The 68,415-nt window shown below is 43.9% G+C and overlaps 1 protein-coding gene across 1 annotated transcript; it reads right to left on the bottom strand.

Moving 5' to 3' along the window:
- Positions 1 to 36,691: 36,691 nt before the first annotated feature.
- CD276 (CD276 molecule) lies at positions 36,692 to 47,260 on the bottom strand. Its single transcript, XM_072147834.1, has 8 exons — positions 46,948 to 47,260; positions 45,636 to 45,694; positions 42,108 to 42,455; positions 41,731 to 42,027; positions 40,984 to 41,124; positions 39,621 to 39,659; positions 39,461 to 39,493; positions 36,692 to 37,463 (listed from the first exon to the last, which is right to left on the bottom strand). The coding sequence occupies exons 2-8, from the start codon at positions 45,673 to 45,675 to the stop codon at positions 37,438 to 37,440; spliced, it is 924 nt and encodes a 307-aa protein (XP_072003935.1). The 5' UTR covers positions 45,676 to 45,694; positions 46,948 to 47,260; the 3' UTR covers positions 36,692 to 37,437.
- Between the last annotated feature and the right edge of the window lie 21,155 nt (positions 47,261 to 68,415).

Below are 68,415 nucleotides of genomic sequence, written 5' to 3'. Positions count from 1 at the left end.
CTACTACACATGTGTGAGACACAGACATCAGCTACACAAGTACCTGACATGTTCTGCTATAACATGGCTGCCTGGAGCTGTTGTATCTCTCCTATGCACACACAGGCTGCAGGGGTCACCAGCACTAGGAAGCACATAGAGTAGCCATTACACCATTATACCTCACACCATTATACAGGTTGTCAGTCATGCACTAGGGGGGTGTGACTGTGCCTCCCAATCCCACTTATTATATATAATAAGCTGGACAGCTTGAATATGATAATGACTCATTAGACATTTCACAGGTCATTTGCATACAGCTTTGGGACCTCATTGCTTAAGTTTACAGATATATAGAGGGACAATGAAGGGATAGAGGCAATGCTTTCTAATGACAGTTTATGAAAATATATTTAGTTTAGGGGGTTAATTTGCCTGACGGGTTCTCTTTAAGGCCACAGCCTAAAATGTCCTTCCGGACATTCAGGACACAGATTTTTTTTTACATTTTTTTTCCTGCTCAAATTCCAAAAGATATAACTTTTTATTTTTTATCTGTGCATTTGAGGGCTTGTTTTTTGGGGCAAGTTTTGTATTTTCCATTGGGTTAATTTTATGGTAAAAATAGAAAAATAGAATTTATTAACTCTTTCCTGCAACCATACAGTATAAAACAGCTGAATTGTGGCTTGTTTTTTTTTTTTTTTAAACATTAACGCAGTACACTGTACAGTATAATAAAAATGATATAATTATTCTATAGGTTAGTACAATTAAGGAGATACCATGAGATAACATGTACAGGTTTTCTTACGTTTTACTACTTTAGCAAATAAAAACTCCTTTTTAAGGAAACCGCATTGAAGAGTTGCCATATTCTGAGTGCTATAACTTTTTATTCCTAATTCAAATAGGTTTATTAGGGCTTATTTATTTTGGGAAAAGGTAACAGCTACATTGGTGCCATTATAGGCTTCATCTGACTTTTTGATTGCTTTCTATTACATATTTTTGGGAGGTAGGAAACATTACTATTGGCCTACAGACGCGACAATATCTTGTGTTTATTTTGTGTGTGTGGGGGCTAATGGGTGGTGGGTTTTTTACTATTTTATTTATTTATTTAACTTTTTTTATACACTGGGGATACCTTGATCCTGTATAGAATACATTGCAGTACCTCTGTACTGCAATGTATTGTATCTGTCAGTGATTTACTGACATTTTACCTGTGAGACCCGGTCTATGGCAGACCTAGCAGTCCAGCCCCCCTTTGTTTCATTGCAGCCAATTGGTAAGATCATGTTTTAGCTCATTCATATATACTCTGCACCCCATGTTGGCAGAAACAAAACCAGAAATGTAGATATTTTTGCTTCTATTTGTCCGAGGGTTTAAAAAGTTTTAAGACCCTGGCTGGGGAGGGTTTGTTATAAAAAAAACTGCACTTGCCTCATCTGGCACTCCCGGTGTCCCGCACAGCAGTCCATCAGAGCCATTCCCCTGTAGCTCTACTTCTAGGCGGCTGGGAACGCCCAACTGTGACAATGTCCCAGCGCCTGATAGAGCACTGGTACAGGGAATCGGTGGGCATGCCGAGCTCCCGGAAGTAGTCGGAGCAGAGCTTCCGTGCCCCTGTAAACAAACAGGGCACAGCCCCGACAGACAATGCTTCTACTAAATACCAAGCAAAAGGTCTGAATACGTAAGACCATGTGATATTTCAGTTTTTATTTTTTAATGAATTAGCAAAAATATCTACATTTCTGTTTTTTCTGTCAAGATGGAGTACAGAGTGTACATTAATGAGCAAAAAAAAGAACTTTAATGATCTTGCCAATTGCCTACATTGAACCAAAGAAAAATTTAAAGGGGTCTAAATAATATTATTTTTTTTTTTTATAGAGCACCAATGATTCCATGGTGCCGTACAATCAAAAGGAGTTCACATTCATTTGTTATTGTAATTATTATTGTTAATGTAATGTAAATATAAACTTTATCACCATATTGTCCATTTAGTAACCTTGGTTCTGTTAGTTTATCTATGTAGTAATCTTGGTTCTGGTCATGTATATATGTAGTAATCTGCTGTATCTATGTACAGGCGGTCCCCTACTTAAGGACACCCGACTTACAGACAACCCATAGTTACAGACGGACCCCTCTGCCCACTGTGACCTCTGGTGAAGCTCTCTGGGTGCTTTACTATAGTCCCAGACTGCAATGATCAGCTGTAAGGTGTCTGTAATGAAGCTTTATTGATAATCTTTGGTCCAATTACAGCAAAAATTTTGAAACTCCAATTGTCACTGGGCCCAAGAAAAAAATTTGTCTAGAACTTCAATTATAAAATATACAGTTTCGACTTACATACAAATTCAACTTAAGAACAAACCTCCAGACCCTATCCTGTATGTAACCCGGGGACTGCCTGTACTCTGCTTGGTTCGGCTAACATATATATAGAAAGTTTGGTTGTGATAAAGTATCTAGTTAGTAATCTAGGTTCTAGTAACAGATATGTATTAAGCTTTTTTTCTGCTGCTCCATCCATAAAGAAAAATGTGTTTTGGTACTATCATATTTAGTATGTTGAATTATCATATAGTTTTGTTATTACTGTTTAAGTTCAGATCTTTAAAAACTCTGGACTGGTGAGGAGGAACAAGGTCTGCGATAGTCTTATACATCGCAAACATGAGATCAAAAACTAGTGTGTGAGTAAGGGGGACTCCTCAAAATATGCCAATCAGGAGCAAGAGCTCTTCCTATGTCAGACAAGTTCTTCCACCCAAGCTCACATTTCAACAGTTCTAGAGCTGTACACCATTTTACTCAGCACTTGGCTTGCTTGGTTGCATTATGCTTGCATGAAGCTACTTGCTCTAGGAAACTATTATAGTGAAGCTCCTGACAATTGTGCTAATGTGGAGGTCTGAAGCTTTGATGTACTGTACCTCAGGACTCAGGGCTCAGTAACTTTATGTGGTTTGCCTTTTTGTGTCGTGTTGTTGTACCTCTGAATGTCTGTTTAAAAAAATATCCATCAAAGATAATAGTGGAATACATACCTCCCAACATTTGTGAAAGGGAAAGAGTGACAAAATGGCGGCACGGGTAGGGTGCCGTGGCGATCCCCCTAAGCCACACTCCCAATCACTCCCTGGCCACGCCCAAAATTTAAAATTTTAATCATAATAATTAAAATCATCTTCTCAATAATAAAAAAAAAATTTAACCTGATTGGGATTTGAACCTAAAACCTGCAGAGTCCATGTGCCATAATGACACTACGCCTCTATCTACTGAGCTATGATCTCAGTGATAACTGCTACTGTTACACTGTGACAGATTTAATGCCTTGGTATAGAGAGGGATCTTCTCAGAGATTATTATTGTCATTATTGAGACAATTATTATTATTATTATGGAGATGATTATTATTATTTTTACTATTGTTAATAATAGTCTCCATAATAATAAAAATAATAAAATTTATAATAATAATAATTGTCTCAAAAATGACAACAACTCTCTATATATCAGGGCACTAAATCTGTGTCACAGTGTAGCAGTAGCAGATAACAGTTCTTAGTAACCAAAAATCCTCAGCTAAATAATTACTGGGCTCATAGCTCAGTTGGTAGAGGCTCCTACCTCTAATGCAGAGGGTCTGGAGTTTGAATCTCAGAATGGGCAAAAATTTATTTAATTTAATGAAATAAATAGCTTGTGCCTGGGGAAGCATAGGAGACCATATATGGACAGATGCTGATCTGAATCTGATGATGTACCCGACACATCTCTCAAACGGATTCCCTGCCTGATGTCTGTAGAAGCCATTCAGTACTATGAGTTCAGGCTTTGAAAGTATTTACTGGACACAGAGCCAGACATGCGGGACCTGGAGGGAAAATCCTTGATAATCTGACAGCTGCCTGTGACACGGGGCAGGGATAAGAAAAACTGGACGGTTGGGAGCTATGGGAATATAAAGGAGGAAAGAAACTTTATGGATTAAATCGTTGCAGCAGTAACATCCTGTTATAGTACTACGTTGAGATTTAGTGAGAATTCCAAAAGGAGACATTCTTTTGTGAATTGCCCTGGACAAGTAGGATGTGATTCATACACAACACAGTTGAAGACTGTTCTGCACATATACTGTAGCTGGTAATGAAGTATCTAGTTTCCTGTTACTTGACTAGTAAAACTAAGTACTCCAGCCACTTACACATAGGGGCTTTACTACTAAAGGCCCCGCGAATCGCACTCTTGTCGGATTTTAGAATTTTAGAAATTTTCGGGTTTTGCGCTGCTGTGACAGGTGCCATAATCCGATCACGTGCGACACAATCCCCAGTTAAATGTGATCAGATTATGGCACAATTGTGCTGGATTTCATGCGACAGAAATTGGGGGGGGGGGGTTGGACAATCCGACTGATTCTGACTGAGTGCATGATTTAAGATTAAAATTGTGTCGCAAACAATGAACTTACATACAACGGGAAGAAGATGGTGAACTTGGGTGCACGATCTTTCTGAATCACGCCGGAGTGCATTATTGGCGGGCTGTATTTCGGGAACTCTGTTGGCCGGGTAAGTAAATGTGCCCCATAATTAGCAATTGTTACAAAATGCTGATATAATGTATATAATTGTATAATGGACCCACAAGCATTTCAGGTGATGCGGTGGGGTGACTACAACACACAGCAAATTTCTTGTGAAAGCGTTTCTCTATATTGACGCTTCAGCCCTCCAGTTGTCCAAAAATCTAATTAGGGTTAGATTTATTGAAACAGTGGTAACGTTTCAGTGTTAACCACCTTTATCAAGCTTGATAAAGGTGACTTGCACCGAAAAGTTACCACTGCTTCAATAAAACTCATCCTAATTTGATTTTTGGACTACTGGAGTGCTGCGTACTATTTTTCTACTATTGCTAATAAAGGACCTTGCTAGGACCTGTGTAGGCTCCCCCTCTGTTGAGGATTCCTTGCACTGTCCGGATTTAGTTTTTTCATTAATGTATTATATATATATATATATAAGTGTATGCTAGGTGTATGTCTTCAGCCTGCACTGTACATATCCATATATATAGAAAAGGTTATGATAGATTAGGGCATTTATAATTACATATTATTAACGATAAATATAATATAAATATATTACTTACTTATACTGTATATGTATATATCATTGCACGTGTTTATATAATGATGTTATGTGTAAATAGTTGAAAATAAAAACAGAATGCAAGGATTTGTAAATCTCATGTATCCATATTTCTACAATAAATCATGGAACACATATCAGATGTTGAAAGAAAGACATTTTACCTTTTCATGCACAAGGGACAAGCTCTCAGACAACAAAAACAGGCACGATTCTGTATTGGAAATCACTGAAAGGGTTTTAGGGACACTTCCAGAGATCATTGTCTGTCAACACAGATCTCCATGCAATCCACAGATGCATGGCTGTATCATGTAAAGAAGTCAAATGTCAACCCAATCCAGATACCATGTTTTTAGAACATCATGGCGCATATTTACTAAGGGTCCTGCGGCCGCACTTTTGTTGGATATTCCGCCGATTTCCGTTTAGCGCCGCATTGGGGATTGCGGATTGGGGATCGCGCAGGGACCGGGTAAGTAAATGTGACCCCATATGTTCCCATCCAGACAACCTTCGTTAAGTGAAATCCTTACAGATTTCAACAAGACAATACTAAACCATATAATGCATTTATCACAAAGGCATGACTTCTCAGAAGTAGAAGCCGAGCGTTGAACTGACCAACCTACATCAGAAGAATGGGGAAACATATCTCTACCTCTATCTCAAACACCAGACATTGGTCTCCCCACTTTTATAGAGCAAGGTAAAAAGAAGAGGTGATAATATGCAATGGTAAACAATGTTCTGTACAAACATTTTTAAGTTCTTAGTTCTAAATGAGTTGAGTATTTTTAATAAAATCGTAAAATTGTCTGTTACACGGCAGACATATACCAAGCTCCAGGCCTCTCTGCAGTCACATTGACCTTGGACCTTGTATATAAGATGGTGGCTGATGCATAAGTAATCTGGAATAACGTACACTATTGTTTTGCAGTAAATTATGGCCCAAATTCTTGCCCACATAGCAGAGTAGGCCCCTATTTTTATTTGAGCTCAGTGGGCATGTAAGATATTTCTCTGTGTGTGTTATTTTGTAGGGTGATATAGGGTAATGGGTAGGTGGGAATACGTGTTAATTGTATCGTCATCTGCTACTTGCATTTCCAAGTGTGTCCTTATGTGCCCTTAACTCTGGTTCTATAAATCACAGAAACACAAACCTCATGTGATTTGAAAGCTTTTGCGCTAATTGTAGGTCCTGTTCTGTTGTATGTTTCCCTCTACTCCCCGTTACCTTGCTTCCCCACTTTATTACCCCACTCCAGTTCTCTTCTAGTATTTCTTTCTTTTCTTTTTGTTCTTTACTGGTATAGAATATTACAAGCAGATGGTTGGGCCCAGCTGATCATCTGTTATTGGTTTATTATTTAAACATTTGTGCACTCTTAGGCCCCTTTCACACTTGCGTTTTTCACGCGCAGAACTTGCATTGCACTCTGACCCATTGTAACTAGAGATGAGCGAACACTAAAATGCTCGGGTACTCGTTATTCGAGACAAACTTTTCCCGATGCTCGAGTGCTCGTCTCGAATAACGAACCCCATTGAAGTCAATGGGAGACTCGAGCATTTTTCAAGGGGACCAAGGCTCTGCACAGGGAAGCTTGGCCAAACACCTGGGAACCTCAGAAAAGGATGGAAACACCACGGAAATGGACAGGAAACAGCAGGGGCAGCATGCATGGATGCCTCTGAGGCTGCCTAATCGCACCATTATGCCAAAATTATGGGCAACAGCATGGCCATGACAGAGTGACAGAATGAAGCTAGATAGCATCTAAAACATCCAATAATTGACCCTGACACTATAGGGGACGGCATGCAGAGGCAGCGGCAGCAGGCTAGAGAGTGTCATGGCGACATACCCTAAATGGACTCAGGCTTCAAACCAATGGGTGGCAGAGAGGAACCAAAGGAGGTGAGCAAGAAGCGCTCAAATAATATCGGTACATGATAAAAGTTTGCCAGTATATTTTGTGGATTACACAGCAGGGTGGCGACAAAGTTAACATGGAAGCCATGAAAACAACCCAAAATTCTGCCTGACACAGCTCGTTTGATAAGGGGACCATGTATGGAGGCAGTGAACTAGTAGTAGATTAAAGGTGCTGCAGTTAAAACTATGTTAGTTGGATCTTGGCATGGAGCTGGCGCTCCGCTGCCAGGCGAGCTTTCGCCAATCCAAGCCCCTGTCTATAGGCTACTCCCCAAACAGCACTTCTAAGAACCTTTTGTATAAGATCAAGTGTAGTAGCGTTCTTATAAGTTTAGGATATGGCGGGTGAGGGGAATGTAAACAGATGCGCAAGAAGCGCTGAAATAATATCCCTAAATGGTAAAAGTTTGCAAGTATATTTTGTGGATTACACAGCAGGGTGGCGACAAAGTTAACAACTTTGATGTGGAATGCCCTGTAATAGCTCTTGGGCGGTGTGCCTTTTATCGCCTAGGCTCAGCAGTTTCAGCACCGCCTGCTGTCGCTTAGCGACGGCACTGCTGCTGTGCCTAGAGCTACCGACTGATGGCGCCATGCCCACGGATGGTAATTCGGAGGAGGAGGAGGTGGAGGAGGGGTGGGAGGAGGTATAGTAGGCCTTTGAGACCTGGACCGAGGTAGACCCCGCAATTCTCTGCGTCGGCAGTATATGAGCAGCCCCAGGGTCAGACTCGGTCCCAGCCTGCACCAAGTTAAGTGTAGTAGCGTTCTTATAAGTTTGGGATATGGCGGGTGAGGGGAATGTAAACAGATGCGCAAGAAGCGCATGATGCGCATGGAGCTGGCGTTCCGCTGCCAGGCGAGCTTTCGCCAATCCAAGCCCCTGTCTCTAGGCTACTCCCCAAACAGCACTTCTAAGAACCTTTTGTATAAGATCAAGTGTAGTAGCGTTCTTATAAGTTTAGGATATGCCGGGTGAGGGGAATGTAAACAGATGCGCAAGAAGCGCTGAAATAATATCCCTAAATGGTAAAAGTTTGCCAGTATATTTTGTGGATAACACAGCAGGGTGGCGACAAAGTTAACAACTTTGATGTGGAATCCATGAAAACAACCCAAATTTCTGCCTGACACACCTCGTTTGATAAAGGGACGATGTATGGAGGCAGCTATATGGACGACTTTTGGAGGTAGCAATGGAGACAACGTGTGGAGGCTGCTATGGAGACAATTTAATTTGGATAGTGCCTGTATGTGGCAGTCCCAAACATTTTTCAAACCAGAGGAGCAGGTAGGTGGCCCTCCAGTAAAATGGGATAGATTGAGTGCCTGTATGTGGCAGTCCCAAAAATGTTTCAAACCAGAGGAGCAGGTAGGTGGCCCTCCAGTAAAATGGAATAGATTGAGTGCCTGTATGTGGCAGTCCCAAAAATTGTTCAAACCAGAGGAGCAGGTAGGTGGCCCTGCAGTAAAATGGAATAGATTGAGTGCCTGTATGTGGCAGTCCCAAAAATGTTTCAAACCAGAGGAGCAGGTAGGTGGCCCTCCAGTAAAATGGAATAGATTGAGTGCCTGTATGTGGCAGTCCCAAAAATTGTTCAAACCAGAGGAGCAGGTAGGTGGCCCTGCAGTAAAATGGAATAGATTGAGTGCCTGTATGTGGCAGTCCCAAAAATGTTTCAAACCAGAGGAGCAGGTAGGTGGCCCTCCAGTAAAATGGAATAGATTGAGTGCCTGTATGTGGCAGTCCCAAAAATTGTTCAAACCAGAGGAGCAGGTAGGTGGCCCTGCAGTAAAATGGAATAGATTGAGTGCCTGTATGTGGCAGTCCCAAAAATGTTTCAAACCAGAGGAGCAGGTAGGTGGCCCTCCAGTAAAATGGAATAGATTGAGTGCCTGTATGTGGCAGTCCCAAAAATTGTTCAAACCAGAGGAGCAGGTAGGTGGCCCTGCAGTAAAATGGAATAGATTGAGTGCCTGTATGTGGCAGTCCCAAAAATGTTTCAAACCAGAGGAGCAGGTAGGTGGCCCTCCAGTAAAATGGAATAGATTGAGTGCCTGTATGTGGCAGTCCCAAAAATTTTTTAAAACAGAGGACCGGGTAGGTGGCCCTCCAGAAAAATGGAATAGATTGAGTGCCTGTATGTGGCACTCACAAAAATTGTTTCAAACAGAGGACCGGGTAGGTGGCCCTCCAGAAAAATTAAATGCATGAAGTACTATAGCAAGAGCCAGTGGGCCCTGTCAAAAAATAGCCATTTTCCTCTGCTTTACTGTACAAAGAGGAGGAGAAGGAGGAAAATGAGGAGGAGGAGGAGGAGTGGATCAATTATTCAGGTTGAGCTTCCTTCACCTGGTGGAGATTGGAAATTCTGAGAAATCCAGCCTTTATTCATTTTAATAAGCGTCAGCCTGTCAGCGCTGTCAGTCGACAGGCGTGTACGCTTATCGGTGATGATGCCACCAGCTGCACTGAAAACCCGCTCGGACAAGACGCTAGCGGCAGGGCAGGCAAGAACCTCCAAGGCGTACAGCGCCAGTTCGTGCCACATGTCCAGCTTTGAAACCCAGTAGTTGTAGGGAGCTGTGTGATCATTTAGGACGATGGTATGGTCAGCTACGTACTCCCTCACCATCTTTCTGTAAAGATCAGCCCTACTCTGCCGAGACTGGGGACAGGTGACAGTGTCTTGCTGGGGTGACATAAAGCTGGCAAAAGCCTTGTAAAGCGTACCCTTGCCAGTGCTGGACAAGCTGCCTGCTCGCCTACTCTCCCTCGCTACTTGTCCCGCAGAACTACGCACTCTGCCGCTAGCGCTGTCAGAAGGGAAATACTGTTTCAGCTTGTGCACCAGGGCCTGCTGGTATTCATGCATTCTCACACTCCTTTCCTCTGCAGGGATGAGAGTGGAAAGATTTTGCTTGTACCGTGGGTCCAGGAGAGTGAACACCCAGTAATCGGTGCTGGAATAAATTCTTTGAACGCGAGGGTCACGGGATAGGCAGCCTAGCATGAAATCTGCCATATGCGCCAGAGTACCAACGCGTAAGAATTCACTCCCCTCACTGGCCTGACTGTCCATTTCCTCCTCCTCCAACTCCTCCAACTCCTCTTCTTCTGCCCATACACGCTGAACAGTGAAGGACTCAACAATGGTCCCCTCTTGTGTCTCGCCAACATTCTCCTCCTCTTCCTCCTCATCCTCCTCCACCTCCACCTCCTCCGATATGCGCTGAGAAACAGACCTCAGGGTGCTTTGGCTATCAACAAGGGAATATTCTTCCCCCGTCTCTTGTGACGAGCGCAAAGCTTCCGACTTCATGCTGACCAGAGAGTTTTTCAACAGGCCAAGCAGCGGGATGGTGAGGCTGATGATGGCGGCATCGCCACTGACCATCTGTGTTGACTCCTCAAAGTTACTCAGCACCTGACAGATATCAGACATCCACGTCCACTCCTCATTGTAGACTTGAGGAAGCTGACTGACCTGACTACCAGTTCTGGTGGAAGTTGACATCTGGCAGTCTACAATCGCTCTGCGCTGCTGGTAAACTCTGGATAACATGGTCAGTGTTGAATTCCACCTCGTGGGCACGTCGCACAACAGTCGGTGAGCGGGCAGTTGGAGGCGGCGCTGCGCTGCCCTGAGAGTGGCAGCATCTGGGCTGGACTTCCTGAAATGCGCACAGATGCGGCGCACCTTCGTGAGCAAATCAGACAGATTGGGGTATGTCTTGAGGAAACGCTGCACTATCAGATTTAACACATGGGCCAGGCATGGCACATGTGTCAGTCTGCCGAGTTGCAGAGCCGCCACCAGGTTACGGCCGTTGTCACACACAACCATTCCCGGCTTGAGGTTCAGCGGTGCCAGCCACAGATCAGTCTGCGCCGTGATGCCCTGTAATAGCTCTTGGGCGGTGTGCCTTTTGTCGCCTAGACTCAGCAGTTTGAGCACCGCCTGCTGTCGCTTAGCGACGGCACTGCTGCTGTGCCTAGAGCTACCAACTGATGGCGCCGTGCCCACGGATGGTAGTTCGGAGGAGGAGGTGGAGGAGGGGTGGGAGGAGGAGGAGGCATAGTAGGCCTGAAACACCTGGACCGAGGTAGGCCCCGCAATCCTCGGCGTCGGCAGTATATGAGCAGCCCCAGGGTCAGACTCGGTCCCAGCCTCCACCAAGTTAACCCAATGTGCCGTCAGCGATATATAGTGGCCCTGCCCGGCAGCACTCGTCCACGTGTCCGTGGTCAGGTGGACCTTGTCAGAAACGGCGTTGGTCAGGGCACGGATGATGTTGTCTGACACGTGCTGGTGCAGGGCTGGGACGGCACATCGGGAAAAGTAGTGGCGGCTGGGGACCGAATACCGAGGGGCGGCCGCCGCCATGAGGTTGCGAAAGGCCTCGGTCTCTACTAGCCTATAGGGCAGCATCTCCAGGCTAAGCAATCTGGAGATGTGCACATTAAGGGCTTGGGCGTGCGGGTGGGTTGCACTATATTTGCGTTTCCGCTCCAGCGTCTGGGGTATGGAGAGCTGAACGCTGGTGGATGCTGTGGAGGATCGTGGAGGCGACGATGGGGTTTTTGTGCCAGGGTCCTGGGCAGGGGGCTGACTAGCAGCTGACACAGGGGAAGGAGCAGTGGTGTGCACGGCCGGAGGTGAACGGGCTTGTTGCCACTGAGTGGGGTGCTTAGCATTCATATGCCTGCGCATACTGGTGGTAGTTAAGCTAGTAGTGGTGGAACCCCTGCTGAGCCTGGTTTGGCAAATGTTGCACACCACAGTCCGTCGGTCATCCGGTGTTTCCTTAAAGAACCTCCACACTTCCGAAGATCTAGCCCTCGCCGCAAGAGCCCTCACCACGGGAGCTTCACTAGTTGACAGTGGCGCTGATGCACCAGCTCTGGCCCTGCCTCTCCGTCTGGCCCCACCACTGCCTCTTCCAACCTGTTCAGGTCGAGGACTCTCCTCCGTCTCAGAAGCACTGTGTTCACCCGGCCTCTCAACCCAGCTTGGGTCTGTCACCTCATCATCCTCCGATCCCTCAGTCTGCTCCCCCCTCGGACTTCCTGCCCTGACAACAACTTCCCCACTGTCTGACAACCGTGTCTCCTCATCGTCGGACACCTCTTTACACACTTCCACTACGTCAAGAAGGTCATCATCACCCACAGACTGTGACTGGTGGAAAACCTGGGCATCGGAAAATTGCTCAGCAGCAACCGGACAAGTGGTTTGTGACTGTGGGAAGGGTCCAGAAAACAGTTCCTCAGAGTATGCCGGTTCAAATGCCAAATTTTCCTGGGAGGGGGCAGACTGGGGGGGAGGAGGCTGAGGTGCAGGAGCTGGAGGAGTGGGGATTTCGGTGACATGGGTGGACTGCGTGGAAGACTGACTGGTGGTGGACAAATTGCTCGAAGCATTGTCAGCAATCCACGACATCACCTGTTCGCACTGTTCTGGCCTCAACAGTGCTCTACCACGAGTCCCAGTAACTTCAGACATGAACCTAGGGAGTGTAGCTCTGCGGCGTTCCCCTGCTCCCTCATCAGCAGGTGGTGTCTCACCCCGCCCAGGACCACGGCCTCTGACCCCTGCAGTAGTTGGACGCCCACGTCCCCGCCCTCGTCCTCTACCCCTAGCCCTCGGGTTAAACATTTTTAAAATGAGAGTTATAACTTTTTTTTTTTTTTTACTTCTTTTTGTTTTTTTGTGTGTTTTTTTGTGTTTTTTTTTTTTTTGTGTTTTTTGTTTTTTTTTGAGTTTTTAAAACCAAACAATCCTATCCTATTGCTATGGCTATTTTCTAGCCAAGTATCAAAGGAAGCACACTACTATGCCAGATGAGATGACACTGAGTTATTGCCTAATAGAAATCCAACCCCTACTGAATTTTGCCACTTCGGCCTTTGCTATGGATATGTGCGCCACTAAGCGCAGAACACAGCGGTCGCAAGTCTCACTACAAATTGCTCAGAATTGGCAAGTACATGCACTGCAGAAACTACAGCCACCAGCAGATCAACCAGAAATCAAATATATAGAACGCTACTGTAGGCTTCAAGAAGCTGTTTGTATTCTCCTATGGCTATTTTCTAGCCAAGTATCAAAGGAAGCACACTACTATGCCAGATGAGATGACACTGAGTTATTGCCTAATAGAAATCCAACCCCTACTGAATTTTGCCACTTCGGCCTTTGCTATGGATATGTGCGCCACTAAGCGCAGAACACAGCGGTCGCAAGTCTCACTACAAATTGCTCAGAATTGGCAAGTACATGCACTGCAGAAACTACAGCCACCAGCAGATCAACCAGAAATCAAATATATAGAACGCTACTGTAGGCTTCAAGAAGCTGTTTGTATTCTCCTATGGCTATTTTCTAGCCAAGTATCAAAGGAAGCACACTACTATGCCAGATGAGATGACACTGAGTTATTGCCTAATAGAAATCCAACCCCTACTGAATTTTCCCACTTCGGCCTTTGCTATGGATATGTGCGCCACTAAGCGCAGAACACAGCGGTCGCAAGTCTCACTACAAATTGCTCAGAATTGGCAAGTACATGCACTGCAGAAACTACAGCCACCAGCAGATCAACCAGAAATCAAATATATAGAACGCTACTGTAGGCTTCAAGAAGCTGTTTGTATTCTCCTATGGCTATTTTCTAGCCAAGTATCAAAGGAAGCACACTACTATGCCAGATGAGATGACACTGAGTTATTGCCTAATAGAAATCCAACCCCTACTGAATTTTGCCACTTCGGCCTTTGCTATGGATATGTGCGCCACTAAGCGCAGAACACAGCGGTCGCAAGTCTCACTACAAATTGCTCAGAATTGGCAAGTACATGCACTGCAGAAACTACAGCCACCAGCAGATCAACCAGAAATCAAATATATAGAACGCTACTGTAGGCTTCAAGAAGCTGTTTGTATTCTCCTATGGCTATTTTCTAGCCAAGTATCAAAGGAAGCACACTACTATGCCAGATGAGATGACACTGAGTTATTGCCTAATAGAAATCCAACCCCTACTGAATTTTCCCACTTCGGTCTTTGCTATGGATATGTGTGCCACTAAGAGCTAAACACAGCGGTCGCAAGTCTCACTACAAATTGCTCAGAATTGGCAAGTACATGCACTGCAGAAACTACAGCCACCAGCAGATCAACCAGAAATCAAATATATAGAACGCTACTGTAGGCTTCAAGAAGCTGTTTGTATTCTCCTATGGCTATTTTCTAGCCAAGTATCAAAGGAAGCACACTACTATGCCAGATGAGATGACACTGAGTTATTGCCTAATAGAAATCCAACCCCTACTGAATTTTCCCACTTCGGTCTTTGCTATGGATATGTGTGCCACTAAGAGCTAAACACAGCGGTCGCAAGTCTCACTACAAATTGCTCAGAATTGGCAAGTACATGCACTGCAGAAACTACAGCCACCAGCAGATCAACCAGAAATCAAATATATAGAACGCTACAGTAGGCTTCAAGAAGCTGTTTGTATTCTCCTATGGCTATTTTCTAGCCAAGTATCAAAGGAAGCACACTACTATGCCAGATGAGATGACACTGAGTTATTGCCTAATAGAAATCCAACCCCTACTGAATTTTCCCACTTCGGTCTTTGCTATGGATATGTGTGCCACTAAGAGCTAAACACAACGGTAGCAAGTCCCCCTGCTAATTCCTCACAAAATGGTAAAAGATGCAAATTAAAATAAAAAAAGTAGAACGTTATTGTAGCCCTAAGAAGGGCTGTTGGGTTCTTTGAGAATCACTCCTGCCTAACAGTAAGCTAATAGAACACCCTAACGCTTTCCCTGACCAGCAGCAGCTCTCTCCCTAGCGGCATCCAGAGACAGAATGATCCGAGCAGCGCGGCCAGCGGCTAGTCTATCCCAGGGTCACCTGATCTGGCCAGCCAACCACTGCTATCGACGTGTAAGGGTACCACGTCATGCTGGGTGGAGTGCAGAGTCTCCTGGCTTGTGATTGGCTCTGTTTCTGGCCGCCAAAAAGCAAAACGGCGGGAGCTGCCATTTTCTCGAGCGGGCGAAGTATTCGTCCGAGTAACGAGCAGTTTCGAGTACCCTAATGCTCGACCGAGCATCAAGCTCGGACGAGCATGTTCGCTCATCTCTAATTGTAACCAATGGGTCTTTTCAGACTTGCATTTCTTTTCATGCACACACGCGCGTTTTTTTTAACGCGCGTTTAAATCTCGACATGCTCTACTTTTGCAAGTCACGCACGTGAAAAACGCACCATACAAGTCTATGGAGATGCATCAAAAACGCATTGCACTCTGAGACACTTGCAAGTGCAATGCAAGTGCAATGCGTTTTCACGCATCAATTGCCATAGAAAAGATAGAGCTCAGTCCTGAGTCCATTTCACGCATTTTCTGCGCGTGAAAAACGCATTGAAATTGCATTGCAATTGCATAAAAAATGTGCGTGAAAAACTGAGATACTGAACAAACTCTGACTGAAAACTGATTGCACTCTGATGCAAAATGTGCGTTTTTCACTGACCAAACCCTGATCGCACCCTGATCAAACTCTGACTTTATCTGCAACGCAAGTGTGGAAGGGGCCTTATCTGTCAGTGGAACTGGACAGGATTGGGGGCACCATTTTGGGGCACACATGTACTTTTCTATTATGCCATGCGTGTAACTCTAATAAAAAGTTTCATAAAAATTAATGTAATATAATTATATCCCAGCTAACAGGGATATTATGCCACTCATTAATGAAGACCAAACTATTTTGGGGGCACAAAAATACAAATAACAAAGTGGAATCTAATTCATAGTAGTTTATTCTGCTTATGAACATCATCCCAATCTTGCCCATCTGTGCAACACAGCAGTAAAATGAAGAAGAAAATGCGCCTAAAGAGATGTCAGTGCCCCATGGTGAGATAATGAAAGCTTTTACCACAGCAGGGGATGTATGTGTCACACAAGGAACATTATAATAAAAAAAGCTTCAGTACATATTCACATTCCACAATAAATGTTACTCTCCAGAGGTATGAAATGCCTGTGTAAAGTAAAACATACAGTGAATGATGCGGCCTTATCACATCCATATAACACAAAACAATACAAACCTCTAAAGTAATAACAGCTTGTTTCTCCGGCAGAAAGGATTTTAATAATGTGTCTGCTTAATGGTTTATTCCAAAAACCTGGTAATTAATGTTGGAAATGTAGTTTAAATATAGATGTAGCAAAGATTACACTGATAATATGTTGCAGTACAGTGTCTCATATCAGAACACAACTAAAGTTGTATAAGAAGGCTGTCCTAAGTATTTAACAAGGACCTTTGGGGCAATTTGGGACACTAAACTACTGGACCCTAAGGCCCTGTGGGTGGTTTAGTATCCCAAATCACCTAGATAACTCAAAGGGAAAGATTTCCCCCAACCACAGCATATGGGATAATTAGCTGAATGGTAATGGTCTGACTGTTGGGACCCCCGGTTCTCACTAATGGGTGGAGCAGCAGGATGACGAGTGCCTTGCTTGGCTATTTCTGTCATTCCCATAGTATTGAATGGAGCTCCAATCATTTAAGGATCAGCTCATACTTGCATTTGGTTTAAGTGTTATACTCAATTTATGCAGAGCATGATGGAACCAAAATGTGAAAGGTAAATTGAAGGTTTAATCCTGTCTTTTACATTTGGTCCCACACAGAGATCAATGTACAGAACTCTACTCTCATTACACTTCCATTATTTATAGCTGAAAAAATAATGTGGGCTGCTGTGCCATTTCTAATTTTTGCCTCTGATATTGATAGCACCAACTAAAGCATGTTGTAACAAACTACCAGTCATGGATATTTAGCAGGTAAAATACACTATATACTATAAAAATATAGCAACCTAAATTAAAGATTTTCACATTATGTTACTTGTCAAAAATAATAAATAAAATAAACTAAGACATAATTGCTGTTCCTCCCAAAACCAAAAATACATACCGTATTTTTCTGACTATAGTCCAGTGCACCTTATGTGGGAACCATACTTACAGACAACAGCTGCCATGAACTGTGCACAGGTCTGCCACCTGCTGGTCATTCATCCTTATAATCAGGTGCACCTTATAATCAGGTGTGCCTTATATATGAACATAGACGTTTTAGCAGGTATTTATTGATGGTGTGCCTTATAATCCAGTGTGCCTTATAGTCCAAAAAATATGGTAATTAAAAAGTCATAAAAAAGTTGTACGCAACCCATAATGACTGAAGTGAAAATGTTAATTCATCCCGCAAAAATCAAGCCCCAGACAGCTGATAAAAGTTGATAAAAAAATAACAGATGTTGTTATCAACAACACAAAATAAGCATTTTTTGTGTAACTGTAGTAAACTTTTTAAAAACAAACAGAAAAGTATAATAACAATCTTACTATCCTGCAGCATGCAGTTACTATTTTATTTTCAGGTCCAAATTATGAATAGTGGAGGTCCCATGAAAGTAGCAGCAGCTCATAAAACAAAGTTTCTATAGTTAAAAGTCCAGTACAAAAATCAAAATGTGTAAAAATCCAACTGAAATCCACTGAGGCTTCTGCGATTTCATGTGATTAGATACATACATGGGGTAGACATTGTAGATGTAACAGGACCTTAGATCCAGGGCTGGTTTTAGACAAAATGGGGCCCTGGGCAGAATCAAAAGTGGTGTCTTAAATTGTAGAATATTTTGATCAATGATCACTATATACCCATTGTAGACATCTCACTGGAGAAGTGCTCGAGGGGGTGTACATCTCACCTAGGTTGCTACGTAGTGTGAGATGGTAAGTCCAGGATTGACCTGTTGCTCAGCAGTGTTATGCTGCTGAGTTGTTGTTTAATCCTGCCGGGACTGGATTTACAGGGAGTGGGACTTGCCACTCCCTCCCCTCGATCCAGTTCGGTAGGTTTTGGGTCAGGTGAGCTCTCCTCCTAATCAGCCTGTGAAGGTAAAAGCTTTCCAAAGCTTACAGGTCCTCCCCCCTCTCAGCCACTAAACAGCCTATGTGGGTTTGGAGGAAGTTGCGAAGGCAGCCACTGCGGGAGCTAACAACTCACCCTGCGATATCCAGGCTACAGACGCTGCGTTTGTGAGTGTCAGATAGGTGAGACAACCTGTTAGTAAGCGCCCAGACGGGTAGGTCTTTTGTTTGAAATTTTTAAAGCACGGTGTTGCTGTATTTATGTTGGCTGGACTGTTTATGCTAAAAATAAACGCCAAGTTCACCTTTTATACATCTACGTCTGCTGTGAACTGTGTCTTAACCCACCATTCCCCGGGAAGATCCCTACAATTGGTGGAGGATGCGGGCATAACGGTTGCTAGGGGCAACGGTGTGTGTCAACTTGGCTACAGCTGCTTATGTCCTGGGTGAAGACTGCTACTTCACTCCAAAAACAGACAAGCGCCATGGAGGAGATGTGGAAGCAGTTTATGCAAGTGAATTTGCAACAGCAGCAGGCTCAGACAGCGGCTAACCTGCGCCATGAACAAGCAATGGCTCAACAACAAAAACTCATCGAGCTCCTGATAGCTAAGCAAGAGGCGTCTGCAGAGGCTAATCCACAGCCAGCGGTGACAGCCGCTCCAGAGACTTTTTATGTGAGACGCGCTGTGCAGCGAGCGCTGCAAAAGATGACTGCTGAGTGGGCAGAGGTCATTGCGCCCTATTTAACAGGTGAACCTCAAAAGGCCTACTACGACCTCAGTGAGCAAGAGGTCAAGGACTATACTCGGCTAAAAGCAGAGATACTTGCCCGACTAGGAGTTACCGCTGCTGTCCGTGCCCGGAGGGTACGCAACTGGAACTACAGTCTGGACAAATCTGCGAGGTCCCAGATGTATGACCTGATCCACTTGGCAAGAAAGTGGTTGGAGCCCGACACCTCTACTCCTGCACAGATCCTAGAGAGGGTCGTGATGGATCGCTACCTCCGAGCACTGCCTGCTGGCCTGCAACGCTGGGTGGGACAAGGGGATCCTAAGAATGCAGACGAGCTTGTCAACCTTGTGGAGAGGTTCCAAGCGACTGAGGACTACCTCCGTGATGTTCCTGCAGCTTCTTCACCTCCCCGGAGTGCCAGGTCTGTGCCGTCAGCTGGTAAGAGACTTCCGTCGATTGGGGGAGTGTGGAGGGGTGCTGATCGAGGGAAAAGGGCTCAAGAGGTAGCTCAGGGGCAAAAGACTGGCGTTGGACCCGGGTGGCCAAGTGGCCCTAAAAAGGACTCCCTGCCAGGGAGACCAGGCCCTATCCAGTGCTGGAGATGCCATGAGCTGGGACACGTGTCTGCCCATTGCCCCCTTACCTCTGAGCCAATGGAGTGTGACGCTAGCCGGCGTCAGTCGCTATTTGCGGAACCATCTTGTGTTGCAGTTCCTGGACTAGAGACTGAACCGCAAGTCTGCAACGTTACCATTAATGACTTCCCTGTTAAGGCGTTGCTGGACTCAGGAAGCCTTGTAACCTTGGTGCATGCCAGCCTGGTGGCTGGGAACTTTGGGTCAAAAAAACACATGAATGTGGTTTGCATACATGGTGATACAAAAGTTTACCCTATAGTGCTGGCTAAAGTCGGGACTGAACTAGGCTCCGTACCGTTTGAAGTGGGTGTGGTTAAAAACCTCATGCATAATGTAATATTGGGACGAGACTTTCCGTTGTTTTGGGCTTTAAAGGGAAAAGAAAAACCCCCGAAAGGAGTGAGAATACCCCTAAGGATGTTGCCTTACCCACTGTAAAGGATAAAACTGTGCAGGATGAAAGTGATGCTTTTCCTTTACAGGTCCTGGCTGGAGAGGAGGAGGAAGCTCCTCCCACTGAGCAAAATATACCAGACTTAGAGGTGTCTAGGGTTAATTTTGGGACTGCACAAATGCAGGACCCCACTCTTAAAAATGCGAGAGAACAGGTTACTGTTTTGAATGGGGTACCTCAGGAACCAGATGCTGAGAATAAATTTCCACATTTTTCCGTGACTAATGATTTCTTCTATAGAGTCACTAAAATTAATGATGAACTTGTGGAACAGCTTCTGGTCCCTAAGCCGTACCGGCGTCAGGTGCTTGACATGGCACATAACCATGTTCTTGGGGGACACTTGGGGACTGAAAAAACGCGGGAGAGAGTCCTCCAGAGGTTTTATTGGCCTGCAATTTATGGTGACATTAAAAAATACTGCGAGTCATGCCCCACATGTCAGCTTAGCGCCCCAGTGTCTCATTTTCGTAGTCCTTTGGTGTCACTCCCCATTATAGAGGTGCCTTTTGAGCGTATTGCCATGGATTTAGTGGGTCCCATTGTAAAATCGGCTAGAGGACACCAGTACATTTTGGTTGTCCTAGACTATGCGACCCGCTATCCTGAGGCTGTGCCCTTAAGAAACACTGCATCTAAAACAATTGCCCGGGAGATGTTTTATATGTTCTCTAGGACTGGGATTCCCAAAGAAATCCTGACGGACCAAGGTACGCCCTTCATGTCCAAGGTGATGAAGGAGCTATGTAAGCTATTTAAAATCACACCTATACGCACCTCTGTATATCACCCCCAGACAGACGGATTGGTGGAGAGGTTTAATAAAACCCTCAAACATATGTTGAAGAAAGTGGTAGAAAAAGATGGTCGTGATTGGGATCACTTGTTACCTTACCTGATGTTTGCTGTGAGGGAAGTTCCCCAAGCGTCCACAGGGTTCTCTCCCTTTGAGTTGGTCTATGGTCGTCACCCTAGGGGTCTATTAGATATTGCAAAGGAGACATGGGAGAGTGAGTCCACCCCATTCAAAAGTGTTATCGAACATGTAGCACAAATGCAGGACCGTATAGCCACTGTAATGCCCCTAGTAAGGGAACACCTCCAGAGGGCGCAAGAGAGCCAAAGTAGAATTTACAACCGTTCTGCGAGAATCAGGACATTTAACCCAGGTGACAGGGTGCTCATATTAGTTCCCACTATAGAGAGTAAATTCCTAGCGAAGTGGCAAGGTCCCTATGAAATTGTTGAAAAGGTCAGTGAGGTAAACTATAAGGTGCACCAACCAGGTAGAAGGAAGCCTTTCCAAGTTTATCACATAAACTTGATCAAATCCTGGAAAGACAGGGAATCCTTGGTGGCAACAAATCCTGGTAAGAATTGGTCACAACCAATCCCTTCGGTCAAGGTTGGTGATACCCTATCAGGGTCACAGAAACAGGAGGCTAAGGAGTTTTTGCAGAAAAACAAAGACAAGTTTTCTGACCTTCCAGGGCGTACACACCTCATCCGTCATCACATTGAAACTGGGCCTAGAAGCAGAGTAAACCTCAAGCCCTATAGGATACCAGAAGCACGCAGAGAGGCAGTGTCGGCTGAGGTGAAACGTATGCTTGATCTAGGAGTGATTGAAGTTTCACAGAGTGAATGGTCCAGTCCGATTGTGCTAATCCCAAAGCCCAATGGAACTTGGAGGTTCTGTAACGATTTCAGAAGGTTGAATGAGATCTCCAAGTTCGATGCTTATCCTATGCCCAGGGTAGATGAGCTGATTGAGAAGATGGGTAATGCCAGGTACATAACCACCCTCGATCTCACAAAGGGCTACTGGCAGATTCCCCTTACTGATGAGGCTAAAGAGAAAACTGCATTCTCCACCCCTGAGGGGTTATTCCAGTATGTAGTGATGCCGTTCGGGTTACATGGAGCACCTGCGACTTTTCAGAGGTTGATGGACTTAATTCTGCGTCCACATCGTGATTATTCAGCTGCCTACCTAGATGATGTGGTCATTTTTAGTCCCGATTGGGAAAGTCACCTCTGTAAGGTACAGGTTGTGTTGAATGCCATAAGTGATGCAGGGTTGACCATAAATGCCGAGAAATGTGCACTAGCCCTAGAAGAGGCCAAGTACCTAGGTTACATTATTGGGAGGGGTTTGATTAAGCCACAGTTAAATAAAATTGAGGCAATACAGAATTGGCCTAGACCCCTGTCAAAGAAACAGGTCAGAGCTTTCCTGGGTATTACGGGCTATTACCGTAGGTTTGTGCCGAACTTTGCCTCGGTTGCAGCCCCGCTAACTGACTTGACAAAGGGCGGAAAGTCAGCAATGGTGACGTGGACTCCAGAGGCCGAGAAGGCTTTCCAAAGCCTTAAGTCTTCTCTGTGCCAACAACCTGTGCTAGTTACCCCCGATTTCAGGCGAGAATTTCTGGTCCAGACAGATGCCTCTAACACAGGGTTAGGTGCAGTTCTCTCACAGGTGGTGAATGGTGAGGAGCATCCGGTGATGTACTTGAGTAGGAAGTTAACCCCGGCCGAGAAGAATTATGCTATTGTGGAGCGTGAATGTCTGGCAGTGAAGTGGGCCCTAGAATCCCTGAAGTATTACTTGCTAGGCAGGAAATTCAAGTTAGTGACAGACCATGCCCCCCTAACATGGATGAAACTAAACAAGGAGAAAAATGCAAGGGTGACTAGATGGTTTCTGTCCCTACAAAATTTCAATTTCACTGTGGAACACAGACCAGGGAAATTACAGGCGAATGCTGATGCACTGTCAAGGGTACATTGTCTGTGGGGACAAAATGCTCAGCCCTCCGGTCTGAAAAAGAGGGGGGGGATATGTAGACATCTCACTGGAGAAGTGCTCGAGGGGGTGTACATCTCACCTAGGTTGCTACGTAGTGTGAGATGGTAAGTCCAGGATTGACCTGTTGCTCAGCAGTGTTATGCTGCTGAGTTGTTGTTTAATCCTGCCGGGACTGGATTTACAGGGAGTGGGACTTGCCACTCCCTCCCCTCGATCCAGTTCGGTAGGTTTTGGGTCAGGTGAGCTCTCCTCCTAATCAGCCTGTGAAGGTAAAAGCTTTCCAAAGCTTACAGGTCCTCCCCCCTCTCAGCCACTAAACAGCCTATGTGGGTTTGGAGGAAGTTGCGAAGGCAGCCACTGCGGGAGCTAACAACTCACCCTGCGATATCCAGGCTACAGACGCTGCGTTTGTGAGTGTCAGATAGGTGAGACAACCTGTTAGTAAGCGCCCAGACGGGTAGGTCTTTTGTTTGAAATTTTTAAAGCACGGTGTTGCTGTATTTATGTCGGCTGGACTGTTTATGCTAAAAATAAACGCCAAGTTCACCTTTTATACATCTACGTCTGCTGTGAACTGTGTCTTAACCCACCATTCCCCGGGAAGATCCCTACACCATGCATAAGGTGAAAACGACAGGCCCATGTAGGTTTTTATTAACCTTCAATCTAGATCCATTACCAGTAATCTCTCCACTATAATTTCATATTTTTCGGGTTCTTCTGGATATAACTTACTTGTATCTGTCAGGCACCTTGGACTGGAGACTAAGTGGTACCCGGTTTTCACCAGAGCCCGCCACAAAGTGATTTGGACTTGGTGTGGTGGTACCACCAGGTCATTCCACATTCCGCGGTGGAGGCCAAGGCGAGGTATAAAAAAGTAAGGCAAACTCTTGGTCGGGGACAGTCAGGAGGTCAGGACAGGCAGCTTGGGATCAGAGTCGGGGACAAAGCGGATGGTCAGGACAGGCAGCACAGGAGTGTAGTCAGGAACAAAATCGAGGTCACATTGGGAAATCACTATAAACGCAGAGGACATAGGAACAAGCTTTCTCAATGGCAACAAGGCACAAAGATCCGGCAGGGGTCATACGAAGAGGCTGGCTATTTAACAGGTCAGCGGCTGGCAAGTACCAATTAGCGGGCCCTTTAAATTTTACAGAGCCGGCATGCGAGCGCCCTAGGAGGCGGGGACGTGGGCACCAGTATCTCTCTAGTAAATAACCTGTAGCTTGTGTGGATTAAAAGAAACCTGTCACCTCTGCTACCTCCCAAAAGCCCTAAAGAGTATCTTGTTCACCACTTTTCAATTGTTCATATGATGTTCTAAAAATCACTTTTGTTCATGCCCAGAAAGTCAAGAAAGCAGAAATATGCAGTCACACTACACCACTACCTTATAATCGTTTGGACAGCTAGCCCCACTCCCTAACACATATGTCACTATCCCCGGCCCAGCGCTTCCCTGAAGAGCTTCACCCCCCCATGCATATGTCATGTCATTGCAGTTTGGGAGCAAGAAAGAGAGGTAGCCAGCCAGAGTGGCAACCAGGACCAGGAAAGAAGATGTTGTTGTCAGCACTAAGGCGCACAGTTAACTGTCCATACAAACTTAAATAGACGGGATAGCATGTCTGCATAGTTGAGCTTCCCTGACTCCAGGGTGTCTGAGAGAAGAACTATTTTAGTTGCCCATGAAAACCAATCAAAGCTCAGCTTTGATTTAATAAACTACTGTGGGAAAATTAAAGCTGAGCTCTGAATAGAAGAATGCATGGATATAAGATATAAAAACTGAATTTGAACAATTGAAAAGAGGTGAACAAGTTACCGTTAGGGGCTTTTTTGGGGGTGGGGTGGGGGGGGAGTAACAGAGGTCCACACCACCCCTGCCTGGCGCCAGTCGTGCCTTGGTGATATAACACTGGTCACATGACCCTGAGACCTGTCAGTCAGAAACAAGGAAGCAGAGCAATGCAGTAACCACTCAATATTCAGGGCCTCATTGGACTCAGTTTAATTGGACTCACATCAGGTGAGTAGAATATATGTTTAAAAACTGATTTTATTAACATTGCAGCCATGGATAATAACTATTTAGGGATAAGGGCAATGCTATTCAATCATAGTTTTAATTAAGTATTTATTTTGGGTAGGTTAATTTGAATGGCAGTTCCTCTTTAACCGCTTAACGCTCAGCATCCGCTATATATCGGAAGCTGAGCCGATGGCGGTTCAGCTCATGATCTGAGCCGAACCAGCATCGGGAAACACGGGGTGCCGGCTATGACTAATAGCCGACACCCCAGTGTAACATCCGTGATTGGAGTGGGCTGACACTGCTAATACCCTGCAATACATGAGTATTGCAGAGTATTTTCATGAAGAAGCAATCAGACGATTGCTTGTTCATGTCCCATGGTGGAATAAGTGAAAAAGTAAAAAAAAAAAAAGTTATTCAATAAAAAATAAACAAAGAAATCAATAAAAATGCCCAAAAGCCCAAAAACATATAAAGAGACATATAACGCAAAAAAATCAAGTCTAAATTATAACACAAACCCCACATATATAGTATCACCGCATCCGTAACAACCTGTAGAATAACAGCAAATAATTATTGAACCCACACGATAAACCTAAAAGAAAAACTGTTATAAACCCTCCAAAAATTATGATTTTTACCTGTTCAATCCCACAAAAAATGCTATAAAAAGTGATCAAAAAAACATATGTACTCCAGAATGATACTGGTGCAAAGTACAACATGTCCCACAAAAAACAAGCCATCAACCAGCTCCGTAGCCAAAAAAGTAACAATGTTATGCCACTTGGAAGACGGCAATACAAAAATGATTGATTTTTCCCCACATTAGGGTTTTATTTGACAAATTTAATAAAATGTAAGAAAAAATATTTATGTATGGTATCCCTGTAATCGTATCAACCCGTGAAATAAAGATAACATGATTATTAGGCTAAACAGTGAACACCAGAAAGTAAAAAATCCAGCACAGACTTGATGCTTTTCTACTCCTGCCCCCCCAAAAAATTTTCAACAATAGGCGATACCAACCCCAAAATGGCAACACTAGAAAAAGCATCTCATCTCGCAAAAAAAAATGCCGTCACGTGGCCCCAATAACTAAAAAGTGAAAATTTTATAGCCTGCAAAAGGGGCCAATGAGGAAATTAAAATCCTGGCAGCTACAGGGCGCTCCTTCCCTTCTGCGCCTCGCTGTGCACCCATAAAACAAGTCACGGCCACATGTGAGGGGTCTCTGTACTCAGGAGAAATTATAGAACAAATTGTATGGTGGGTTTTCTCTTTTTATCGTTTGGAAATGTGTAAATTTCAGGGCTAAATGAATGTATTACCGGCACAATTTGACCATTCTAAATTTCACCTCCATTTTGATTCAATTACTATGAAGATCTCAAGGGGTTAACAATCTTCGTAAAAGCTGTTTCTGATAGTTTGAGGGGTGCAGATATGAAAATGGGTTGGTTATATAGGGGGTTTTGATGCTAAATATGTAAAATGTCATTCAAAAATGTATTTATCCCCAAAATAGTCAATTCTGAAAATCCGGAAAAGCGATATTCAATCTGTAAGCCGCGTGACATCAAAATAAATTATCCAGACATTTCAAAAATGATAAAAATGTAAAGTAGACATATGGGAAATGATATTCAGCAATTTATTTAGGTGGTAAATCTATCTGCCTGAAAACGCAATGATTTAGAATTTCGAAAATGGCAAATTTTTCATAATTTTTTCTTTTTTTTTGTAAATAAACGCAAAACTTATCAGCCAAAATTTACCACTAAAATGAAGTACAACATGTGGGGAAAAAAAACAAACAATCTCAGAATAATTTAGAGAAGCAAGAGAGTTCAAAAGTTATAACCATATATAGCGACGCATGTCAGAATCCAAAAAAAATCGGGCTGAGCCATAAGCTACAAAATGGCTGCGTCACTGTTATTAACAAAAATACAGCATTTCACAGATATAATTCCAACCTGTCTCTATCAGTCCTGGTGTGCACAATTTTGGTTGCCCCTGGACTCGACACTGAATCTTCTGACTTTAGAGTTGGGTAGACATATTGTTCTCCTGTCTGACGCTGCACTGAGCTGTTCTCTGCAGTGGTCCTCACCCTTGCATTCCAAGATGAGCTCACACAGAGACTGCTTGCCGCAAGCTACACATTGGGGCTCATTTCCTTACCAGGTCCATTCCCAATCCCGCGTCGCGTTGTCCGACGTGAATTCGGAGCTTGGCGGGATTCACTAAGGTCGTGCGCCAGTTATCCACTAGGTGTTGCTACTGCGCTGAAGTCCGCCGGAGTTCACCTTCTTTGTCCCGGTGTATGTGAGTGCTATTCTTGCGAAACAAATTCTTTTTAAAATTCTGCGGTTTTTCCAAATCCGTCGGGTTTTCCGATGGCCAAGCCCCTGATTTCTGTCACGTGAAAGCCGGCGCCGATGCGCCACAATCCGATCGCGTGCGCCAAAATTCGGCGCCAATTGGAAATAATCGGGGAACCCGACGAAAATGCGCGATTTGAACTGTTAGTAAATGAGCCCCACTGTGAGGAGAGTAAAGCTACGGGTAGATAAGGTCTTTATCCAGGGGAGGGGGGGAGGCATATAGCAGAGCTAATATTTTATGTCATGGCTGTTATAGCAGAGCTGAGAATGTTATGTGTAATATGCATCTCATGGATCTCATCATCTCTGATCTGTCTCATCTCTCTTTCTAAGTGTCAGATACTAGTATAACGTTTAGAAGCTAAATGAATATGTATGTAAACCTTGTACCCTGATAATCTAATCACATTGTCAGAACACAGCATCTCACAGTACTAGTGTGAAGTGTCTGCTTAGAAAGCCCCCGCCCACACTCTGCATTCTTACACTGATTGGCCTAGAGAGTGATAGGACCTAAAACAGCAATACAGCAGTAAAATAATGGATTAAAAATGATCTTTTTTGTATAAACATCACCAGGAGATTAAAATTTGAGAACATTCTTTCATGGGCAAACCCCTTGATAAAGTTGTCCCTTTTTGACCAGGCTGCATTAGAAACAGAAAAATACACCGGCATACTTGCTTTGGATTGATAGAGAGGTTTTATGTCTCAAAACTAGTAATGACCTATACATACATTACCCAACTGATAAGTCATCATCATTGCTCACGACTGAACCTGTTGTTTCTATGGTAACAAAACTTCCTGGAAATCTCTTCCATTAGTAGAAATATTTACTGCATAGGTTTAGGGGATTCTATAAAGATCTGAACAGTCAGACAAACAAAAAAATTATATTGATGCTTCAACCAACTATAAATTCAATACAAATAAACATAAGATTGAATGGGTAAGGGGTAGACTACAGAAATAGACAATACACATAGGAAAATTCAGTTTACATCAGGGCTATCTTCTGAAAAAAAAAATCTCATGTGAGGTGTTATTGTATGCAATTTTACACAATTACACTCTATTCTACTCACCTCCTTATCACAGAGATAAGCTCTGCAGTCTTCAGCATGGAATCGCTTATCAGGGTTTGCTTTGTCTGTTATTGCCCATGTTGGTCTTTTTCTATGAGAAACAGAAGGAATCCATTGTCCATGTACTGAGCATGTACATTATATATAACAGAAACAATAGAATGGAATGCCCAGACCTATCCATTTTCAATAACAGGCATTAAATGTATAGATTTGGCACATTTCTGCAATAAAAGGACCATAGTAAAAGAACTAATAGTCCTTGTACAATGTATGAACCTAGTATCTTTGTGAAAATTATAACAAACTTTAGGGTAATGTTTGTTCCCATAGGACTAACACACTGCAAATTTTCTGCAACAGAAAATTTGCCACATATTTTGTTGCAAATTTATTTTCGGATATGCTGTAGATGTTACTTTTGTATTGCAAAGCATGAAATCTGGAATTAAAATCTACAGAAGTGACATTCTGACTAAGTAACATCTGCACCACAGGTCAGTTTCTGCAGCATGTGGAGGAGTAAAAACAAACCTGTTGGCTCTAGGGATCAAACATCTGGTTGGTGACTCAAGCTGCTCTGATCTCTATTTCTTTATATAGAGTGATATTCTTTCATTGGAATATGCATAAGCCAGCAAAACAGAAAACCTTGTTAAATTAAAAACATTCTTTCCTTTGACTTGGCCCAGCAAAATAATATTTTAACTGGACATTAAAGAAAAAGTTTAAAAATGGATTCTTATGTCCATGATGCAACCTCTCTTTAATATATGGGAATAACCGGTTTGGCTGCTAATTGGCATGGTGCGCAACACAGGCTTTTGCCACACTCATTGGCATTGCAGCAAGGTAGAAGCAGCATAGTTGATAAAGTAGACTCCATCTATATGCTGCATATATATATATAATAAATATATATATATATATATATATACACACTAGCTATAGCTCCTGGCGTTGCCCGGGATAGTAAATAACTGCTTTTAGGTACAACAAAATAGAATAGGTAAAAAAAATATTTTATATGGATCTACATACCGTGTCACTGACACTGACCATCCCTTTTTTATAAACTTTTTTGACACTCTCATTCCAGCGACTGTCTCTGACACTCTCATTCCAGCGACTGTCTCTGACACCCTCATTCCAGCGACTGTCTCTGACACCCTCATTCCAGCGACTGTCTCTGACACCCTCATTCCAGCAACTGTCTCTGACACCCTCATTCCAGCGACTGTCTCTGACACTCTCATTCCAGCGACTGACTCTGTCACTCTCATTCCAGCGACTGTCTCTGACACCCTCATTCCAGCGACTGTCTCTGACACTCTCATTCCAGCGACTGTCTCTGTCACTCTCATTCCAGCGACTGTCTCTGACACTCTCATTCCAGCGACTGTCTCTGACACCCTCATTCCAGCGACTGTCTCTGACACCCTCATTCCAGCGACTGTCTCTGACACCCTCATTCCAGCGACTGTCTCTGACACCCTCATTCCAGCGACTGTCTCTGACACCCTCATTCCAGCGACTGTCTCTGACACCCTCATTCCAGCGACTGTCTCTGACACCCTCATTCCAGTGACTGTCTGTCACTCTCATTCCAGCGACTGTCTCTGTCACTCTCATTCCAGCGACTGTCTCTGTCACTCTCATTCCAGCGACTGTCTCTGTCACTCTCATTCCAGCGACTGTCTCTGTCACTCTCATTCCAGCGACTGTCTCTGTCACTCTCATTCCAGCGACTGTCTCTGTCTCCGACTGTCGCTTTGTCTGTGGGGGGATTTATCAGAAGTGTCTGAGAGCCGCACTGCTCTAGTTGCCCATGGTAACCCCTCAGAGCTCAAGTTTTCTATTTGCACAGCTGTTTATAAAATTATTGGTTTCCATGGGCAACAGTAACAGTTTTACCTCAGACAATCTTCCACTATCTCTGTATCTCTATCCATCTTACCTCATACATAAGTTGTCTCCTACTTATTGCCTGTAGTAACCAATCACAGCTCAGAGCTCATGTTAATGACCTGTGGCAGAACAGCAAGCAATCACAGCTCTGCTTCCAACTGCCACAGCAGCAGACAATTGCTCCTGTATATGATGGGTAATAAGTGTTATGAAATTCCCCGAGTTGCAAGCAACAACTGTGCAAAATTTGGTGAGAGTAAATGCAATGGTGCAGATTGCTTTAGCAGACATACATATATATATATATACACACACACACACACACACATAAACATTCAGCTTTATGCATTAGTTATATATATAAACATATTTTAATACTTCTCAATATTAACCCCTAGGCGCACCAGGACGTTATAGTACGTCCCTGGGGCTACATGCTAAGCGCACGGGGACGTGCTATAACGTCCTGCTTCTGGCACCGGCTCACGAACGGAGCCGGCACCAGAAGCAGCGGCTGTCAGCTGTCTATCGCAGCTGACAGCCTGCGCTAACACCCGCAAGCGGAGCTGATTCCGATCGCAGGTGTTAACCCCTTATACACCGCGGTCAAGCATGACCGCGGCGTGTAAGGGTGTTTACGCTATGGATCGGATCCCCCACGCCGCTTACCGGGGGATCCAATCCACTTCTGGACACCTCGGAGGACTGGCATGTGCCCCCGAGCTGCCCGGTCTCCCTGGCAGTCAGACCCCTTCCAGATCTGACTGCAAATTGTCTGAGCATTCGCGAACATGCCAGACAGATTACAATGCTCTACAATAAAATAGTATTGTAGAGCAGTGTATTGAACTTGAACCAGCAATCAGAGCATCACTGGTTCAAGTTCAAAAAAAAAAAGTGAAAAACACTGAACACTATACATTAAAATAAATAAAAAATAAATACATTAAATATAAGCCCCTAAAATGTCACTTTCCCATAAAAACACTTAATAAAGTATAAAAAACACCCCCCCCCCCACATATTTGGTATTGCCGTGTCCGTAACAATCTGTATAATAAAAGAGAATCGTTACTGGACCCGCACGATAAACGCCGTAGAAAAAAACCCCGCAAAAACGTTCCGAAAAAAGATCATTTTTAATTAATACCCTATAAAAAATGCTCTAAAAAGTGATTTAAAAAATGTTATGCACTCCAAAATAAGCCCACTCAAAAGAACAACTCTTCTCGCTAAAAATAAGCCCTTAACCAAATTTGTCAGCTGAAAAATAAAAAAAGTTATGCATATGAAAAGATGGTGATGCTAAAATGAACAAGATTTTCTTCAAATTAGTTTTTATTCAGTACAATTGAATAAAATACACAAACCCCCACATATTTGGTATCCCTGCGTCCGTAACAATCTGCATAATAAAACAGAATCATTATTAGAACCGCAAAGTGAAACCCGTAAAAAAAAAAAAAAAAGCTAAAAAAAAAAAATATATATAATTTTCAATTAATACCCTATAAATGATTTGTGAGGCGAAAAATAAAAAAGTTATGCATATGAAAGACGCTGATGCTAAAGTTAACAACATTTTTGCCAAATTACTTTTTATTCAGTAAAAATGGGAAAAAATAAAAAAAATCTATATAAATGAGGTCTTTTCGTAATCGTGGCGACCCATAGAATAAAAATAATATATTACTTTTATGGTATGGTTAACGACCAAAAAATAAATAAAAAAATAAAAATTTTCCTAAAAATTGATGATTTTCATTTCCTCTACTAACAAAGAGTTAATAAAATCTCACCAATTAGCTATAGATGCCCCAAAATTGGAGGAATTGGGTATCAAACTTTGTGGAGCCTTTTTTCATTTAATCCATTGCAAATGTTTAATTTTCCACCCAAAATTAGTGTATTGTGAAAAAATATTACAATTTGCAGACTGCACCTCCATTTTGTTTTAACCCCTATAAAACACCTAAAGGGTTAACAAACTTCTTAAAAGTGGTTTTTCATATGTTGAGGGGTGTAGTTTCCATAATGGGGTTTATTTAGGCCTCTCAGTGTCAATTAGAATTTGAGAAGGTCCATCTAAATACGGGTTTTTGTGATTTTACAAAAAATGTGAAAAATGATACCTAAATTCTGAGCCTCATAACATTCTAGTAAAATATGTGGAATCTTAAAAAACCATGCCAACATAAAGCAGACATTTGGGAAATGTAAGTTATGAATTTATTTGGGTGCTATGACTATCTTCATCAAAAGTAGAGAATTTAGAACGTTGAAAATAAAGAATATTTCCACATTTTTGCCAAATTTTGTTTTTTTTCCATAACTAAATGCAAAAGATTTCATCCAAATTTTTAAACTAATTTGAAGTACAATGTGTCACGAGAAAACAATCTCAAAATCCCCTGGATATCTCATAGCGTTCCAAAGCTATAACCACTTATAGTGACACAGGGCAGATTTGAAAAATGGGGCCGCGTCCTTAAAGGGGTATTCTCGCCTGGGCATTCACATTCAGTTTCACTAATCTTCCATATATTAACATTTCTTCAATAGGATGTTATTAAAAAAAATGTTCCTGTGTGAAGATAATTTCTCATAAATGTAGCCATGTTGTCCATTAGAAACGAGATAGCTTCCTCGGTTACGACCACCTCACATTTTGGTAGCGGTGGCCAGACATGGTGTATTGAGTCCTGTCTGCCCTCCTGGCTTCAGCAATTATTACCACAGGATGGCTGGGGGACATGCAGTAACTCACAGACATTTCATATACAAAAACTTTTTGTTTCTTTGTGAAATCCATCCAGCAGAGGTGGCCATATCCGAGGAAGCCATCTCGTTTCTAAGGGACAAAATGACTACATTTATGAGAAATTATGTTCACACGGGTACTTTTTTTTTAACCCCTTAAGGACGCAGGGTTTTTCCGCTCATTTCTCGCTCTCCAACTTCAAAAATCCATAACTTTTTCATTTTTACGTGTACAGACCTGTGTGAGGGCTTATTTTGTGCGTAACAAATTTTACTTTCCCGTAATGTTATTTATCTTAACATGCCGTGTACTGCGAAGCTGAAAAAAAATTCCAAATGTGGAAAAATTCACGTTCTTGTGGGCTCAGTTTTTTCGACTTTGACTGTGCACTCAAAATAACACCTCAGCTTTATTCTTTGGTTTGGTGGGATCGCGGTGATACCAAATTTATACAGGTTTTATTAAACCTGTATAAACGAATGTGTAGAAAAAAGAAAAAAAAAATTTTGCCATCTTCTGACGCTAATAACTTTTTCATACTTTAGTGCACGGAGATGTGTGAGGTGTCATTTTTTGCGAAATGAGGCGACGTTCTCATTGCTACCATTTTGAGGTCTGTGCGACATTTTGATCATTTTTTATGTGATGTAAATAGGTGTAACAGTCGCATTTCGGACATTTTGGCGCCATTTACCGCCTCGGAGGTCACCGCCGGCCGTAACCGTTTTTATATTTTGATAGATCGTGAATTTTGGGACGCGGCGATACCTAATATGTTTGTGATTTTTACTGTTTATTATGTTTTATATCAGTTCTAGGGAAAGGGGGGTGATTTGAATTTTTAATATTTTATTAATTTTTTTTTATTTTTTAAACTTTTTTTTTCCCACTATTTCTTAGACCATCTAGGGTACATTAACCCTAGATGGTCAGATCGTTCCTACCATATACTGCAATACTTCTGTATTGCAATATATGGCATTTTTGCAGCTCATTCATTACAATGAGCCACTGGCTCATTGTAACGAATCTGCAGAAGCCATGTAGTCTTGTGTCAAAAGAAGACCCGATGCTAGCATGGCAACCAATCGCCGCCCCCGATGACGTTTGGGGGCGCGGCGATCGTAAAAAAGATGGCGGTGACTTTGCCGGCGGCAATGACAGGGTTAATAGCGGTGGGGGTTTTCTGCAAAATGCAAAAAACCCCACCTTTGTATTAAGAGGACTCAGCCCATGAGCTGCGGCGCAGAGCGTTAAGGGGTTAATAACATCTAATTGAAGAAATGTTTATATATGGAAGATTTATCAAACTGAATGTGAATGCCCAGATGAGAATACCCCTTTAAGGCCAAAAGAGGCCGAGTCCCGTATGGGTTAAAATAAAAACACAATAGTGTAGGATTGATCGGTTACTTAGAAAGCAGCAGTTGATTACCAGTGGTGACAACAAGTGGTGAAAAGCCAATATAACCAGCAGAATGGTTATACTAGTGGCTGTGTAACCAGGCTAAATAAGGCAAACTTGTCTGAGATAGCAGTTTATAAGCTTTCCAGACCTCAGGAATTTGTTGTTTTAGATAAAAGTATAATAATATTTATGCTAATTAGCTTTTCAGTGCAAAGACAAGGCCATGCTTGTTGGTACATCGATGTTCTTTCTATGTTGCCACCAGACATGGCCCTACCCTGCTGCACTGAAAAGGTAATTTGCAGCTAGATAAAAGAAATGCCCTACACAGTGCTGATTTATCACGCCATGTTTGGTTTGAATGTGAATACAACATATCTGAGATGCACATTAGATGGTGAAGTACTTTTACCCATAAGTTTGTGTCATAATAAGGCTTCAAATGGCTCTTTCAAGTCTACTCCCCATAATACAATGAAGGGACAGGATTTCAAAGCATCTCTACTGAATTATATAAGTTGAACAGATTCCATGAAAATAGCCTTTGCTTGTGTTGCAAAAAAATAAAGAAACCAGCAACATTCCAATTCAATAAAACTGGTAAAACTTTCCAACTGAAATATCACTTAGACATTCAAGGTATGTTTTATACCTTATTGATTGTCAATGCGGATTACAATATGCGAGAAGAACTACTCAACCACATCAGCACAAAAACCTCTGAACACAGTTTATCAAAACATTGTTCAATAAAACACAGAGGAAAATAAAAAATATCTATCCTGCCAATTGATTACAGTGGTATGGACAGTATTCTGACCTGGCTGTTTCATTGCAGCCAATTGGTAAGATCAAAAAAGTTTTTTTGCTCATTAATGTACATCTGCACCCCATCTTGACAGAAAAAAACCCCCCACAGAAATGTAGATATTTTTGCTAACTTATTAAAAAAGAAAAACTGCTTTATGGCAGAGTGTGCAGACGGAAGCCTTTCCTCAGTGCAAGACATATGAAAGCCTGCATAGTTGGCAAACAAAACATGAAGGACTCCCAGACGATAAGAAATAAGATTCTCTGGTCTGATGAGATGAAGATTGAATTTTTTGGTGTTAATTCTAAGCGGTAAGACTGGATAAAACCAGGCACTGCTCATCACCTGCCAAATACAAACCCAACAGTGAAACATGCTGGTGGCATCATGCTATGGTGACATTTTTAAGCTGTAGGGACAGGATGACTGGTTACAATTAAAGGAAAGATGAATGCGGCCAGGTACAGATATATCTTGGATGCAACCTCTTCCAAAGTGCTCATGACAAGAAGCTCGGCCAAAGGTTTACCATCCAACAAGACAATGGAGCTTATTTACTAAGGGTCCCGCAGCTGCATTTTCCGACGTTTTCGGGGATCGAACCGCTGGGACTGGGAGTTAGAAGGGGATTTTGTCGCAAGCCATGCACTTACATGCACCGGGAGGAAGATGGTGAACTCCGGTGGACCTGGGCGGGGACACATGCAGGATATGGGGTGCACATTCTTCTTGAATCACGGCACAGTGTATTGTCGTCAGAAAATGAACTTTTTGGATCTCCTCCGGACCAGTAAGTAAATGTGCCCCAATGACCCCAAGCATACCGCTAATATAACAAAGCAGAGACATTAGAACAACTTTGTGACAATTCTTGACTGACCCAAGCCAGAGCCCTGACCTAAATCCAATTGAGCATCTCTGGAGAGACTTAAAAATGGCATCCACCAAAGTTCAGGGAACTGGAGAGGATCTGCAAGGAAGAATGGCAGAGAATCCCCAAATCCAGGTGTGAAAAAAACTTGTTACTTCATTTCCAAGAAGACTCATGGCTGGCAGCATCGATAACAGAGAGCTCCTCGCTGTTTTTCCACCTCGGGACCTGTAGAAGGCTCCAGACTCGGCACACGATGGGCAATCTAAGCTCATTGACACCCCAGCAGATATTGAGAAATATCTAAGATAGAAACTCACCTCACCGGCGCGAATGTGACATCGCTCCGCCACAAGGCTGAAGAGGAAACTAGTAAATGGCTTATACTCGGGTCGGCTTACACGGTATCTCAACAAAAATTTCCCACTATTTTGATTTCAAGTGTAGGAACTCTTACCTTTCACAGTAAAACAAGAGCCACAAAGAACCCTTTAATTTTTAAAGTTTTTTATAATAAATTAACACATTGTTTGTGTTATTAAAGCAGTTTATTAAAAACATTTTACAAAATAATAGCAAATCCCTTAAAGTTGGTGTGTCCAGGCAGAATAATGTATCAAACTTCACTGCCACAGAAACGTCCAATATATTAGGCACGGTGTTGCTTCTTTTTTTTAAAAAGTCTCAAATGTGAAATAAACTGTGGGATTTTTTACACTCCCTTACAGATTTCTGGACCAGCAGAACTATGGAGATGTAACAACTCTACAGAATTTTCACAGCAAACTCAATGGGGGGCATTTATCATTCTTGATTTCTTTGTTTTTCTTGTTTCACTAACTCTTAAACTCTGGTAGTTCTAGACAAATCAGATGAGATGGTACACATTCAGACATTTTTTTTTGCTTCTTTAACGTGGCTTGGAGTAAAAAAAAAACGTGCACAATTTTAGAAAGGTGCAATTGTTGTCTAAAATCCATTTGGAAAAAGGTTATTTCCATTTTAAATCCAGTGAAAATGTAACAATTCAATTATAAATTAGATACAGCATATGACACAACTTGATAACTGCCCCCCAATGATTTCAGATCACAGTAAACTATGCAATGGTAAAAAAGTAGAAATGATAAGGGGCTGATAAATGTGCAGTCTTGCGTCAAACCTAAGTTACTACAAAATACCTTAAATAAATTTACTGCCCAAAAGTAATAAACAAACCGATCCAGCACTCGCTGCAGACAGAATGGACAAACAAAAAGTATCAACAGCCTTCCATCCTTGTTACCATTATAGAATGCTTGTACACAGCACAGGAAGGAAGAAAACCCAGTACCACTGGTGATATAATGAACAGTCCATTGATCCCTTCAGTGTAGAATGCAGTGTTTTTCTAGACTTCATTCTATTGTTCTCACTCTAGATTTGAAGTTTCTTCACCTGAAAGGAGATATAAATTATACTTAACTGTTGAAAATGTTTAATTATTTCTATGGTCATTCAGCATTTTAATTTGTTCAGTCGAGAACGAACGACTGATTCTCTGCCGAATCTTTACCAAGAACTAAAAGTTTAGGCACTTGAACTCCAACTTGAAGGAGATCTACCATCAAAATCAAGCATGACACACCAAGGGCACTTACTCGTAGATCCAGGCACTGTGACTGTTGTAATTTTCTTATATTTGTTATGAGCCAGAAGGAACACTTTTCCCCCTCTCCTCCCTGCTCCCTCAGCATGTTTCCCCCTCCCTATGCCTGCTGTAATCTTCTGGCAGCACAGGAAGTTTCCGCACACACTGGGAGGAGAGAAGGGCTCCTGCACACTTACAGCCTGTTCAGCTGAAACACAAAAGGGCTCTGGTTACATCCCCAGAAGCCATTCTGGCTCATAAGCATAATTGTAAAAGTTGATTTTAGAAGGAAGGAGGCCATGGATAACAAATAATATGAAATTACCATAGTTACAGTGCCTGGATCTATGAATAATTATCCCTGGTTTATCATGCTTGATTTTTTTTTTTATGTTAGATTCCCTTTATCACCTCTAATATCTGCTATGGAGGAAGAGTTGTATGTTGCCCTATATAAGATGGTCATCCAAACATCACCTTTAATCTTAGGCATACCACTTTCAGTGATAAATTAGACTAAAAAGGAAGGGGTTAGCCGGCACATTCACAGTTGCTATAAATAAAGATGGATTATTTTTAAAGGACATCTATTATCAGATTTACTGATGGTAGACTGTCCACAATGTCATGCTTGTTACCCGAAGTAGGAGATGGCACCTTCTTTACCTAGTCCTGGAGTTCTTTTATTGTTGAGAAATCATCTTTATAAAACTATGTGAATGAGCCACAGGCGCTTAAGCTGATGTCACTGTTCGCCTCGTGGGTCCGCTGTCTTGCTAATATGCACGCCTTCCCCTTTTCCCGCCCATTCATCTCGAGAACACTCCCTGCACAGCCGGCTGATTACTAGTGTGGCTGCACCAGGAAAGTATTCACAAGCATGCACAATACTTGCAGACAGTCAGATGACACCACCAGCTGTCTGCAATAAACAGGCGGGACAAGGGGGTGAATATTAATTGGCGGGGAGTGTTGCATATTTAACAAGACGGTGGAGCCAAGAGGCGCAAAGTGACTCTGGCTCATTTCAATATTTTTTATAAAGATTATTTCTCAGCAATAAAAACTTCAGAACTAGGTAAAGAAGGTGCCATCCCCAACTCTATGTAAAGAGAATGACATGTTGGACAGTCTATCATCAATAAATCTGATGGTAAATGTACTTTGACTACATTTTAAATATTATATATTAGTAGTATGTAAATTAACTGCAGAGGCTACTGGGGTGTGTACTAGCCTTAGCTCTCAGTGCCAGCCAGGCTAATGTACCCCCCAGTAGCCTCTGCAGTTAAATTTCCATTTTACTAAAATAAAGTCTTAAACAAGTTGGGTTAGGTCCAGGATTATTACATTACAGATAAGGGCATAGGCAGGAGGAATCTACCATCAGATATACTTATGATGGTAGATTCCTCATGTTAGGTTTACCTTTAGATAGCGTCTTAAGCCTTTCTGGTTTCCACAAACCCTTTGTTTCAACACAGTGGATGGGGTTTGTTACCCCCCTTTTTGGATGAACGGTGGACTGCACCACAGATTGAGCCGTGCACTGATCACAGCTACAGCTTTAGACTTACATTCAGAAGTGAATAAGGCTTTCTGTGCACTATGATCTTGGATATCTTTCCTTCTACACATTTTATGTATACATTGCTGTATAAGACCACCTCAAACATGAACTGCAAGAAGGGGCCCTGAACACAGGATGTGAGCCTTTTATTTGGCTCCACTCTATGAATCAAATAAATTTTCGATTGATCGTTTTGTCTTTGAGAGTGATCCATTTACCAAAGTGCTGTCTTACCTTCTGCTTCACTCGCCTTCAGAGGCTGCATTGCTGTAATAAGACAGAAAATGTGCATTTTCAGTACAAGTAAAATAATTTAAAAAAAAAAAAAAAAAAAAAAGGATAGAAGCCAACTACAGGCCCAGCAATGAATATCTTTTCCACTTTGTAACCATACCTGTTTTTAACTCTCCATTTTCCTCCTGCTCTTCATTAACTGTTTGAAAGAAGATATGAGAAAATGCTTCAATTTGATGACGCTGCTTCCAATAAACTTTGTCTCATAACAGATTTCTTTTACATTTCACTTTAAAAAATATAACTGGGCAGGTTTAAAAAAAAAACTGTGGCAAAAACATTAATGGAAATCTACCATCAAAATCGAGCATGATACACCTTACTTATTACCCCTTATTTTGGCTCATTAGCTTAATTTTAAAAGCTTATTTTAGAAAGAAGAAGGCCAGACATAACAAATATAAGAAGGTAACCATAGTCACAGTGCCTGAACCTATAAGTAAATGGTTTATCATGCTTAATTTGGATGGGGGATGGTAGGTTCGTAGGATACTAAAGAAATAAGACATCTTTCATATTTCACGGGTGTTTGTGCTATTGGAATTTGATATACCCTTTATCAGATTATAGGGTGGGCATCCAGGTTGCAAGCCCCAGGGCCCCTTCCAGTAAGCAGGAGAAGGGGGCCCAACCATCTTTCCTGCCCTGCCTCCTGCTGCATAGTCAGCAGTATCAGTGTGCTGGATACACTGATACTGCTGAGTCAACCATTGTGAGGGGGTGGACTCACACAGTGAAGGAGCAGAGCTAAAGATATGTACTTTAATTTTGTGGCAGAAATAAAGCAAATATTTTTAATTTTTGATCTTTTACTTTAGTAAACCTTCCTTATTGTGGGATTTCATAACTAGCATTATAATGTATAATGTGTAAGAATCTGCATATAAACTTTTGAATCTTCTTGTTAACATGTAACTGCCCAGTACAGGCTTATTTCCATAAACTCCCAATAGACAATGACAGGTTTGTTGTTCTGAACATCTGTATGCTGACTAGTGACAACATTGACCTATTCCTATGACCTATTTCCAACAAAATGTATAATCCCTGTACTGTTACATCACTGTGTATATTATCCTTGTACTGTGACATCACTATGTGTATTAAAGCTGTATCATGACATCACTGTGTGTTTTATCTCTGTACTGTGACATTTTTTGTAAATATTTTCCCTGTAGTTTGAAATTATTGTATTAGGTTCTGCAGCAGCTGCAGTGTGCACTACAAGGTTCTGCAGCAGATGAGGTTTGTATTTTGAAGTTCTGTAGCAACTGAGTTTTATGATCAGGTTCTGCAGTCAATAAGTTGTGATTTGTATTCAGTAGCAGTTTAAGGCCAATTCTATTATATGGGAATATTTACAAAAGCACTATTTGTTCCAGGGAGCAACATTTACTTTATTGAAAAAAATTGTGGGAAGAGCACCCCCAATTTGTGCCCAATCTATAGTCTCTTCAAGTTACCTCCTTCTTCCTGTTCCTCCTCACAGGTCTGTTTAAGATGTTTTCTGCACACACATGCCAAAGCAATGAAAAGTCCAAGGAGGCATGCACAAAGTCCCACTGTTACCCACACGGCCACCATAGGGAAAGAGAGATGTTGACCTTTACAAGAGACATTGATATTAGTATTACATTTAGTGAATGGGATAAATTTATCAGACACAGTGATTGTTTCTGTTTTCTGATTTCCACATGTTGAAAGTCATAACTTTTAAACATTTTCAGCCAAAATAGTGGTTTTAGCACTAATTTTCTGTAAGAAGAGCTGTATGTTTGGATGGTATGATTTATGAGTATATTCTATTGACTAAATGTTGTTAAATCTTACTTGAATGGGATGAAAAAGAATTGTTTAATTGGGCTGTCCACAAATTGTTGAGGTCCAAACCTCATGATAGGCCATTACTATATTTTCAGGAATCAGCATGGAGCTGGTAGCAGATACAGTTAGTCTATGAGACATATGTTCTAATTTTCTGTTGGAAACAAAGCAAATATTTTAACACCTTTACTTTAGTAAACCTGCCCATTGTGTGACTTTATGCAATCTTCACACCTAGCATTAGAATGTGTAATGTTTTAGAATCTGCATATAAACTTTTGAATCGGAGGAAGATTTCCATAAAATGCCAATATAAAATGACAGGTGTGTTGTGCTGAACATCTGTATGCTGACCTATGACAACATGATGCATTTCCCACACTGACCTGTGACACTAAGAGATGCATGAGTCAACTCCTGTAGTATGGGGTTATACACCAGACACGTGTATGTGTCATTGGTCTCCAGAGTCACGCAGATAGAGCTCTGTACATGGAACAAGCCTTCTTCATTGGCTACTTGTGAGGTTGTTATATTTTCAGTAAGGTTTCTCCCACTTGCATCTTGCCACAATATTTCAGCTTGAGGGTATCCACGGTAGGTGTGGCAGGTTATGGTTACCTGGTCGCCAAGTTTAAGGGTTTCACTAGACTTTAGTTGCAAAGTAGGTTTAGTGTAGGAGGCTGTAGAGAAGTAATACATAGGTTAGACATCACAAGAAGAATAATGTTAATAAAATTGTGACCACATAACGTATGCTTACCGGCCACCTGAAGACTTACAGCAGCTGAACTAGAGTTTCGTACATTAACAAAGCATGTGTAAATGCCTTCATCAGATAAACTAACTTTGCGCAGTAAAAGGGACATGTTGCCCTTCAGCAGTTCTCCATAAAAAAGTTGTGTCCGGTTGATGTATTGTGGATCCTGTTTCTCTAGTTGTTCTTGTCCTTGGGTAAAGGCATGAACCTGCTGAAGTTTTGTGATCTCCCAAAACACACTGAGGTCCTGCAAGGAAAATCCATCTGGAGGAGTAAAGCTGCATGGAAGGATTACATCTTTATCCAGGGTGCCAGTGACAGGAGCATCAGGAACAATGACTTCAATGGATTCTTTAAAAGTAAAACACAGGTAATGTAATTATGAGTAGTTGAGCAGTCCTGAGAACAATAAAGAATACATGTATACAATATGTTATTAAATCCCTCCACAACATTGACAGTCACAATTAAAAGGAAATCTACCACTAAATGTAACCTCTTAATATGCTTAATGCCAGCATACTTCTATTCGGTATATCAGCTGGCTTGTCCCCACAGCACTTCTAACCCGCCCACTTCCTCCTCTGACCCTCACCCTCTAGCCAATGCTCCTCCTTCTCACTAGCCCCCCCCCCCCCTTTCACGCCCCACGCGTAACGTCACCTCCATTTCCCAGTATGAGAGAGGGAGGTGCGGGGCGTGCATAATTAGAAGTTTCTTTTCTAGGTGATCCCAGTGTGTCAAGACTAGCAGTGGACAGCACCGGTATCAACATCAAGAGGAGCACAGGGTTTTTTCCTAATGGTTGATTTCCTTAAAGGTTGTATTCATATCTTGTTTTGTTTTCCTCTCCATTGGAAAAGTGCAGTGGGAGGATTCCCAACGTAGTCTCACAACAGAAGAAAGCAGCTTAAATCACTGTATACTAATGCAGTGGGATAGTCTTTGGTTCAGAAACATCTCCCTGCAAGCGGTAGGAGTGAACATTGATATTGCTTGTGTATCAAAAACTTTTCCAATATAACCTTTTCCGATTTTCAAAAATACTTTCTGTAGCAATACCTCATGGTTTTCTAGATCTCAGCTTGCTGTCATTCTATAGAAAGTTTCTATGTTTACTTCCAGTGGACAGAAATCTGTCCATGGTCATGTGATGAACACGCAGGTGCAGGAGCCGTCATCTCACAGAGAGTAATCAGAGCCGTGTGATAATAATGCTAGTGCACCTGCGTGTCCATCACATGACCATGGACAGATTTCTGTCCACTGGAAGTAAACATAGAAGCTTTCTATAAAAATGACAGCAAGTAGAGATCTAGAAAACTGTGAGGAAATGATACAGAAAGTACATTGGAAAATTTTATAAGGCTTATTTACACAAACAATATCAATTATTTGCTGAAAGAAATGTGTTGCCTCCATATGCTAGTATATACTGGAGATCCAAGGTAGAGAACACTATATGATCACTTAATTTTTTTCAGAAATGATATCATCTCCATTGATCAACATTTGATGGATTGGGGGAGATGTATCAATCTGTCTATACCAGAAACTGGAGTAATTTGCACCTGAAATGATATCTAATGTGTGACCAACACATTAATGCATTGCCCGCAGTGTTTTAAAAAATTACCAGAGCACATCAACATAAAACCTTTATTTTCTGCAGGTTAAAATAATCACTACTCAGTAGGAAGTGCACAGGCCTTTGCTTTGAATGACTTCAGCACCTTGTGACCACAGGACATCACTAGTCTCTCACACTGCTCTGGTGGGATTTTGATCCACTCTACTTCGAGTCACTTCCACAGTTCTGTGACTTTTGTGGGTTTCTGGGCCATAACTTTGTCAACAAGGATATTCCAGGGGTTTTCTATTGGGTTTAGATCAGGACTCTGGCTGGCCATTTAATTGTTTCAATGTTTTCCTTTTTCAAGGAACTGTTAAACGTGTTTTGAAGTGTGACAGGGAGCATTGTCCTGCTTGAAAAGTGCTGGCTGATTGAGTGAAGAACACAAGGAAGGAACCATGTGTTGTTGAAAAAGGTTCTGATACACACTTGAATTCGCTCTGCTATGTAGATGTAACAGAGGTCCAACTCATGCTGAAGAAAACATTCCCCAAACCATGACACTACCTCCACTACCTTTCACTGACTTCTTTACACACTCTAGGTTCAGTCTTTCCAAAGTTTGTTAACAAACATTATGGGGGAGATTTATTAGTGTCGAAGAGCAAAACTGTTGAAGTTGCTCAAGGCAACCAACTAGAGCTCAGCTTTTTATTTTATAAACTGATGCGGAAAAAAAAGGCTGAGCTCTCAGCCACTTCTGTTAAATCTTCCGGTATGTTTCCCATGAGATTCAAATGATTTCATGACTAAAATGAACTGTGAATCACTTAACCTCTGTCCACACTACATGCTCCTCAGCAAAGGGGAGTCTAACCTTTTGATTCTTTCTGCAAATGAGAGGTCTGGTCACTGCAGAGTGGGCATTCAGTCCAAATGCTCTTAAACATCAAGACATTGTATGACACGATAGATCCTTACTCTGTTCGATGCTGAAGTCATGAGCAATTCCACCTGCAGTGTTGAATCAAATACCCATGGAGGTTCTCTGCATTATCCTGTCCTCCTTTGCATATGTCTTTCAACAGGGCCTTCTTGGGGAACTAGAATGAGTGTGTGCAACATTCTAGAAATCACAGACTTGGAATGACCAACTTCTCTTACTATGGCCTTCATCTGGATAACATTTTTGCAAAGTCAGTGAAAACTGGAAAGTTACACTGCCGATTAAAATGGAGTTTGTCAGATAGTTAAAGAAATTTGCACCAGGTACTAGATTGACACCAATAACCTCTTCATGTATCTGAAAATGCTCTCAAATTTAGATCAGTGTTTATCATTTAACTCATTTTCATTCTGTGCTTTAAAATATTTAAAATTTATGAAATAATCTTAAAATTCTGCTATTTCACAAGTTAGGAAATATTCACAAATGACATTTAGGAAATGTGTTCTCTAATTTTGATCTCCTGCATATATTCATAGAGACATTCAGTGGAAGATTCATCATAAAGGCAAAACTGTTTTAGTTGCCCATGAAAACCAATCAGAGCTCAGCTTTAATTTTTATAAACAGCTGTGGCTAAATGAAAGCTAAGCACTGATTGGTTGCCACGGGCAACTAGAACAGTTGTGCTCTAAGAGACTTATGATAAATCTCCCCCTCAGTGTGTATGGTGGGAACCTTTCAGGGATACACAATGAACATGTCCAAAACAACTTGAAGATCTGAACATGGTCTAAGAAATGATCAACCTCCTCGGCTGCTCACAGCGTTGTTGCACAGGACTTCCAGCTGACAAAAGAAATTCATTTGATCTGCCTGTACTAAATCTAGAATTTCCCTGTTGAGTCACTGGTCACCACTGGAAAATGCAGAACTGAATCATGTAAACATAAATACATTTTGGAGGCTGAACAACCTCTAACGCTCTCTATAAGAAATATACCAAACTTACTGCATAAAGGAAGAAGGAAAAGAAAACACAGGAAATCCATTTCTTACGGTCACTAGAAACTAAAAGGAAAGAGTAGAAATGAGTAACTTTTTAGGAGATGACAAATCAGGAAGTTGCAGGTACAAGAGGGGGGATGTTACATCCTCATCAACATGCTAAAGGAAAATACATGTCACCTTTAGGTATCAGAAACAAGCTTTTATGTAATGGCCGAGTGAAATTGTGTCCACTTTACCATTCAAGAAAAAGATGCTCGCATTTTAGCTGGCTGATGAGCTGTAGTTCGTAGGACCCCCTTAAAGGCGACCTTTTAATACCTCTACCAATTCTTTTTTTTTGCATTTTGTTTTGTTTTAAATTTTTTAAAACATTTTTATTGAGTTTTAACATAAAGGTACAAGAGTTTTACACTTTGCATTTTTTAATAGTGCCCATTACAATGTTTCATGAGCAATCAGTGTCCTGAGTTTCAGCACCCAATATGTTAATTACACTGTTTATTGTCAGGTGGGCAGCACCAAGCTTTTCTGATCCCCGACTGCCTACTTGACATTCAAGAGCCTAATTAGCATATAAGTTGCCAAAACTAACTGTCAAGAACAGCGAAGGCTAGTGAAAATATTGTATTTGTGCTGGAATTAGTGGTCCGATACCTATTATGTTAAGAATGGCAAATGAAGGAGGATGGATGAATGAACTTAGATCATACTCATTCATCATGATCCACTTTAATAATATCAAATGCAATTCATGGTTATCAATACTGGTATGTGGTGCAAGTGGGAGGATAACTGAAGATGTGATTGTCAGAAGTCCTAAAGATTGTTAGGACCTGGTGTCTAGCTCCAGACTAACCACCCTAAGATGGCAGATGTCACAGGAAAAAGGACTAAGCATATAGCTTATTCCTCTATGTGCATGCTTGGCTGAGCCAGAAGAGACTGCAGAAGGTAAAGAAGTTTTGTATATAGAAATATCAGGACCCTGGGAAGCAATGACAGAATGTGACAATGGTTCTGTTCTACACACTGTAACTAGTACACTGTAATGCCCATAATAGCATACACACAGTTGCTTCTGACTTTTTTAAGGGGAGGTAGGGGGTCTTTATAATACATTCTTCTATTTAAACTAGAAGAGGGGTCATATGTAGGTGGTGTACCCTATGGCAGCCACACATACTGCTTGCAGTCAGTTGTTGAACTGCTTCAATGTTAGAGCTTAATATTAAGCAGAGTGTAAACAGCAATGTGCAGAGCTGCCACGAATCGCAGACATTCAGTGCGGTACCGCACCCCACCATGACACATACCTTGCACTGGTGATACTAGCCCTCACGGCGGCGGCACTGGCCTCAGGAAGAGGTCGCTCAGAGCTTGCCAGCTAGCGGCTCCATGCTTGGGCTGCTTCCCCTTCCCATTCCGTGGTGAGATCATGCAGTGTGGCGGGAGGACGGGAGCAGCACAAGAGACATCATTGGCTGTGGCTCCCTGACAAAGACCTCTCGCTAGTAGTGGCCTGCGTGGGGCGCCGCAGATTTCCTGTCACTCCTATCCGCCCTCCTCTCACAGAGCTGGATGTGTGGGATGTATCCAGCCATTGCCTGCATGGTGACCCCATGATCCCTCAGCGGCTGTCTATACACGGCTGTCTGAAGAACACTTCAGGTCAAAGGGCTTCCTTTATTATCAGCTGAGTGGCCCGAAGCTTTGTTCTTGTGCGGGCTGTTATCTAGAAACACCACGATTTAGGGAGTGGTTCACACAGTGCGGCCAGCTCTGCATGCTCTATGGCAGCAGGGTGGGGCAGTGGGTTCTTTATGGTAGACTTGTATCATGACTGTACTGCGACTGTAAGTGAATATGGCTACTTATTGGCCAATATGATGCAAACTACGCTCCAGCGACAGACATGTCTGCAACCGGTTTAGTCTGGCTTTCGTTTTTGCCATTATCTTAGCGAAAAAAATAGAAAAATACTTATAAATATGTCACAATGTTGGTAAATGTCCCAGAAAATGTCGTAATTCTTGTCTCCATGTGGCACCCTATATGTGAGCCAAGTTCTCCTCCATACATACAACATTTTATTGCGTGCAGCACATTCATGCCCATGTCCCAGAATAGCACCGATATAAAGGATGCCAAGTATATGAATATTAATAATTTATCTAGGACAAACCTTTACACTCAGCACCCAGAAGCCTCTACAAATGGCCATCTCCTGAGAGAAACAACCTCGTATCCAGAGCAGACATTTGTCTCTCTTTTCCAGTTCCATCCAATATTATAAATACTAGCCTAACAAAAACAAAATACTAGCTTAACAAAAAAACTTACAGCTGCACCATTTTTTTTTTATGGGCTTTGTTTCCATGGTATTTACTGTTCAGTCCAAATGACACCTCCCCTATTCTTTGGATCAGCAAGAGCCATATTAAAACCTAAAAACTCAAATCACCACCTTTTCCTTAGAGCTGATATTGAAAACAAATAAAATCATAAACATATTAGGTATCAGTGCGTCCCAAAATGCCCGATCTATCAAAATATAAAAATGGTTATTCCCAGTGGTCATAGCACCCAAATGGCCGTATCACCACCTTCAAAAGTGATGAAAAGATTGTGCAATCTCCAAAATGGTAGCAATGAAAATGTTATTGTGGAGCACACAATGAAAGCTGCAGAAACAGGGCCAAAAAAGAAATGGTGCAAATGTGTTTTTTTTTCACTGCATTTGGAATTTTTTCCAGCTTTCCAGTAAACAGCATAAAAAAGATATTTTTAATTTTCAAAGTGGGGAGTGAAAAATGGAAATGCAGAAACAAAAAAAGGGCTGTGTCCTTTAGAGGTTAAAAGGGTTGTCCAAATTATTTGACCCTGAAATGCAGAGAGTAAACATATAGTAAGGCCCCTTCCACACTAGCGTTTTTCACGCGCGAGTTCTGCGAGTGCTTTTGACGCGCAGAACTTGCATTGCATTGCATTGGAAACAATGGGTCTTTCCTCATTTGCGTTGTTTTTCACGCGCGTGCTTGCGTTTGTTTTGACGCGCGTCAAAATCGCAGCATGCTCTACTTTTGCGTTTCACGCCCATTTTTCCCGCCCCATTCAAGTCTATGGAGACGCATCAAAAACGTATTGCACTCGCAAGCAATGCAAGTGCAATGCGTTATAAACCGATGGGTTGCTAGGTGACATGAATAATTCCCCTGCTCGAGATCGAGCATTTAATTAAAAAAACACAGTAAAGAACAGTGAAGAATAGAATAAAAACAGTGAACACAGTGAACACAGGATCATTTAAGTGAAAAACACAATGAAGAACACAGTGAAGAATAGATTACAGATGTTCGGCACATCTGCTTACTTGTCGGGAGATACGCGCGGAACGGTGCAAACAAAATAGCATGTGAAGAACACTATATATGTGTGTGAAGAACACATTGCAGATGTTTCCATACATCTGCAATGTGTTCTTCACATATATCGTGTTCTTCACATACTATTTTGTTCGCACCGTTCCGCGCGTATCTCCCGACAAGTAAGCAGATGTGTCGAACATCTGCAATGTGTTCTTCACTATGTTCTTCACTGTGTTTTTCACTTAAATGATCCTGTGTTCACTGTTTTTATTCTATTCTTCACTGTTCTTCACATCTGCTAACTGGTCGGGAGATAATATACGCGCGGAACAGTGAAGAATAGATTGCAGATGTTTGCATACATCTGCTAACTAGAGATGAGCGAACATACTCGTCCGAGCTTGATGCTCGTTCGAGCATTAGCGTACTCGAAACTGCTCGTTGCTCGGACGAATACTTCGCCCGCTCGAGAAAATGGCATCTCCCGCCGTTTTGCTGTTTGGCGGCCAGAAACAGAGCCAATCACAAGCCAGGAGACTCTGCACTCCACCCAGCATGACGTGGTACCCTTACACGTCGATAGCAGTGGTTGGCTGGCCAGATCAGGTGACCCTGGAATAGACTAGCCCCTGCCTGCGCTGCTCGGATCATTCTGTGTCTGGACGCCGCTAGGGAGAGAGCTGCTGCTGGTCAGGGAAAGCGTTAGGCTGTTCTATTAGAATAGTGTTAGGCAGGAGTGATTCTACAAGAACCCAACAGCCCTTCTTAGGGCTACAATAACGTTATACATTTTTTTTTTTATTTGCAGCTAGTACCATATTGTGAGGAATTTGCAGGGGGACTTACTACCGTTGTGTTTAGCTCTTAGTGACACACATATCCACCTCAAACACCAAAGTGGGAAAATTTATTAGGGGTTTGATTTCAATTAGGCACAGTCTGCCATTTACTTTTTATTTTACGTTTATTTTTTCATAACTCAGCGTCATCTCATCTGGCATAGCAGTGTGCTTTCATACTTGGCTAGAAAATAGCCATAGGAGAATCCAAACAGCTTACTTAGGCCTACAATAGCGTTATATATTTTATTTCTGGTTGATCTGCTGGTGGCTGTCCTTGCTGTAGTGCATCTACTACCATATTGTGAGGAATTTGTAGTGAGACTTGCGACCGTTGTGTTTAGCGCTTAGTGACGCACATATCCATCGCAAAGACCGAAGTGGGAAAATTTATTAGGGGTTTGATTTCAATTAGGCACAGTCTGCCATTTACTTTTTATTTTACGTTTATTTTTTCATAACTCAGCGTCATCTCATCTGGCATAGCAGTGTGCTTTCATACTTGGCTAGAAAATAGCCATAGGAGAATCCAAACGGCTTACTTAGGCCTACAATAGCGTTATATATTTCATTTCTGGTTGATCTGCTGGTGGCTGTCCTTGCTGTAGTGCATCTACTACCATATTGTCAGGAATTTGTAGTGAGACTTGCGACCGTTGTGTTTAGCGCTTAGTGACGCACATATCCATCGCAAAGACCGAAGTGGGAAAATTTATTAGGGGTTTGATTTCAATTAGGCACAGTCTGCCATTTACTTTTTATTTTACGTTTATTTTTTCGTAACTCAGCGTCATCTCATCTGGCATAGCAGTGTGCTTTCATACTTGGCTAGAAAATAGCCATAGCAATAGGATAGCATCGTTTGGTTTTAAAAACTAAAAAACACAAAAAAAAAAAAACACAAAAAAAAGTTAAAAAAAAATTAAAGTTATAACTTTCATTTTCAAAATGTTTAACCCGAGGGCTAGGGGTAGAGGACGAGGGCGGGGACGTGGGCGTCCAACTACTGCAGGGGTCAGAGGCCGTGGTCCTGGGCGGGGTGAGACACCACCTGCTGATGAGGGAGCAGGGGAACGCCGCAGAGCTACACTCCCTAGGTTCATGTCTGAAGTTAATGGGACTCGTGGTAGAGCACTGTTGAGGCCAGAACAGTGCGAACAGGTGATGTCGTGGATTGCCGACAATGCTTCGAGCAATTTGTCCACCAGTCAGTCTTCCACGCAGTCCACCCATGTCACCGAAATCGGCACTCCTCCAGCTCCTGCACCTCAGCCTCCTCCCCTCCAGTCTGCCCCCTCCCAGGAAAATTTGGCATTTGAACCGGCATACTCTGAGGAACTGTTTTCTGGACCCTTCCCACAGTCACAAACCACTTGTCCGGTTGCTGCTGAGCAATTTTCCGATGCCCAGGTTTTCCACCAGTCGCAGTCTGTGGGTGATGATGACCTTCTTGACGTAGTGGAAGAAGTGTGTAAAGAGGTGTCCGACGATGAGGAGACACGGTTGTCAGACAGTGGTGAAGTTGTTGTCAGGGCAGGAAGTCCGAGGGGGGAGCAGACTGAGGGATCGGAGGATGATGAGGTGACAGACCCAAGCTGGGTTGAGAGGCCGGGTGAACACAGTGCTTCTGAGACGGAGGAGAGTCCTCGACCAGAACAGGTTGGAAGAGGCAGTGGTGGGGCCAGACGGAGAGGCAGGGCCAGAGCAGGTGCATCAGTGCCAAATGTGTCACGTAGTGAAGATCCCGTGGCGAGGGCTCCCGCGCCGAGGGCTGGATTTTCAGAAGTCTGAAGGTTCTTTAAGGAAACACTGGATGACCGACGGACTGTGGTGTGCAACCTTTGCCAAACCAGGATCAGCAGGGGTTCCACCACTACTAGCTTAACTACCACCAGTATGCGCAGGCATATGAATGCTAAACACCCCACTCAGTGGCACCATGCCCGTTCACCTCCGGCCGTGCACACCACTGCTCCTTCCCCTGTGTCAGCTGATAGCCCCCTGCCCAGGACCCTGGCACAAAAACCCCATCGTCGCCTCCACGATCCTCCACAGCATCCACCAGCGTTCAGCTCTCCATACCCCAGACGCTGAAGCGGAAACGGAAATATAGTGCAACCCACCCGCACACCCAAGCCCTTAATGTCCACATCTCCAGATTGCTTAGCCTGGAGATGCTGCCCTATAGGCTAGTAGAGACCGAGGCCTTTCGCAACCTCATGGCGGCGGCCGCCCCTCGGTATTCGGTCCCCAGCCGCCACTACTTTTCCCGATGTGCCGTCCCAGCCCTGCACCAGCACGTGTCAGACAACATCATCCGTGCCCTGACCAACGCCGTTTCTGACAAGGTCCACCTGACCACGGACACGTGGACGAGTGGTGCCGGGCAGGGCCACTATATATCGCTGACGGCACATTGGGTTAACTTGGTGGAGGCTGGGACCGAGTCTGACCCTGCGGCTGGTCATATACTGCCGACGCCGAGGATTGCGGGGCCTACCTCGGTCCAGGTCTTTCAGGCCTACTATGCCTCCTCCTCCCACCCCTCCTCCTCCGAACTACCATCCGTGGGCATGGCGCTATCAGTCGCTAGCTCTAGGCACAGCAGCAGTGCCGTCGCTAAGCGACAGCAGGCGGTGCTCGAACTGCTGAGCCTAGGCGATAAAAGGCACACCGCCCAAGAACTATTACAGGGCATGACGGCGCAGACTGATCTGTGGCTGGCACCGCTGAACCTGAAGCCAGGCATGGTTGTGTGTGACAACGGCCGTAACCTGGTGGCGGCTCTGCAACTCGGCAGACTGACACATGTGCCATGCCTGGCCCATGTGTTAAATCTCATAGTTCAGCGTTTCCTCAAGACATACCCCAATCTGTCTGATTTGCTCACGAAGGTGCGCCGCATCTGTGCGCATTTCAGGAAGTCCAGCACAGATGCTGCCACTCTCAGGGCAGCGCAGCGCCGCCTCCAACTGCCCGCTCACCGACTGTTGTGCGACGTGCCCACGAGGTGGAATTCAACATTAACCATGTTATCCAGAGTTTACCAGCAGCGCAGAGCGATTGTAGACTGCCAGATGTCAACTTCCACCAGAACTGGTAGTCAGGTCAGTCAGCTTCCTCAAGTCTACAATGAGGAGTGGACGTGGATGTCTGATATCTGTCAGGTGCTGAGTAACTTCGAGGAGTCAACACAGATGGTCAGTGGCGATGCCGCCATCATCAGCCTCACCATCCCGCTGCTTGGCCTGTTGAAAAACTCTCTGATCAGCATGAAGTCGGAAGCTTTGCGCTCGTCACAAGAGACGGGGGAAGAAGATTCCCTTGTTGATAGCCAAAGCACCCTTAGGTCTGTTTCTCAGCGCATATCGGAGGAGGTGGAGGTGCAGGAGGAAGAGGAGGAGAATGTTGGCGAGACACAAGAGGGGACCATTGTTCAGTCCTTCACTGTTCAGTGTGTATGGGCAGAAGAAGAGGAGTTGGAGGAGGAGGAAATGGACAGTCAGGCCAGTGAGGGGAGTGAATTCTTGCGCATTGGTACTCTGGCGCATATGGCAGATTTCATGCTAGGCTGCCTATCCCGTGACCCTCGCGTTCAAAGAATTTATTCCAGCACCGATTACTGGGTATTCACTCTCCTGGACCCACGGTACAAGCAAAATCTTTCCACTCTCATCCCTGGAGAGGAAAGGAGTGTGAGAATGCATGAATACCAGCAGGCCCTGGTGCACAAGCTGAAACACTATTTCCCTTCTGACAGTGCTAGCGGCAGAGTGCGTAGTTCTGCGGGACAAGTAGCGAGGGAGAGTAGGCGAGCAGGCAGCTTGTCCAGCACTGGCAAGGGTACGCTTTACAAGGCTTTTGCCAGCTTTATGTCACCCCAGCAAGACACTGTCACCTGTCCCCAGTCTCGGCAGAGTAGGGCTGATCTTTACAGAAAGATGGTGAGGGAGTACGTAGCTGACCATACCATCGTCCTAAATGATCACACAGCTCCCTACAACTACTGGGTTTCAAAGCTGGACATGTGGCACGAACTGGCGCTGTACACCTTGGAGGTTCTTGCCTGGCCTGCCGCTAGCGTGTTGTCCGAGCGGGTTTTCAGTGCAGCTGGTGGCATCATCACCGATAAGCGTACACGCCTGTCGACTGACAGCGCTGACAGGCTGACGCTTATTAAGATGAATAAAGCCTGGATTTCTCATAATTTCCAATCTCCACCAGGTGAAGGAAGCTCAACCTGAATAATTTATGCACTCCTCCTCCTCATTTTCCTCCTTCTCCTCCTCTTTGTACACTAAAGCAGAGGAAACTGGCTATTTTTTGACAGGGCCCACTGGCTCTAGCTATAGTACTTTATGCATTTAATTTTTCTGGAGGGCCACCTACCCGGTCCTCTGTTTTAAACAATTTTTGGGAGTGCCATATACAGGCACTCAATCTATTCAATTTTTCTGGAGGGCCACCTACCTGCTCCTCTGGTTTGAAAACTTTTTTGGACTGCCACATACAGGCACTCCATCTATTTCATTTTTCTGGAGGGCCACCTACCTGCTCCTCTGGTTTGAAAACTTTTTTGGACGGCCACATACAGGCACTCAATCTATTCAATTTTTCTGGAGGGCCACCTACCTGCTCCTCTGGTTTGAAAACTTTTTTGGACTGCCACATACAGGCACTCAATCTATTCAATTTTTCTGGAGGGCCACCTACCTGCTCCTCTGGTTTGAAAACTTTTTTGGACTGCCACATACAGGCACTCAATCTATTTCATTTTTCTGGAGGGCCACCTACCTGCTCCTCTGGTTTGAAAACTTTTTTGGACTGCCACATACAGGCACTCAATCTATTTCATTTTTCTGGAGGGCCACCTACCTGCTCCTCTGGTTTGAAAACTTTTTTGGACTGCCACATACAGGCACTATCCAAATTAAATTGTCTCCATAGCAGCCTCCACACGTTGTCTCCATTGCTACCTCCAAAAGTCGTCCATATAGCTGCCTCCATACATCGTCCCCTTATCAAACGAGGTGTGTCAGGCAGAAATTTGGGTTGTTTTCATGGATTCCACATCAAAGTTGTTAACTTTGTCGCCACCCTGCTGTGTAATCCACAAAATATGCTGGCAAACTTTTACCATTTACGGATATTATTTCAGCGCTTCTTGCGCATTTGTTTACATTCCCCTCACCCGCCATATCCCAAACTTATAAGAACGCTACTACACTTAACTTGGTGGAGGCTGGGACCGAGTCTGACCAATGGGCTGGTCATATACTGCCGACGCAGAGGATTGCGGGGCCTACCTCGGTCCAGGTCTCAAAGGCCTACTATACCTCCTCCTCCTCCCACCCCTCCTCCACCTCCTCCGATTTACCATCCGTGGGCATGGCGCCATCAGTCGGTAGCTCTAGGCACAGCAGCAGTGCCGTCGCTAAGCGACAGCAGGCGGTGCTCAAACTGCTGAGCCTAGGCGATAAAAGGCACACCGCCCAAGAGCTATTACAGGGCATTCCACATCAAACTTGTTAACTTTGTCGCCACCCTGCTGTGTAATCCACAAAATATACTGGCAAACTTTTATCATTTACCGATATTATTTCAGCGCTTCTTGCGCATCTGTTTACATTCCCCTCACCCGCCATATCCCAAACTTATAAGAACGCTACTACACTTGATCTTATACAAAAGGTTCTTAGAAGTGCTGTTTGGGGAGTAGCCTAGAGACAGGGGCTTGGATTGGCGAAAGCTCGCCTGGAAGCGGAGCGCCAGCTCCATCCCAAGATCCAACTAACATAGTTTTAACTGCTGCACCTTTAATCTACTACTAGTTCACTGCCTCCATAATAATAATAATAATCTTTATTTATATAACGCCATCATATTCCGTAGCGCTTTACAAATCATAGGAAACAAATACAAATGTAATGTAACAGAGCACAACATTTGTATGGAACAACAGGAGTGAGGTCCCTGCTCGCCAGAGCTTACGGTTTATGAAGATGATGGGGTAACACGAAGTAAAAGAATATTTAATGGTCAAGCCATTCTTCTTAGGGAATAGAACAAAATATAATAAATGGAATTGCTGTCGCTTGAACCACTCAGCCGTCATCTTATATACCAGGTCCAGGGTGAATGGGACTGCAGAGAAGTCTGGTGCCTGTTGGTTGCTGGATAACAGATGGGAGGACGACACAGGACGGGTTAGTAGAAGAGTTAAAACTTCATGCAGTTAATGAGTGTTATAGGCTTGCCTAAAGAAATGGGTTTTAAGAGCACGTTTGAAACTTTGGAGGTTAGGTATTAGTCTGATAGTCCGGGGCAGAGCATTCCATAGAATTGGTGCGTCTTGGAGACGCGAGTGGGAGGTCCGCACTAGGGTAGAGGTTAATCTAAGATCACTGGCGGATCTAAGAGCACGGGTTGGGCGATAGACTGAGATAAGAGAGGAGAGGTAGGGGGGTGCAGCATTATACAGAGCTTTATGGATGAGGGTTATTATTTTAAACTGTATTCGAAAGGAGACTGGCAGCCAGTGCAGCGACTGGCATGAACTGTAGGCATACATGGTCCCCTTATCAAACGAGCTGTGTCAGGCAGAATTTTGGGTTGTTTTCATGGCTTCCACAACAAACTTGTTAACTTTGTCGCCACCCTGCTGTGTAATCCACAAAATATACTGGCAAACTTTTATCATTTACCGATATTATTTCAGCGCTTCTTGCGCATCTGTTTACATTCCCCTCACCCGCCATATCCTAAACTTATAAGAACGCTACTACACTTGATCTTATACAAAAGGTTCTTAGAAGTGCTGTTTGGGGAGTAGCCTAGAGACAGGGGCTTGGATTGGCGAAAGCTCGCCTGGCAGCGGAGCGCCAGTTCCATCTCAAGATCCGACTAACATAGTTTTAACTGCAGCACCTTTAACCTACTACTAGTTCACTGTCTCCATACATCGTCCCCTTATCAAACGAGCTGTGTCGGGCAGAATTTTGGGTTGTTTTCATGGATTCCACATCAAACTTGTTAACTTTGTCGCCACCCTGCTGTGTAATCCACAAAATATACTGGCAAACTTTTATCATTTACCAATATTATTTCAGCGCTTCTTGCGCATCTGTTTACATTCCCCTCACCCGCCATATCCTAAACTTATAAGAACGCTACAACACTTGATCTTATACAAAAGGTTCTTAGAAGTGCTGTTTGGGGAGTAGCCTAGAGACAGGGGCTTGGATTGGCGAAAGCTCGCCTGGCAGCGGAGCGCCAGCTCCATCTCAAGATTCAACTAACATAGTTTTAACTGCAGCACCTTTAATCTACTACTAGTTCACTGCCTCCGTACATCGTCCCCTTATCAAACGAGCTGTGTCAGGCAGAATTTTCAGGTGTTTCACCAGATACATAGTGGAACTCGGCCCATCTGTCGCCGCCATGCTGGAGACCTGAAGTTGCAATCATAGCAGCGCAATATGAATGCCCCATACTGTCGCTCTTAATCATGGAAGTCGTCTCCATGGCTGCCTCCACATGTTGTCCCCTTATCAAAAGAGCTGTGTCAGGCTCATTTTTAGGGTGTTTCACCAGATACGTTATGGAACTTGGTCACTATGTCGCCACCATGCTGTGTTATCGACTAAATATACCGTCAACCTTTTTTTCACATAGGAAATCATTTCACCTCCTTTGGTGAAACCTGAGTCCATTTAGGGTATGTCGCCATGAGACTCTCTAGCCTGCCACTGCTGCCGCTGCCTCTGCATGCCGTCCCCTATAGTGTCAGGGTCAATTATTGCATGTTTTAGATGCTATCTAGCCTCATTCGGTCACTCTGTAATGGCCATGCTGTTGCCCATAATTTTGGCATAATGGTGCGATTAAGCAGCCTCAGAGGCATCCATGCATGCTGCCCCTGCTGTTTCCTGTCCATTTCCGTGGTGTTTCCATCCTTTTCTGAGGTTCCCAGGTGTTTGGCCAAGCTTCCCTGTGCAGAGCCTTGGTCCCCTTGAAAAATGCTCGAGTCTCCCATTGACTTCAATGGGGCTCGTTATTCGAGACGAGCACTCGAGCATCGGGAAAAGTTTGTCTCGAATAACGAGTACCCGAGCATTTTAGTGCTCGCTCATCTCTACTGCTAACTTATCAAAAGACATTCTTTTTCAATTTAATAAAACATTTTATTCCCGAACCATGGTCCCTTTGAAAAATGCTCCAGTCTCCCATTGACTTAAAAAACGCGTGTGAAAAACGCAACGAAAACGCAAAAAAACTGCGAACAACACACGCGTGAAAAACGCAAAAATGGAACAAAAACACAGCCAAAAATGTCAGTTTTTCACGCATTGCACCCGAACGTGAAATGCAACGCTAGTATGGAAGGGGCCTAAGGAGAGTAAAGAAATCAGGCGATACCTTTTTGGGACTAACTGAGTGAGCTAGAAAGACATATTAAAGCAAAATATGGACCAAATGTACCATAAATTACAGCGATGTTGCCACAATGAAGATAGGGCACCAACAATATACAGATTGCTAAGCTCAGAAAGCAAATAACCAAAGAAGCAACAAAATGAGCGTGCGTTACTAAAACATAAAATTTATTGATATGCGTTAAAAATAAGACAATCACGTAATACCAGGTGGTTACAAGGCAAACAGCCAAAGATAGGTGCTGGGCAGCACAAATAATTAGTAAACAATAGACAGGATATTTCATAACATCATAAAGTGCATAGTGCAAAGCCCTAGAAATCAGTCAGTGCTGAATGAGTAAATGGAAGCGCAAATAGAAAAATAAAACAGTTATACCTACAATTATAAAGTATCACCAGCGCATAAGAGGAGAGCTGCCCAGCACCTCCCCGACACGTGTTTCGTCCTCTTCGTCCTTTGACAAAGTCCTGCGAGGACGAAACACGTGTCGGGGAGGTGCTGGGCAGCTCTCCTCTTATGCGCTGGTGATACTTTATAATTGTAGGTATAACTGTTTTATTTTTCTATTTGCGCTTCCATTTACTCATTCAGCACTGACTGATTTCTAGGGCTTTGCACTATGCACTTTATGATGTTATGAAATATCCTGTCTATTGTTTACTAATTATTTGTGCTGCCCAGCGCCTATCTTTGGCTGTTTGCCTTGTAACCACCTGGTATTACGTGATTGTCTTATTTTTAACGCATATCAATAAATTTTATGTTTTAGTAACGCACGCTCATTTTGTTGCTTCTTTGGTTATTAACTGAGTGAGCTCTCTAGAATACAAGTTATCTTTGAGACATAAAAAGGGTCGTCATTGGCGGAGGGGGTTTGTGTAACTGTGGTCAGGGGGCCTGAGGAGGATAAGGGGCCCCCAGTCACAGAATACCCTCCTCACTTCCCAAGTGCAAGTAAACTCACTGTGCACACAGGGCTGGATTATCATTCTGGAGGGGTGGGAGGACCACAAAATTTGCCAGTCAGGGGCCCTAAGAGACATAACATCATCTCTTCTTCTGCTCTCTATGGCTAACAAGGTAGAATTCTACACTACCAGCTGCACTGTGTCCGAGTCAGAGTTTGCAACACATGTGACTCGACAGAATTATGTCGCATGCTGTATGTTAAAGGTGCACCAATAATAAAATGGTGCCCGAGCAGTGCAGGGTGCGCCAGATAGTTGAAGACCATGCCCAGTATTCAATAATCTGGTGCACCAGACATGGTTGTGAGACAAGCAGCACTTAATGCAGTTTGCTTCACTTTTGATGAATCTGGGACAATAAGGTGTTAGCTCCTCCCGTTGTGGTCCAGCGCTGCTAATTTGTACTAGGTATGTTAACCACTGCTGATCAAAAAACATTACAATACCACATCCTAGACCTCAAATTATGACATATCCCTGTTGCAAATGTTTATTAATTACAAAGACGAATATATTGAGAATAATATAACATGGAGGTCAAGATCAAAATGCAAAATCAAAATCAGGCTGATACAACTTCAGTGGAAATGCCATAAGTCAAGGAAATGAGGCTCAGCAGTGTGTGTGACCCCCACATACCTGTATGACCTATTTACAATGCCTGGGCAAGCTCCTGATGAGGCAGAAGATGTTCTCCTGAGGTATCTCCTCCCAGGCCTGCATTAAAGAATCAGTCAACTCATGGTTAATCTGTGGTGCAACGTGGAGTTCCTGGATGGAGTGAGACATGGGACAGATTTACTTACCTGGTACTTTCGCGATCCTCGAGGTACGTTCTCCGACGAGGATGAAGTCCGGGGCGATTCTTCAAGATCATGCGTCCAAAGACCCCACTTAAATGTGGCGCAAATTGGAAATAGTAGGGAAACCCAACGAAAATGCGCCGTACGGACTGTTAGTAAATGAGCCCCATGATGTCCCAGATGTGCTCGACTGGATTCAGGTGTGGAGAACAGGCAGGCCAGTCCATAGCATCAATGACTTTATCATGCAGAAACTGCTGACATACTACAGTCTTATAAGGCCTTGAATTGTCATGTATCAGTAGAAGCTCTAAAGCCACTGCACCTGCATTTGGCCTCAAAATGGTTGACCACCCTGAATAAATGATATGATATATATGGTCCACACAAATTATATAGAATCCCTCCATAAATCATATACACTGTTCAAAAAAATAAAGGGAACACTCAAATAACACATCGTAGATTTGAATTAATTAAATATTCGCATTGGATACATTGTTATGTACAAAGTTGAATGTGCTGACAACAAAATCACAAAACAATCATTAATAGAAATCACATTTATTAACCTATGGAGCCCTGGTTTTGGAGTCACCCACAAAATTAAAGTAGAAAAACACACTACAGGATGATCCAACTATGATGTAATGTCCGTAAAACAAGACAAAATGAGGCACAGTATTGTGTGTGGTCTCAACGTGCCTGTATGACCTTCCTACAACACCTCGGCATGCTCCTGATGAGGGTCCGGATGGTATCCTGAGGGATCTCCTCCCAGACCTGGCCTAAAGCATCCGCCAACTCCTGGACAGTCTGTGGTGCAACGTGACAGTTAATGGAGCGATACATGGTGTCCCCAGATGTGCACAAATGGATTCAGGTCTGTGGAAGGAGGAGGCCAGGCTTCAATGCCCTCCTCTTGCTGACACACTACAGTCACATGAGGTCTAATATTGTCCTGCATTAGGAGGAACCCAAGGTAAACTGCACCACCATATGGTCTCTCATACCATCCTCATGGACTCAGTTTATAACTGTTTGTGCAGACACATGCACATTTGTGGCCTAACGGAGGTCATCTTGCAGGGCTTTGGCGGTGCTCCTTCTGTTCCTTTTTGCACAAAGACGGAGGTAGCGGTCCTACAGCTGGGTTGTTGCCATCCTACGGCCCCCTTTACGTCTCCTGGTGTACTGACAGTACAGTGTATTATATGATATACACTCACCGGCCACTTTATTAGGTACACCATGTTAGTAACGGGTTGGACATAGATTCGCGTGGCATAGATTCAACAAGGTGATGGAAGCATTTTGGTCCATATAGACATGATGGCATCACCCAGTTGCCGCAGATTTGTCGGCTGCACATCCATGATGCGAATCTCCCGTTCCACCACATCCCAAAGATGCTCTATTGGATTGAGATCTGGTGACTGTGGAGGCCATTTGAGTACAGTGAACTCATTGTCATGTTCAAGAAACCATTCTGAGATGATTCCAGCTTTATGACATGGCGCATTATCCTGCTGAAAGTAGACATATGTTGGGTACATTGTGGTCATAAAGGGATGGACATGGTCAGCAACAATACTCAGGTAAGCTGTGTGGTTGTAACGATGCTCAATTGGTACCAAGGGGCCCAAAGAGTGCCAAGAAAATATTCCCCACACCATGACACCACCAGCCTGAATCGTTGATAAAAGGCAGGATGGATCCATGCTTTCATGTTGTTGACGCCAAATTCTGACCCTACCATCCGAATGTCGCAGCAGAAATCGAGACTCATCAGACCAGGCAACATTTTTCCAATCTTCTACTGTCCAATTTCGATGAGCTTGTGCAAATTGTAGCCTCAGTTTCCTGTCCTTAGCTGAAAGGAGTGGCACCCGGTGTGGTCTTCTGCTGCTGTATCCCATCTGCCTCAAAGTTCGACGTACTGTGCGTTCAGAGATGCTCTTCTGCCTACCTTGGTTGTAACGGGTGGTGATTTGAGTCACTGTTGCCTTTCTATCAGCTCGAACCAGTCTGCCCATTTTCCTCTGACCTCTGGCATCAACAAGGCATTTCCGCCCACAGAACTGCCGCTCACTGGATGTTTTTCTTTTTCGGACCATTCTCTGTAAACCCTAGAGATGGTTGTGCGTGAAAATCCCAGTAGATCAGCAGTTTCTGAAATACTCAGACCAGCCCTTCTGGCACCAACAACCATGCCACGTTCAAATCACCTTTCTTCCCCATACTGATGCTCGGTTTGAACTGCAGGAGATTGTCTTGACCATGTCTACATGCCTAAATGCACTGAGTTGCCGCCATGTGATTGGCTGATTAGAAATTAAGTGTTAACGAGCAGTTGGACAGGTGTACCTAATAAAGTGGCCGTTGAGTGTATATAGTGGCCAATAAAAAAATAACTTCCCTGCCAAGCACTCCTAAAGCCCCAGCGGCACTTACCTCCCCTGTGGAATGACGCGTGGTGTGATTACATCATTGTAAAGGCAATGTCAAGAAGAGTACCGCCACCAGAGGCGGACTAGCCATGTAACCCACTGGGCCGACTGGGTTGGGGCTGGTCTGGGGCCATCTAGATCTTCATACATACTCGGGTAAATGAAAATAATAAACTCTATACTCACTGTGATAAATAGGGCCTGGGAGAGGAAGACCTTATACTACTCAAATTACCCACTTTCCCCCCAGGCTCCGGTTAATTAGCCTAATGGAGCTAGCTGGTGTTATTTAACACAGCAGGTGTCCGAGCTGCAAAAGATTTCTGTAGCCCCATCTTCTCTGAAGACTTGAGCTGATTTTCCCGCCAATTTTCAAACAGACAAAAAGCCATAAAAACTGTTAAACCAATAGGTTGAATAGGACAGTTATGGTCCATCTCACCCCAAGGGCAAATACATTTTTGATTTGTTATCTTAAGGAGATCACAGTGCTCCAATTCCTGGGGCTCTAGCACCCTTGGGTTCAGAGATATCAATATCTATACATAGGACCATAGCAAATGTGTTAGGTTTGGTATCAATGCGATCCAGGGATTCAGCCGGATCCAATTATACCAGAACCATGACCCTACGACTTCCCCTTGAGAAGCTATGGCTTCTCCAGGGCTCTGATGGTAATATCAGGTAGGAGGGACCTATGACCCCTCCTGTTGGTCTGGGAACCATTTTAACATCAAGAGCAGAGAAGGATCTTAAGGTGTGGACTATTAGGTTCCATTAGGGCCACACACAAGGTAACTTACTGAACTGCTGATATGTGTAGTAGTACCTTGTATTTTGTAGTCTGTGTAATTGTATATATCTTTCCTGTATATATTGTTTTGTCTAGTGTGCCCTTAAGGCAATTAAATATAAAATCTAATCCGTGTTGCTCTTTTATCTCGATTCACAAATCCCAATGTACGATTTTCGCTTATATACATGCTACCTGGTTGGTTCCTCACCCTATATTATCCCGTTACTGACCGGGATTTATAAGATTTACCGAGGCCAGTGAAAGGGTTCTTATAGCCATTCAGGGCTGTGATTTATTGTTGTGCAATATCAGGAAGTTGTGTGGACAACTTTAAATCCCTTCCTGCGCCTCTCAGAACCTGTGCGTTCTGGGAGTGTCTATTAAAGGATAACTAAGTGACCTTGCATACCAATGCATAGCGTTGCGGTTTCCTTCACACTCACCTTTCCAACGCCCCGTCCACGGGTGCACTACTTCATCTGGCAGTGACAGGTCCAAGTGCTTTAGCAGCGCACAGGTCCAAGTGCGTTAGCAGCGCACAGACGTCGGCAAGTGGATGATGTCATAGTCTGTGTGGGGCCAGCACAGACTTGTCACTGCCAGCGGGCTGGATCAAGTAGCGGACCTGCGAGGGTTGTCTGAAAGGTGAATACCTAGTTTATTATTTTTATGTGCTGGTATGGGGGCTAGCTATATACTGGGGGAACTGGCTGGCCATATACTGGCTACATACTGGGGGCTGGCTATATACAGAAGACTGGCCGGCTATATAAAGGGGGCTGGCCAGCTATATAAGAGCAACTGGCTGGCTATATACATGGGGACTGGCTGGCTATATACAGGGGACTGGCTGGCGGTGTTATATGGCATAGTGGTAAAAGTCGATATTTTCCTGTACATAGGGGGCAGTATTATAATAGTTACATTCTTGTTTATCGAAGAAGATATTGTAGTAGTTATCTTATTTGTCAGTATTAAATTGTGTTCTTTATTCCTGTACAATGGAGGCAGTATGAGTCTCTTTATATGCGCTGTACATGTTGATTAAGACCTATCTATTAACAGTTTGTATGGAGTTTGGTAACTCCACCCACATCACATGGCCATGCATAATTGTTTTGACCCCACCCACAGAATAGGGCCACTTTTAGAGTCTTAAAAAGTCTTAGCCCTGGCCGAACAATAATTGACTTGAGTGACCTGTTCTGGCTGCATTGAGTGACAATCAATGGCAGGGGCTCCCTTTGAAGCTAAGGAGACCCTGGCCTTAGAATACAAAAAAACACATAAAATAGCAACCTTAATAGACTGCTATGTTACATCAGTCACGGTTAAAGGGAACCTGTCACCACATTTTTCACATATACAGCTAGTGACAGGTTCCCGTAGAGTCCTATTCACTAAATGCCACCCTTGTTTTAGCTAAAAACTGTTTCCTTCACATGCCCATTAAATCATCTTTGTTATCATGTGTAGCATACAGCCAGACAGAGTTGGAGTTAAAGGGGGTGTTGAATGTTTGGTTTGGTAACTGCATTCTTCTCACCATCCAAAACTTTGGGGCAGATTTATCAATCAGTCTGAAAGTCAGAATATTTCCAGTTGCCCATGGCAACCAATCACAGCTCAGCTTTCATTTCACCAGTGCTCATGAGTATTTTAAAGGGGAGCTGTGATTGGTTGCCATGGGCAATTGGAAATATTCTGACTTTCAGACTGCTTGATAAATCTGCCCTTTTATGTCATGTGAAAAGGGTTATGTCATCTAAGGTCATCTAAGGTCCACTAAATTGTACCCCATGTATTTATTTGATCACATGAAATCACATCATGTCTCCCTGGAGGATGGGATGGAGTAGAAGTCCAAGGAGGCATTCTGCGATTTCATGTGATCAGATAAATACATGGAGAACATTTTGAAAATGTTAGTAGGTGTCACGGGTGGTCCCGCAATCCATATCACGGATCGCGGGGTCACACGTGCCTCTCGCTCCCCGCCTGCGCGCCGCAAGCGCAGCTTACGTGTCCCGGCTCCTGTCCCGGCCTCTCCAGTCCCGGCTGCCGCTGCTCCTCCTTCTTTGGCCGTGCGCGCGCGTCCCCGGCTCCTAGGGCGCGCGCGCACCAACTTCTTCAGATTTAAAGGGCCAGCGCGCCGCTAATTGGCGATGGCCATTTCAGGTAAACTATTCATTCCTGCCTCTTCCTGTGATCCCTGCCGGATCTTTGTGCCCTGTGCCTTGGAGAAAGCTTTGTTTATGCCGTGCGCTGTTTATGTGATTTTCCGTTGTGACCCTGGTTCTGTTTTTGACTTTGCTCCTTTGCCGCCTGCCTTGACCTATTGCTACGTCTCTGACTCCGATCCTGTGCTGCCCGTCCTGACCTCCTGCCTGTCCCCAACTACGAGTTTTCCTGCCGTTTCTGTACCCCGACCTTGGCTGCCATTGCGGACAAGTCACGCCTGTGGACCGACCTGGTGGTACCACGCCGCAGCAAGACCAACCTGCTTTGCGGCGGGCTCTGGTGAAAACCGGGTATCACTTAGACTCCGGTCCCAGGTTGTGGCTCGTGTTATCGTCCGCAGTGGTCCAGAGGATCCACAACCTCGAACCCTGACAGTAAGATCCGGCCATGGATCCCGCCGAGGTTCCGCTTCCCACTCGGCCGACTCTGGCTACCATCGTGGTCCAGCAGTCCCGGGAGATTGCCGCCCAACGTGAACAACTGGAACAGGTTACCGCCATGTTGCAGCAACTGCTAGCCAACCAGCAACAACAACAGGTTCCTGTGGCTGCTCCCGTGGCTCCCGCTACCCCGGCTAGTCTTCCCGCCGTTGAACCCAGGCTACGCTTGTCTATGCCCAGCAAGTATGACGGTGATCCTAAGATGTGCAGGAGCTTTATAACCCAGTGCTCCCTGCACATAGAATTCATGCCATCCCAATTCATCACGGAGCGTTCCAAGGTGGCATTCTTCATCAGCCTCCTCTCAGGGAAAGCCCTGGCTTGGGCTACCCCACTTTGGGACAGAGACGACCCGGTCACGGCAAATCTGACGGCATTTCTGGCAGAGTTCCGGTCTGTCTTTGAAGAACCAGCACGGGCCTCTTCTGCTGAGACGGCACTGTTGAATCTACGCCAGGGGAACTCTTCCGTGGGAGAGTATGCCATCCAGTTCCGTACTCTGGCTTCGGAACTCTCCTGGAATGATGAGGCTCTGTCCGCAGCTTTTAAGAAGGGACTCTCCTCTCACGTTAAGGACGCTCTGGCCGCCCGGGATTTGCCGCCTACCCTGAATGCTCTCATTACCTTGGCCACCCGTATTGATGTGCGTTTTAGGGAGAGCGTGTCGAGGAGTTACGTCTTGAACAACCCCAAGTCCGCCCACGACGTCTTCCCCGCCTGGCACCTACTTTCCACAGGCCGCTCCAGCCTCCTGTAGCACCATCTGCCGAGGAGCCTATGGAGGTGGACAGGGCCAGACTCTCTTGTCAGGAACGCAATAGAAGACGTCAGGGTAACCTCTGCCTGTATTGTGCCAGCCCTGAGCACTTCCTTGGGACTTGTCCCATCCGTCCCCAGCGTCCGGGAAACGCCAGCACCTAGGGTTCTTGGGAGAAGCGTCCCTAGGTGCAAGTAAAGCTTCTCCACGCCTGATGATTCCTGTTCTTCTCTGTGTTGGTACCCGCACCCAGATCCAAGTCTCAGCTTTCATGGACTCCGGTTCTGCAGGGAACTTCGTGGATGCCGCCCTGGTCTCCCGGCATCACATCCCTGTGGTTCGTCTAGAAAAGCCTTTGGTCATCTCCTCTGTCAGTGGCCAAATCCTCTCCGACCCGGTCCAGTACTGCACCAAGCCTCTGTCCATGCAAGTCGGTGTGCTGCACAGGGAGAGTTTGTCTTTTTATGTACTTCCGCGCTCCACCTCCTCCATCCTGTTGGGCCTACCCTGGTTGCAGCTCCACGCACCCGTTCTTGACTGGAAGTCGGGGGAGATCCTTCAGTGGGGTCCTAATTGTTTGTCCCGCTGTGTGAAGATGTCTCTTCCAGTACCAGTCCTGGCTTCAGCTGTGGCTCCCAAGGCCCTGGAGGGTCTTCCTGTTTGCTATCAGGACTTTTCTGATGTCTTCTCTAAGAAGCAAGCCGAGACATTGCCGCCTCACCGTCCTTACGATTGTCCAGTGGATCTGCTGCCGGGTACCTCTCCTCCGCGGGGTCGTTTGTACCCGCTATCAGTACCTGAAACAGCGGCCATGTCTGACTATATCAAGGAAAACCTGCAAAAAGGATTTATTTGTAAGTCCTCCTCTCCAGCTGGTGCCGGTTTTTTCTTCGTGACCAAGAAAGACGGGTCACTCCGTCTGTGCATTGACTACCGCGGACTTAACAAGATCACCGTTAATAACCGCTATCCATTGCTGTTGATCACGGAATTGTTTGACCGTCTTCATGGAGCCAAGATTTTCTCCAAATTGGATCTTCGAGGGGCCTACAATCTCATTCGTATCCGCCAGGGAGATGAGTGGAAGACCACCTTTAATACCCGTGATGGTCACTTCGAGTACCTGGTAATGCCGTTTGGACTTTGTAACGCACCGGCCGTCTTCCAGGAATTCGTTAACGACATTTTTAGAGACTTACTTTATGTCTGTGTTGTGGTCTATTTGGATGATATCCTGGTTTTCTCTCCGGACCTTGAGACCCACCAAGTTCATGTACGGCAAGTCCTCAGTCGTTTAAGGGCCAATCGCCTCTATGCCAAACTAGAAAAGTGTCTATTCCATCAGCAGAGTATCCCGTTTCTTGGCTATATAATCTCTGACAGAGGCCTTCAGATGGATCCTGCAAAGTTGTCTGCGGTTCTTCAGTGGCCCCGTCCAGTAGGACTACGCGCTATACAGCGGTTTCTAGGCTTTGCGAATTACTACCGGCAGTTCATCCCACACTTCTCCTCGCTGGTATCCCCTATCGTGGCGCTCACCAAGAAGGGTGCTGACCCCCGACTCTGGCCTTCGTCCGCTGAGGAGGCCTTCACGAACTTAAAGTCCAAGTTCGCTTCAGCCCCAGTACTGGTACGTCCTGACACAGAGAAGCCTTTCCATTTGGAAGTAGATGCATCCTCGGT

Source organism: Engystomops pustulosus, chromosome 4 (genome assembly GCF_040894005.1).
Source record: "Engystomops pustulosus chromosome 4, aEngPut4.maternal, whole genome shotgun sequence".
Taxonomy (NCBI): Eukaryota; Metazoa; Chordata; class Amphibia; order Anura; family Leptodactylidae; genus Engystomops; species Engystomops pustulosus.
Note: the sequence above shows the minus strand (reverse complement) of the source record. Positions and strands in the feature narration are given on the sequence as shown.

What these genes read in the sequence shown, in the direction of transcription:
- CD276 (XM_072147834.1), bottom strand. Translation starts at nt 45,675, where the DNA reads ATGGATTTCCTGTGTTTTCTTTTCCTTCTTCCTTTATGCA. An exon ending in TTTCCTTCTTCCTTTATGCA is followed by an intron (nt 42,456 to 45,635) that starts GTAAGTTTGGTA and finishes TTACTTTTAAAG; the next exon opens with AATCCATTGAAGTCATTGTT. An exon ending in GGAGGAACAGGAAGAAGGAG is followed by an intron (nt 39,660 to 40,983) that starts GTAACTTGAAGA and finishes TCTTTCAAACAG; the next exon opens with TTAATGAAGAGCAGGAGGAA.